This window comes from Cucumis melo, chromosome 5 (assembly GCF_025177605.1).
Source record: "Cucumis melo cultivar AY chromosome 5, USDA_Cmelo_AY_1.0, whole genome shotgun sequence".
In the NCBI taxonomy this organism is placed as follows: Eukaryota; Viridiplantae; Streptophyta; class Magnoliopsida; order Cucurbitales; family Cucurbitaceae; genus Cucumis; species Cucumis melo.
The window spans coordinates 6,061,949-6,132,336 of record NC_066861.1 but is presented as its reverse complement, the minus strand read 5'-3'; the positions used below and the strand labels follow the sequence as shown (position 1 = coordinate 6,132,336).

The following is a 70,388-nucleotide window of genomic DNA, read 5'->3' as shown; positions in this document are numbered from 1 at the left end:
GAGGGTAAGATCTTATGTTCAAGTTCCAAAGGCACCATTCAAAAGAGCACTAATCAACTTACCCTAAAATTGGGAAGGAGTGAATTCCATCTCATTTGATTATGTTTGTAGCTCCCACTCGATATTGTCCCCAAAATGGTAGGCTCATTGAGCTGGGAATCCAACCACTCTCACCAAAATAAATTAAAGGACAAGTTCTCGCGAACATGAGTTCATAATACATTTAGGATTAAAACTAACTTGTACTCTAGGTCATCATGTTGAAATAGAAACCTACTTAGACAACGGAGTTACATTTAGTGATTACTTATCACACCCCACCCCAAGAACCTCCTTGCTTGACCCGGGACGTGGCGTAAAGTCAATCGAAAAACACCAGTTAAATTTGACTACTGATCCCTTTAACAATGCTAAATAACTCGATTAAATTAAAACTTAAGCAGTGGGATAAGACGATAAGCTTACATTAACAAATTTAATTACACAACTCAAAAGAAGTGAAGGTTAGATGCCATTGATTACAAACTTTTCTTTTAGACCAATTAGGAGCTTAAACAACTGGAAAAATAAACCTAATTATGTACAATACCAAGGCAAACCTAAGTACTAACCAATAGTAGCAAAACTATCTACAACTTTGCACAGCAGACTTGGAGACAACGGCCAGACTCTCAGATCACGATCTCTACTTGAAAAGTGAAATTATTTTTGGAAAGAGTGAGCTAAATAGCCCCGTGAGTGACGATATGTAAAACATATTTTGAAATAAATAAACTTTAAACTTTGTTTTTGCATAAATAAATTATGAAACATAACATAACATAAAACCTTTAAAACTTCCTTTCAATTGTTATACCACATGAATCACAAGGACTGAACACTCTAGTAGGCTCTCATCCTATGACATGATATTTACGAGACAGAATCTAGGCATCAGAAGTGCCCTTTTTCATTATAGCTAGAATGAGATAGAGACTAGATGTTCATACAAACCCTCATTTCTTAAGATGGAACTAAGCATCTATAGAACCCTCATCTCATTAATTTGTCACAATGATAGAGTACTAGATATTTACTAAATACCATTATCAAAGGAACCTCTGTACACAGGTAATAGCCTCCCGAAGGGTTGCTATATATATCGAACGGTATAGTCTAAAACATTCTAAAATCATTCTTTAACTTTATCATAAACATACTTGCTTTGTAAATGTCATGAGTAAATTCATCGAGAAATACATGCATATTAAATATTTCTAGATAGCTGCTTTGAAAACACTTTATAAATCAGTATACTTAAATATTCATACATCAAAGCATGCTTAAAACATTTGATAATAAATCGTAATTAGAAATCGACTTTAAACTTATTTTGTCTCGCTGCTAGTAGCTTAGACCCTCGGTCTGTAAATCTTTCTGATCTCCTCTTATTTTGAAATAATGGAAAATAATTCCATTTAATTCACTTAAGTCATAAAAGTATCAAAACTTTGCTTAACATTTCCCAAAATACCAAAAATAGCTCAAAAAGACCCATTTGGCATGGCTGGTGCATAGGAAGTGGGTGGCAGGAATGACACACGTGCACATGGCTTGGGTAAGCCAACTGCATGCTAACCTCATAAGAGGGTCATGCCACGTGTGCCACATGCTTCTCACATGACTCTTTTTCCCTAAAATACATGCTCACTTTACCCAGCAACCCATGACACTCTGCCAACCATCCTTACTACCCAGAACTCACTTTTTCAGCCAGAACCTTACCTTCACTTTAGAGCTTAATATCTTAAAATCCAAAACTCAAATGAAAATACTTCCTTCTACAATTTTTTTTAAAATGTCTCAACTTTTTTACCTCAAAGTTTCAGCCAAAACCTCCTCGTAATGAGTTCTATAGCCTCCTTGAAGTTAAGACTACTTAGATTTCTCTCGAGAACAACAATTCTCCCTTGTTTTGACTCCAACTCAATCTTCCTTTTGTAAAAATGAACCAACAACCCCAAATTAGAAAGTAAACTCAATTTATGAACTTTTGAGACCAATTTTAGCTAAAATGCATGAGTAGTTTGAGAGAAATGTCCATCTAAATTGACCTATTTATAATGAACCTTGCATGTAGAGTTCTTGACAACTCCTACTTGCCAAAATTTAACCTAAGCATGCACATGACACCTGTAAAGCACTTCATCAACTCCCTCTTCCTCATCTTGCCTAACTAAAATGCCAAAACACTAAACATCAAGCAAAACGCATTGCTAACCTCACTTGGCATGGTCGCAAGCTTTTAAACGCATGTCTAAGTCAAATTAACTCTAAGGAAGCCTTCTCGCCTAGCCAAAACATCCCAAATAACCTCTAAATGACCTCCTTCTTGCCTAGCATAGAACCAAAAGTCAAACACACTTTAGAGGTTATTGTAGCCTTCTCGGCCACACATCACAACACCAACTTATCGCCAAGCATATGTCCTAAATGCCAAGATAACCTCTTTAGAGGTTATTTTCTCTCTTTTTGGTAGCCCACCAAGCCAAAACGCCTAAGGTGTGGTCTTCATTAAATTTTTTCACTTTTTCAAACTAACCTCCTTAACTCTTAAACCATGATTACTTAGCTTTCTTTTTTACCACCTACCATGACACACTTACAATGTCACTTCTTAAGCCTACTTTCCCATCTTTACTTCATTTAAAATCATCATCTCAAACTCTTTGGAAAGTCCAAGTTTCTTAGGATTCGGGGTTTACATTACTATTTCGTGGTCCAGCATTTTGCAAACTTATTACATAGGATACCCCCACTCACATGTCACCTATGAGAATGCGTTAGGTCGTTATGTTTGTATCAAATATAAAGTGGCTCATATCCATAGTGTTACCAGCCTAAGTCTCCAACCTTAGCATTATATTATGGACTCTTTTAATTGTATCTTGGGTGTTGATAGGGTATGTCTTCACATACAATTTAAGACTCATAAGGTAGCTTAGGATGTTGGTTTATTGAATTTAGGTTATTAAGACAAAACTAATAAAATAATCAATAATACTTATTAAAATTACAATAATAACACTTTATTAATTACAGTAAATGAATCATATTTACTATATACGAGTATTAGAACATAAAACCCAACAAGCTGATCAACAACTTGGGCACCAAACATCTATAAAATCAACACAATCATATTAGGTAGCAGTACAGACATGAATTGATGAGAGAAAAATAGTATATTTCAAGCGTTATCACAATTCTTAACAACCCAAAAAAAATGTTGAGTTCTTATCCTCTATAGATAACCATTGAACACAAGAATTTTGGCGAAAAGATGCTTCCTCTCTACGAGTCTAGGCCCAAAATAATTGAGTAAACTCTCTCGTTGTTCATAAGAGTAAACTTGTTACTTTATAATGGAGAAGATGGAAAAGCATTTGATGAAGATATGGAAAAGAAAAATTAAGAAAAAAAGAAAAAGAAAATGGTGTTTGGTGCATCGTTGTTGTTTAAAAAGAATCCACTACCAACAACTCATTTCTTCACCATTCGAATTCATTTCTTCACCAAATTTCATAGAGTTTTTTAAGGGAAGAGGTGAGAGTGGAAGGAGGTGAAGATATGAAGATTTGGGGTTGGAGAAGACAAGATTTTTAAAGGTAAATCTTCATTCATATTAGATTTTTGGTTCATTCAACATATCTTTTGTTTTCTTTTGATTTCGAGCTATACAAAAATAGTTAGAAACCAGAATTTATGAGGTTATAAAGCTAATCCAATTTCTAACAAAGTTTATAAAAAACGTTTGAGCTGATGCTGAAGGGACATTGATGAAAATTTAAGGAGAAGCCAAGCTATAGTTTCTATCCGTGAATATGGAAGGACTTTGGTTTTATTAGTAGCCAAAAGTGTAGACATTAAATTAGCCAGGTTAGAGGCTTATTCAATTTTTGACACTTTCTATGAAGAACATTTGATCTAACATGTTGGAATTTATGTCATAGAACTCGTAGTTTGTATTTAAAATTATATTATATTCAATAAATTGGTTATTGAAAACTTATTAATGAAAATAGAATACTATAATCTTGAATCTAATAAACTAAGGTCCCAAGGCTATCTAGTGTAAACTTGAACTTTATGTAGGGACATAACGTGGATCGAGTTTGAGTATATAGCCCAAATGGTCTATAGTGTATGAATAAACTTGGGTGCCTTATTCTGGATACATTATGGATGCGGCCTGCTTTGTAGTTAGTACAAATGATGTGATTTTGAATCATTCATGTAGACACATGGAAGTGGAGGCACCCTATGTGGAACCATGAAATAGTCACTTTTAAATTATAAAACCGTTGACTATATAAAACTGACTATTTCGATTATTAAAGACCTAAGTAACTTAATCTTAATCATGAGTTAACTCTGAACTTCTATTCAAATGAAATTATCCTTAGATCTACATAGGTGAGGGCAGTTCATTAGTACTCGTCCAATAAGCCTCCCATTTTAGGGGTAAGATCAGATGGATAGCTAGAGACATAAGATGCAAGACGGAGTTCACTTCTACCTGCTTTAGGGTTAGTAGATAGATTTTTCCCTTAACGACTGAATAAAAGTCTTGAACAAGGGTCCCCACCCTCTCATTGGCCCAAGAGGGATTTGGTTTATAGGTTGGACTTTAAACCAATAGTTCAATAGTGGATCAGTGAGACTTAAGAAGCAAGATATAGTATCAAGGGTAAAACGGTATTTTGACCCAATCAAGGTTACGAACAATCTGTGAAGGATTAACTTACTAATCATGATTATATTAGATGGACAAAAATATATCTATAGTAAGGGGGAGTGCAACTATGAGGCTTTAGTGGAATGACCCATTAGTTAATAAATGTTGATTATCTCAATTTAAAATAATTTAGCTAGTTAATCTTGAATCGTTAGAGCCTATAATCTATAAGTCCATTAGGTTCCCCTGCTAGCTCATGTGAAATTAATTTCGAAAAATATGTTGGAATAATTTGAATTGTTCGAATTAGGTAAAGAGAGAAAAACCGACGAATATATGTGATATTAGCCAGTAATAAGTTTAAGATAGAGTTTTATGTTTAAATGTGATTTAAATATAAGAAATATGAATATGGATTCATATTCGGAAGCTCAAAAATTGATAGAAATGGCCAAAGTTGTTAAATGTCAAAATGTTGACTTTTGACTTTGAAAAATCAAATTTGACCAGTTATATATTTACATGTGATTTAAATTTCAGAAAAAGGAATGTGGATTCATGATCGGCAGGTCGAAATTAGTCAAGATAGATGAAATGGTAAAAAGTCAAAATGTTTACTTTTGATTTGAAAAAGTTAAAGGTTGACTTTGACTTGAATGGTCAAATGACCATATTGCCCTTAGCTAAGTTAGAACTTTGTGTTGGAGATTGGTTTGAGAAGTTTCACTTACTAGGCATTCAACTTGTTATCGCGTGGAGAGGTATGCATTGGATGTCTAGGTGGCACGCCTCCTTCTGGTCACAAGAAGTGGCTAGCGGGGCGGGACGTGATATTGGTAATTTGTTTACTAAACTAAAGGATACCTCTTTGTTCTCTAAGAATTATTTGACATCAAACTATCATTAATTAAGAATTAAGAAGTTACATGTACCAAAGACGATGTTCAAAATGAGTTTTGGACATTTTGAATTCTTGGGACATCATTTGGTTTGCTTAACACCCCACGCGCATTCGGCTTAGTGAATTGAATATTTCTCACCTAATAAATTTTGTAATTTTTTCTTTTAAATATTTGATTCAATTTCTAACTTTTACTTTTACTTAAATAATTAATAAACTCATTTTTTAAAAAAAAAGAAGTAGAAAAAAATAAAATAAAGAAACCGAAGGATATAATTTGTAGTTACAGAGTTCATTGTCCACCAAAAACTGGATTTCTTCTCATCTTTTATCTCTCTAATTTGTTTTATTAATTGTGTGGATGTAGATAACATGCACTCTAATTATAACATTAATTATGAAACAAATTATTCGATTATCACATATATTTTATATATTTCTTACTTTTGTTTTATTTTATTATTAATTGTGCGTGAATGTGAAATGCTAACTTGTAGTTACAAAGAATCTGTTATAGGTTTTAAAAAATTCTCATACTTCCTCCTTATAATTATTTATGGTAAATGGATGTTAAATCTAACTTACAATTAGAATTGACACTCTTTTTAGGGAAACTTTCTAGTACTGCAGTTACCTACAATACTTCAAACCTCCCTATATATATGAAGTTTTTGATTATATCCTCTTTGCAACCAATGAACTTTAAAACCAAAACAAGTCATTGATATATTATTACATTATCATAGTTCTTTATCTTTTTCATTGGCAAAATGACTTCATCTTTAGCACTTGGATTCTCAATGTTCTTGTTGCTACCCATTAGCTTACATGCCACGGATGAATTGATCTCACTTTTACCAGAAACTACAGTCACTATTGTTAACGAAGTGGGTGGCCCTCTGTTGGGCATTCATTGTAGATCCAAGCAAGATGATCTAGGAGTTAATGTCGTATCGTCAGATAAAAGTTACTCATTTAACTTTAGACCAAATGTCTGGGGAACGACATTATTTTACTGCGTCTTCGAATGGGTTAAAGGTCAACCCCACTACTTCACAATTTATGACTTTAAAAGGGATGGAAAGACTTGTACTAATTGCAGATGGCTCGTTTATGCAAGTGGCCCATGTTTGCAACACTCTGAAACCTCTATTACTTGCTTTCCTTGGAACAAGAATGCTCCAGAGTTGAAATATTAGTATATTTATATAAAGCATGCAGATGTTTTCATATTGAATGTAAAATAAAGTAAACATAAACAGAGGGAAGCTTCTCTAAAAAATAAAAACAAAAATAAAAATAAAAACGAGTTGCATTATATCTCTTTCATGTCCCCGTTGAACCGATATCGATTATTACCATTAATGTACAAGTCAAACATGTAGTTTTATTTTATTCAGTCCGTATTTGAATCATATTCGCATATATATTCCTCTCTTAACCTATAGTTTTAATTCAAAGCTAATTTGTATTAAATTAATATTTTTTATCGATACGGTAGACATGCGTGGTGGAAATTGGATTAATTTTACCCTAATTGCATCTAATTCTATTATAAATTAACATATTTGAATCATATATTTGTATATATATTTCTCTCATAATTTATAGTTTTAATGTGTATCATATAGACATTAAATTAACCTATAGATTTAATATGAATCTAGTTCACATTAAATTAATCTTTTAACTTATTAAAATATTTTATTCTGTCATTGAATGAAATCCAAAACAAAATTTTTTAAAGGTTAATTAAAGTACAAGCTTTATATTATAATGCATCGTCATATATTATATTATTTCCCTAAGTGAACTTGAACCATTCAAATTTCATTGAAGATTTGATAACCCCATTACTATTTACAAGCTTGGAAGAAGACTTAATGGACCTATAGATCAATAATATATTCGTTAATCTCACAACTGAATTTTCCTCACCATAGATATATTTCTATGTCCATATGTATAGAACAATAACAACAAGTTAGTCCTTCACAAATGTCGTAACACTAGTTAGGTCTAATTACCGTTTTACCCCTATGTTACTTCTTAGCCCTTAAATACCAATGTTTCTTTAATGAACAACTTGTTTATGGTCCAACCAATAAACAAAATCTTCTCTCGTGCTATTGAGAGGGTAAGATCTTATGTTCAAGTTCCAAAGGCACCATTCAAAAGAGCACTAATCAACTTACCCTAAAATTGGGAAGGAGTGAATTCCATCTCATTTGATTATGTTTGTAGCTCCCACTCGATATTGTCCCCAAAATGGTAGGCTCATTGAGCTGGGAATCCAACCACTCTCACCAAAATAAATTAAAGGACAAGTTCTCGCGAACATGAGTTCATAATACATTTAGGATTAAAACTAACTTGTACTCTAGGTCATCATGTTGAAATAGAAACCTACTTAGACAACGGAGTTACATTTAGTGGTTACTTATCACACCCCACCCCAAGAACCTCCTTGCTTGACCCGGGACGTGGCGTAAAGTCAATCGAAAAACACCAGTTAAATTTGACTACTGATCCCTTTAACAATGCTAAATAACTCGATTAAATTAAAACTTAAGCAGTGGGATAAGACGATAAGCTTACATTAACAAATTTAATTACACAACTCAAAAGAAGTGAAGGTTAGATGCCATTGATTACAAACTTTTCTTTTAGACCAATTAGGAGCTTAAACAACTGGAAAAATAAACCTAATTATGTACAATACCAAGGCAAACCTAAGTACTAACCAATAGTAGCAAAACTATCTACAACTTTGCACAGCAGACTTGGAGACAACGGCCAGACTCTCAGATCACGATCTCTACTTGAAAAGTGAAATTATTTTTGGAAAGAGTGAGCTAAATAGCCCCGTGAGTGACGATATGTAAAACATATTTTGAAATAAATAAACTTTAAACTTTGTTTTTGCATAAACAAATTATGAAACATAACATAACATAAAACCTTTAAAACTTCCTTTCAATTGTTATACCACATGAATCACAAGGACTGAACACTCTAGTAGGCTCTCATCCTATGACATGATATTTACGAGACAGAATCTAGGCATCAGAAGTGCCCTTTTTCATTATAGCTAGAATGAGATAGAGACTAGATGTTCATACAAACCCTCATTTCTTAAGATGGAACTAAGCATCTATAGAACCCTCATCTCATTAATTTGTCACAATGATAGAGTACTAGATATTTACTAAATACCATTATCAAAGGAACCTCTGTACACAGGTAATAGCCTCCCGAAGGGTTGCTATATATATCGAACGGTATAGTCTAAAACATTCTAAAATCATTCTTTAACTTTATCATAAACATACTTGCTTTGTAAATGTCATGAGTAAATTCATCGAGAAATACATGCATATTAAATATTTCTAGATAGCTGCTTTGAAAACACTTTATAAATCAGTATACTTAAATATTCATACATCAAAGCATGCTTAAAACATTTGATAATAAATCGTAATTAGAAATCGACTTTAAACTTATTTTGTCTCGCTGCTAGTAGCTTAGACCCTCGGTCTGTAAATCTTTCTGATCTCCTCTTATTTTGAAATAATGGAAAATAATTCCATTTAATTCACTTAAGTCATAAAAGTATCAAAACTTTGCTTAACATTTCCCAAAATACCAAAAATAGCTCAAAAAGACCCATTTGGCATGGCTGGTGCATAGGAAGTGGGTGGCAGGAATGACACACGTGCACATGGCTTGGGTAAGCCAACTGCATGCTAACCTCATAAGAGGGTCATGCCACGTGTGCCACATGCTTCTCACATGACTCTTTTTCCCTAAAATACATGCTCACTTTACCCAGCAACCCATGACACTCTGCCAACCATCCTTACTACCCAGAACTCACTTTTTCAGCCAGAACCTTACCTTCACTTTAGAGCTTAATATCTTAAAATCCAAAACTCAAATGAAAATACTTCCTTCTACAATTTTTTTTAAAATGTCTCAACTTTTTTACCTCAAAGTTTCAGCCAAAACCTCCTCGTAATGAGTTCTATAGCCTCCTTGAAGTTAAGACTACTTAGATTTCTCTCGAGAACAACAATTCTCCCTTGTTTTGACTCCAACTCAATCTTCCTTTTGTAAAAATGAACCAACAACCCCAAATTAGAAAGTAAACTCAATTTATGAACTTTTGAGACCAATTTTAGCTAAAATGCATGAGTAGTTTGAGAGAAATGTCCATCTAAATTGACCTATTTATAATGAACCTTGCATGTAGAGTTCTTGACAACTCCTACTTGCCAAAATTTAACCTAAGCATGCACATGACACCTGTAAAGCACTTCATCAACTCCCTCTTCCTCATCTTGCCTAACTAAAATGCCAAAACACTAAACATCAAGCAAAACGCATTGCTAACCTCACTTGGCATGGTCGCAAGCTTTTAAACGCATGTCTAAGTCAAATTAACTCTAAGGAAGCCTTCTCGCCTAGCCAAAACATCCCAAATAACCTCTAAATGACCTCCTTCTTGCCTAGCATAGAACCAAAAGTCAAACACACTTTAGAGGTTATTGTAGCCTTCTCGGCCACACATCACAACACCAACTTATCGCCAAGCATATGTCCTAAATGCCAAGATAACCTCTTTAGAGGTTATTTTCTCTCTTTTTGGTAGCCCACCAAGCCAAAACGCCTAAGGTGTGGTCTTCATTAAATTTTTTCACTTTTTCAAACTAACCTCCTTAACTCTTAAACCATGATTACTTAGCTTTCTTTTTTACCACCTACCATGACACACTTACAATGTCACTTCTTAAGCCTACTTTCCCATCTTTACTTCATTTAAAATCATCATCTCAAACTCTTTGGAAAGTCCAAGTTTCTTAGGATTCGGGGTTTACATTACTATTTCGTGGTCCAGCATTTTGCAAACTTATTACATAGGATACCCCCACTCACATGTCACCTATGAGAATGCGTTAGGTCGTTATGTTTGTATCAAATATAAAGTGGCTCATATCCATAGTGTTACCAGCCTAAGTCTCCAACCTTAGCATTATATTATGGACTCTTTTAATTGTATCTTGGGTGTTGATAGGGTATGTCTTCACATACAATTTAAGACTCATAAGGTAGCTTAGGATGTTGGTTTATTGAATTTAGGTTATTAAGACAAAACTAATAAAATAATCAATAATACTTATTAAAATTACAATAATAACACTTTATTAATTACAGTAAATGAATCATATTTACTATATACGAGTATTAGAACATAAAACCCAACAAGCTGATCAACAACTTGGGCACCAAACATCTATAAAATCAACACAATCATATTAGGTAGCAGTACAGACATGAATTGATGAGAGAAAAATAGTATATTTCAAGCGTTATCACAATTCTTAACAACCCAAAAAAAATGTTGAGTTCTTATCCTCTATAGATAACCATTGAACACAAGAATTTTGGCGAAAAGATGCTTCCTCTCTACGAGTCTAGGCCCAAAATAATTGAGTAAACTCTCTCGTTGTTCATAAGAGTAAACTTGTTACTTTATAATGGAGAAGATGGAAAAGCATTTGATGAAGATATGGAAAAGAAAAATTAAGAAAAAAAGAAAAAGAAAATGGTGTTTGGTGCATCGTTGTTGTTTAAAAAGAATCCACTACCAACAACTCATTTCTTCACCATTCGAATTCATTTCTTCACCAAATTTCATAGAGTTTTTTAAGGGAAGAGGTGAGAGTGGAAGGAGGTGAAGATATGAAGATTTGGGGTTGGAGAAGACAAGATTTTTAAAGGTAAATCTTCATTCATATTAGATTTTTGGTTCATTCAACATATCTTTTGTTTTCTTTTGATTTCGAGCTATACAAAAATAGTTAGAAACCAGAATTTATGAGGTTATAAAGCTAATCCAATTTCTAACAAAGTTTATAAAAAACGTTTGAGCTGATGCTGAAGGGACATTGATGAAAATTTAAGGAGAAGCCAAGCTATAGTTTCTATCCGTGAATATGGAAGGACTTTGGTTTTATTAGTAGCCAAAAGTGTAGACATTAAATTAGCCAGGTTAGAGGCTTATTCAATTTTTGACACTTTCTATGAAGAACATTTGATCTAACATGTTGGAATTTATGTCATAGAACTCGTAGTTTGTATTTAAAATTATATTATATTCAATAAATTGGTTATTGAAAACTTATTAATGAAAATAGAATACTATAATCTTGAATCTAATAAACTAAGGTCCCAAGGCTATCTAGTGTAAACTTGAACTTTATGTAGGGACATAACGTGGATCGAGTTTGAGTATATAGCCCAAATGGTCTATAGTGTATGAATAAACTTGGGTTCCTTATTCTGGATACATTATGGATGCGGCCTGCTTTGTAGTTAGTACAAATGATGTGATTTTGAATCATTCATGTAGACACATGGAAGTGGAGGCACCCTATGTGGAACCATGAAATAGTCACTTTTAAATTATAAAACCGTTGACTATATAAAACTGACTATTTCGATTATTAAAGACCTAAGTAACTTAATCTTAATCATGAGTTAACTCTGAACTTCTATTCAAATGAAATTATCCTTAGATCTACATAGGTGAGGGCAGTTCATTAGTACTCGTCCAATAAGCCTCCCATTTTAGGGGTAAGATCAGATGGATAGCTAGAGACATAAGATGCAAGACGGAGTTCACTTCTACCTGCTTTAGGGTTAGTAGATAGATTTTTCCCTTAACGACTGAATAAAAGTCTTGAACAAGGGTCCCCACCCTCTCATTGGCCCAAGAGGGATTTGGTTTATAGGTTGGACTTTAAACCAATAGTTCAATAGTGGATAAGTGAGACTTAAGAAGCAAGATATAGTATCAAGGGTAAAACGGTATTTTGACCCAATCAAGGTTACGAACAATCTGTGAAGGATTAACTTACTAATCATGATTATATTAGATGGACAAAAATATATCTATAGTAAGGGGGAGTGCAACTATGAGGCTTTAGTGGAATGACCCATTAGTTAATAAATGTTGATTATCTCAATTTAAAATAATTTAGCTAGTTAATCTTGAATCGTTAGAGCCTATAATCTATAAGTCCATTAGGTTCCCCTGCTAGCTCATGTGAAATTAATTTCGAAAAATATGTTGGAATAATTTGAATTGTTCGAATTAGGTAAAGAGAGAAAAACCGACGAATATATGTGATATTAGCCAGTAATAAGTTTAAGATAGAGTTTTATGTTTAAATGTGATTTAAATATAAGAAATATGAATATGGATTCATATTCGGAAGCTCAAAAATTGATAGAAATGGCCAAAGTTGTTAAATGTCAAAATGTTGACTTTTGACTTTGAAAAATCAAATTTGACCAGTTATATATTTACATGTGATTTAAATTTCAGAAAAAGGAATGTGGATTCATGATCGGCAGGTCGAAATTAGTCAAGATAGATGAAATGGTAAAAAGTCAAAATGTTTACTTTTGATTTGAAAAAGTTAAAGGTTGACTTTGACTTGAATGGTCAAATGACCATATTGCCCTTAGCTAAGTTAGAACTTTGTGTTGGAGATTGGTTTGAGAAGTTTCACTTACTAGGCATTCAACTTGTTATCGCGTGGAGAGGTATGCATTGGATGTCTAGGTGGCACGCCTCCTTCTGGTCACAAGAAGTGGCTAGCGGGGCGGGACGTGATATTGGTAATTTGTTTACTAAACTAAAGGATACCTCTTTGTTCTCTAAGAATTATTTGACATCAAACTATCATTAATTAAGAATTAAGAAGTTACATGTACCAAAGACGATGTTCAAAATGAGTTTTGGACATTTTGAATTCTTGGGACATCATTTGGTTTGCTTAACACCCCACGCGCATTCGGCTTAGTGAATTGAATATTTCTCACCTAATAAATTTTGTAATTTTTTCTTTTAAATATTTGATTCAATTTCTAACTTTTACTTTTACTTAAATAATTAATAAACTCATTTTTTAAAAAAAAAGAAGTAGAAAAAAATAAAATAAAGAAACCGAAGGATATAATTTGTAGTTACAGAGTTCATTGTCCACCAAAAACTGGATTTCTTCTCATCTTTTATCTCTCTAATTTGTTTTATTAATTGTGTGGATGTAGATAACATGCACTCTAATTATAACATTAATTATGAAACAAATTATTCGATTATCACATATATTTTATATATTTCTTACTTTTGTTTTATTTTATTATTAATTGTGCGTGAATGTGAAATGCTAACTTGTAGTTACAAAGAATCTGTTATAGGTTTTAAAAAATTCTCATACTTCCTCCTTATAATTATTTATGGTAAATGGATGTTAAATCTAACTTACAATTAGAATTGACACTCTTTTTAGGGAAACTTTCTAGTACTGCAGTTACCTACAATACTTCAAACCTCCCTATATATATGAAGTTTTTGATTATATCCTCTTTGCAACCAATGAACTTTAAAACCAAAACAAGTCATTGATATATTATTACATTATCATAGTTCTTTATCTTTTTCATTGGCAAAATGACTTCATCTTTAGCACTTGGATTCTCAATGTTCTTGTTGCTACCCATTAGCTTACATGCCACGGATGAATTGATCTCACTTTTACCAGAAACTACAGTCACTATTGTTAACGAAGTGGGTGGCCCTCTGTTGGGCATTCATTGTAGATCCAAGCAAGATGATCTAGGAGTTAATGTCGTATCGTCAGATAAAAGTTACTCATTTAACTTTAGACCAAATGTCTGGGGAACGACATTATTTTACTGCGTCTTCGAATGGGTTAAAGGTCAACCCCACTACTTCACAATTTATGACTTTAAAAGGGATGGAAAGACTTGTACTAATTGCAGATGGCTCGTTTATGCAAGTGGCCCATGTTTGCAACACTCTGAAACCTCTATTACTTGCTTTCCTTGGAACAAGAATGCTCCAGAGTTGAAATATTAGTATATTTATATAAAGCATGCAGATGTTTTCATATTGAATGTAAAATAAAGTAAACATAAACAGAGGGAAGCTTCTCTAAAAAATAAAAACAAAAATAAAAATAAAAACGAGTTGCATTATATCTCTTTCATGTCCCCGTTGAACCGATATCGATTATTACCATTAATGTACAAGTCAAACATGTAGTTTTATTTTATTCAGTCCGTATTTGAATCATATTCGCATATATATTCCTCTCTTAACCTATAGTTTTAATTCAAAGCTAATTTGTATTAAATTAATATTTTTTATCGATACGGTAGACATGCGTGGTGGAAATTGGATTAATTTTACCCTAATTGCATCTAATTCTATTATAAATTAACATATTTGAATCATATATTTGTATATATATTTCTCTCATAATTTATAGTTTTAATGTGTATCATATAGACATTAAATTAACCTATAGATTTAATATGAATCTAGTTCACATTAAATTAATCTTTTAACTTATTAAAATATTTTATTCTGTCATTGAATGAAATCCAAAACAAAATTTTTTAAAGGTTAATTAAAGTACAAGCTTTATATTATAATGCATCGTCATATATTATATTATTTCCCTAAGTGAACTTGAACCATTCAAATTTCATTGAAGATTTGATAACCCCATTACTATTTACAAGCTTGGAAGAAGACTTAATGGACCTATAGATCAATAATATATTCGTTAATCTCACAACTGAATTTTCCTCACCATAGATATATTTCTATGTCCATATGTATAGAACAATAACAACAAGTTAGTCCTTCACAAATGTCGTAACACTAGTTAGGTCTAATTACCGTTTTACCCCTATGTTACTTCGTAGCCCTTAAATACCAATGTTTCTTTAATGAACAACTTGTTTATGGTCCAACCAATAAACAAAATCTTCTCTCGTGCTATTGAGAGGGTAAGATCTTATGTTCAAGTTCCAAAGGCACCATTCAAAAGAGCACTAATCAACTTACCCTAAAATTGGGAAGGAGTGAATTCCATCTCATTTGATTATGTTTGTAGCTCCCACTCGATATTGTCCCCAAAATGGTAGGCTCATTGAGCTGGGAATCCAACCACTCTCACCAAAATAAATTAAAGGACAAGTTCTCGCGAACATGAGTTCATAATACATTTAGGATTAAAACTAACTTGTACTCTAGGTCATCATGTTGAAATAGAAACCTACTTAGACAACGGAGTTACATTTAGTGGTTACTTATCACACCCCACCCCAAGAACCTCCTTGCTTGACCCGGGACGTGGCGTAAAGTCAATCGAAAAACACCAGTTAAATTTGACTACTGATCCCTTTAACAATGCTAAATAACTCGATTAAATTAAAACTTAAGCAGTGGGATAAGACGATAAGCTTACATTAACAAATTTAATTACACAACTCAGAAGAAGTGAAGGTTAGATGCCATTGATTACAAACTTTTCTTTTAGACCAATTAGGAGCTTAAACAACTGGAAAAATAAACCTAATTATGTACAATACCAAGGCAAACCTAAGTACTAACCAATAGTAGCAAAACTATCTACAACTTTGCACAGCAGACTTGGAGACAACGGCGAGACTCTCAGATCACGATCTCTACTTGAAAAGTGAAATTATTTTTGGAAAGAGTGAGCTAAATAGCCCCGTGAGTGACGATATGTAAAACATATTTTGAAATAAATAAACTTTAAACTTTGTTTTTGCATAAATAAATTATGAAACATAACATAACATAAAACCTTTAAAACTTCCTTTCAATTGTTATACCACATGAATCACAAAGACTGAACACTCTAGTAGGCTCTCATCCTATGACATGATATTTACGAGACAGAATCTAGGCATCAGAAGTGCCCTTTTTCATTATAGCTAGAATGAGATAGAGACTAGATGTTCATACAAACCCTCATTTCTTAAGATGGAACTAAGCATCTATAGAACCCTCATCTCATTAATTTGTCACAATGATAGAGTACTAGATATTTACTAAATACCATTATCAAAGGAACCTCTGTACACAGGTAATAGCCTCCCGAAGGGTTGCTATATATATCGAACGGTATAGTCTAAAACATTCTAAAATCATTCTTTAACTTTATCATAAACATACTTGCTTTGTAAATGTCATGAGTAAATTCATCGAGAAATACATGCATATTAAATATTTCTAGATAGCTGCTTTGAAAACACTTTATAAATCAGTATACTTAAATATTCATACATCAAAGCATGCTTAAAACATTTGATAATAAATCGTAATTAGAAATCGACTTTAAACTTATTTTGTCTCGCTGCTAGTAGCTTAGACCCTCGGTCTGTAAATCTTTCTGATCTCCTCTTATTTTGAAATAATGGGAAATAATTCCATTTAATTCACTTAAGTCATAAAAGTATCAAAACTTTGCTTAACATTTCCCAAAATACCAAAAATAGCTCAAAAAGACCCATTTGGCATGGCTGGTGCATAGGAAGTGGGTGGCAGGGATGACACACGTGCACATGGCTTGGGTAAGCCAACTGCATGCTAACCTCATAAGAGGGTCATGCCACGTGTGCCACATGCTTCTCACATGACTCTTTTTCCCTAAAATACATGCTCACTTTACCCAGCAACCCATGACACTCTGCCAACCATCCTTACTACCCAGAACTCACTTTTTCAGCCAGAACCTTACCTTCACTTTAGAGCTTAATATCTTAAAATCCAAAACTCAAATGAAAATACTTCCTTCTACAATTTTTTTTAAAATGTCTCAACTTTTTTACCTCAAAGTTTCAGCCAAAACCTCCTCGTAATGAGTTCTATAGCCTCCTTGAAGTTAAGACTACTTAGATTTCTCTCGAGAACAACAATTCTCCCTTGTTTTGACTCCAACTCAATCTTCCTTTTGTAAAAATGAACCAACAACCCCAAATTAGAAAGTAAACTCAATTTATGAACTTTTGAGACCAATTTTAGCTAAAATGCATGAGTAGTTTGAGAGAAATGTCCATCTAAATTGACCTATTTATAATGAACCTTGCATGTAGAGTTCTTGACAACTCCTACTTGCCAAAATTTAACCTAAGCATGCACATGACACCTGTAAAGCACTTCATCAACTCCTTCTTCCTCATCTTGCCTAACTAAAATGCCAAAACACTAAACATCAAGCAAAACGCATTGCTAACCTCACTTGGCATGGTCGCAAGCTTTTAAACGCATGTCTAAGTCAAATTAACTCTAAGGAAGCCTTCTCGCCTAGCCAAAACATCCCAAATAACCTCTAAATGACCTCCTTCTTGCCTAGCATAGAACCAAAAGTCAAACACACTTTAGAGGTTATTGTAGCCTTCTCGGCCACACATCACAACACCAACTTATCGCCAAGCATATGTCCTAAATGCCAAGATAACCTCTTTAGAGGTTATTTTCTCTCTTTTTGGTAGCCCACCAAGCCAAAACGCCTAAGGTGTGGTCTTCATTAAATTTTTTCACTTTTTCAAACTAACCTCCTTAACTCTTAAACCATGATTACTTAGCTTTCTTTTTTACCACCTACCATGACACACTTACAATGTCACTTCTTAAGCCTACTTTCCCATCTTTACTTCATTTAAAATCATCATCTCAAACTCTTTGGAAAGTCCAAGTTTCTTAGGATTCGGGGTTTACATTACTATTTCGTGGTCCAGCATTTTGCAAACTTATTACATAGGATACCCCCACTCACATGTCACCTATGAGAATGCGTTAGGTCGTTATGTTTGTATCAAATATAAAGTGGCTCATATCCATAGTGTTACCAGCCTAAGTCTCCAACCTTAGCATTATATTATGGACTCTTTTAATTGTATCTTGGGTGTTGATAGGGTATGTCTTCACATACAATTTAAGACTCATAAGGTAGCTTAGGATGTTGGTTTATTGAATTTAGGTTATTAAGACAAAACTAATAAAATAATCAATAATACTTATTAAAATTACAATAATAACACTTTATTAATTACAGTAAATGAATCATATTTACTATATACGAGTATTAGAACATAAAACCCAACAAGCTGATCAACAACTTGGGCACCAAACATCTATAAAATCAACACAATCATATTAGGTAGCAGTACAGACATGAATTGATGAGAGAAAAATAGTATATTTCAAGCGTTATCACAATTCTTAACAACCCAAAAAAAAATGTTGAGTTCTTATCCTCTATAGATAACCATTGAACACAAGAATTTTGGCGAAAAGATGCTTCCTCTCTACGAGTCTAGGCCCAAAATAATTGAGTAAACTCTCTCGTTGTTCATAAGAGTAAACTTGTTACTTTATAATGGAGAAGATGGAAAAGCATTTGATGAAGATATGGAAAAGAAAAATTAAGAAAAAAAGAAAAAGAAAATGGTGTTTGGTGCATCGTTGTTGTTTAAAAAGAATCCACTACCAACAACTCATTTCTTCACCATTCGAATTCATTTCTTCACCAAATTTCATAGAGTTTTTTAAGGGAAGAGGTGAGAGTGGAAGGAGGTGAAGATATGAAGATTTGGGGTTGGAGAAGACAAGATTTTTCAAGGTAAATCTTCATTCATATTAGATTTTTGGTTCATTCAACATATCTTTTGTTTTCTTTTGATTTCGAGCTATACAAAAATAGTTAGAAACCAGAATTTATGAGGTTATAAAGCTAATCCAATTTCTAACAAAGTTTATAAAAAACGTTTGAGCTGATGCTGAAGGGACATTGATGAAAATTTAAGGAGAAGCCAAGCTATAGTTTCTATCCGTGAATATGGAAGGACTTTGGTTTTATTAGTAGCCCAAAGTGTAGACATTAAATTAGCCAGGTTAGAGGCTTATTCAATTTTTGACACTTTCTATGAAGAACATTTGATCTAACATGTTGGAATTTATGTCATAGAACTCGTAGTTTGTATTTAAAATTATATTATATTCAATAAATTGGTTATTGAAAACTTATTAATGAAAATAGAATACTATAATCTTGAATCTAATAAACTAAGGTCCCAAGGCTATCTAGTGTAAACTTGAACTTTATGTAGGGACATAACGTGGATCGAGTTTGAGTATATAGCCCAAATGGTCTATAGTGTATGAATAAACTTGGGTTCCTTATTCTGGATACATTATGGATGCGGCCTGCTTTGTAGTTAGTACAAATGATGTGATTTTGAATCATTCATGTAGACACATGGAAGTGGAGGCATCCTATGTGGAACCATGAAATAGTCACTTTTAAATTATAAAACCGTTGACTATATAAAACTGACTATTTCGATTATTAAAGACCTAAGTAACTTAATCTTAATCATGAGTTAACTCTGAACTTCTATTCAAATGAAATTATCCTTAGATCTACATAGGTGAGGGCAGTTCATTAGTACTCGTCCAATAAGCCTCCCATTTTAGGGGTAAGATCAGATGGATAGCTAGAGACATAAGATGCAAGACGGAGTTCACTTCTACCTGCTTTAGGGTTAGTAGATAGATTTTTCCCTTAACGACTGAATAAAAGTCTTGAACAAGGGTCCCCACCCTCTCATTGGCCCAAGAGGGATTTGGTTTATAGGTTGGACTTTAAACCAATAGTTCAATAGTGGATCAGTGAGACTTAAGAAGCAAGATATAGTATCAAGGGTAAAACGGTATTTTGACCCAATCAAGGTTACGAACAATCTGTGAAGGATTAACTTACTAATCATGATTATATTAGATGGACAAAAATATATCTATAGTAAGGGGGAGTGCAACTATGAGGCTTTAGTGGAATGACCCATTAGTTAATAAATGTTGATTATCTCAATTTAAAATAATTTAGCTAGTTAATCTTGAATCGTTAGAGCCTATAATCTATAAGTCCATTAGGTTCCCCTGCTAGCTCATGTGAAATTAATTTCGAAAAATATGTTGGAATAATTTGAATTGTTCGAATTAGGTAAAGAGAGAAAAACCGACGAATATATGTGATATTAGCCAGTAATAAGTTTAAGATAGAGTTTTATGTTTAAATGTGATTTAAATATAAGAAATATGAATATGGATTCATATTCGGAAGCTCAAAAATTGATAGAAATGGCCAAAGTTGTTAAATGTCAAAATGTTGACTTTTGACTTTGAAAAATCAAATTTGACCAGTTATATATTTACATGTGATTTAAATTTCAGAAAAAGGAATGTGGATTCATGATCGGCAGGTCGAAATTAGTCAAGATAGATGAAATGGTAAAAAGTCAAAATGTTTACTTTTGATTTGAAAAAGTTAAAGGTTGACTTTGACTTGAATGGTCAAATGACCATATTGCCCTTAGCTAAGTTAGAACTTTGTGTTGGAGATTGGTTTGAGAAGTTTCACTTACTAGGCATTCAACTTGTTATCGCGTGGAGAGGTATGCATTGGATGTCTAGGTGGCACGCCTCCTTCTGGTCACAAGAAGTGGCTAGCGGGGCGGGACGTGATATTGGTAATTTGTTTACTAAACTAAAGGATACCTCTTTGTTCTCTAAGAATTATTTGACATCAAACTATCATTAATTAAGAATTAAGAAGTTACATGTACCAAAGACGATGTTCAAAATGAGTTTTGGACATTTTGAATTCTTGGGACATCATTTGGTTTGCTTAACACCCCACGCGCATTCGGCTTAGTGAATTGAATATTTCTCACCTAATAAATTTTGTAATTTTTTCTTTTAAATATTTGATTCAATTTCTAACTTTTACTTTTACTTAAATAATTAATAAACTCATTTTTTAAAAAAAAAGAAGTAGAAAAAAATAAAATAAAGAAACCGAAGGATATAATTTGTAGTTACAGAGTTCATTGTCCACCAAAAACTGGATTTCTTCTCATCTTTTATCTCTCTAATTTGTTTTATTAATTGTGTGGATGTAGATAACATGCACTCTAATTATAACATTAATTATGAAACAAATTATTCGATTATCACATATATTTTATATATTTCTTACTTTTGTTTTATTTTATTATTAATTGTGCGTGAATGTGAAATGCTAACTTGTAGTTACAAAGAATCTGTTATAGGTTTTAAAAAATTCTCATACTTCCTCCTTATAATTATTTATGGTAAATGGATGTTAAATCTAACTTACAATTAGAATTGACACTCTTTTTAGGGAAACTTTCTAGTACTGCAGTTACCTACAATACTTCAAACCTCCCTATATATATGAAGTTTTTGATTATATCCTCTTTGCAACCAATGAACTTTAAAACCAAAACAAGTCATTGATATATTATTACATTATCATAGTTCTTTATCTTTTTCATTGGCAAAATGACTTCATCTTTAGCACTTGGATTCTCAATGTTCTTGTTGCTACCCATTAGCTTACATGCCACGGATGAATTGATCTCACTTTTACCAGAAACTACAGTCACTATTGTTAACGAAGTGGGTGGCCCTCTGTTGGGCATTCATTGTAGATCCAAGCAAGATGATCTAGGAGTTAATGTCGTATCGTCAGATAAAAGTTACTCATTTAACTTTAGACCAAATGTCTGGGGAACGACATTATTTTACTGCGTCTTCGAATGGGTTAAAGGTCAACCCCACTACTTCACAATTTATGACTTTAAAAGGGATGGAAAGACTTGTACTAATTGCAGATGGCTCGTTTATGCAAGTGGCCCATGTTTGCAACACTCTGAAACCTCTATTACTTGCTTTCCTTGGAACAAGAATGCTCCAGAGTTGAAATATTAGTATATTTATATAAAGCATGCAGATGTTTTCATATTGAATGTAAAATAAAGTAAACATAAACAGAGGGAAGCTTCTCTAAAAAATAAAAACAAAAATAAAAATAAAAACGAGTTGCATTATATCTCTTTCATGTCCCCGTTGAACCGATATCGATTATTACCATTAATGTACAAGTCAAACATGTAGTTTTATTTTATTCAGTCCGTATTTGAATCATATTCGCATATATATTCCTCTCTTAACCTATAGTTTTAATTCAAAGCTAATTTGTATTAAATTAATATTTTTTATCGATACGGTAGACATGCGTGGTGGAAATTGGATTAATTTTACCCTAATTGCATCTAATTCTATTATAAATTAACATATTTGAATCATATATTTGTATATATATTTCTCTCATAATTTATAGTTTTAATGTGTATCATATAGACATTAAATTAACCTATAGATTTAATATGAATCTAGTTCACATTAAATTAATCTTTTAACTTATTAAAATATTTTATTCTGTCATTGAATGAAATCCAAAACAAAATTTTTTAAAGGTTAATTAAAGTACAAGCTTTATATTATAATGCATCGTCATATATTATATTATTTCCCTAAGTGAACTTGAACCATTCAAATTTCATTGAAGATTTGATAACCCCATTACTATTTACAAGCTTGGAAGAAGACTTAATGGACCTATAGATCAATAATATATTCGTTAATCTCACAACTGAATTTTCCTCACCATAGATATATTTCTATGTCCATATGTATAGAACAATAACAACAAGTTAGTCCTTCACAAATGTCGTAACACTAGTTAGGTCTAATTACCGTTTTACCTTTATGTTACTTCTTAGCCCTTAAATACCAATGTTTCTTTAATGAACAACTTGTTTATGGTCCAACCAATAAACAAAATCTTCTCTCGTGCTATTGAGAGGGTAAGATCTTATGTTCAAGTTCCAAAGGCACCATTCAAAAGAGCACTAATCAACTTACCCTAAAATTGGGAAGGAGTGAATTCCATCTCATTTGATTATGTTTGTAGCTCCCACTCGATATTGTCCCCAAAATGGTAGGCTCATTGAGCTGGGAATCCAACCACTCTCACCAAAATAAATTAAAGGACAAGTTCTCGCGAACATGAGTTCATAATACATTTAGGATTAAAACTAACTTGTACTCTAGGTCATCATGTTGAAATAGAAACCTACTTAGACAACGGAGTTACATTTAGTGGTTACTTATCACACCCCACCCCAAGAACCTCCTTGCTTGACCCGGGACGTGGCGTAAAGTCAATCGACATTGTTCCCCTTTTGAAAAACACCAGTTAAATTTGACTACTGATCCCTTTAACAATGCTAAATAACTCGATTAAATTAAAACTTAAGCAGTGGGATAAGACGATAAGCTTACATTAACAAATTCACATATATATTCCTCTCTTAACCTATAGTTTTAATTCAAAACTAATTTGTATTAAATTAATATTTTTTATGGATACGGTAGACATGCGTGGTGGAAATTGGATTAATTTTACTCTAATTGCATCTAGTTCTATTATAAATAAACATATTTTTAGGTCTTTCAATCTAGTTTGATCAATTAGATTCTGGAGAGTTCAAAATCTTGAAGTTAGGAACAAGTTCTCATTTCTTTTTTGTCTTTGATCAATCTTTCCAAGTAAAAATTTGTTTAGCTTTCTTGGGGTTGTTTTTACCTATTTATTTAATTGGGATTATTCTTATTACTTTTGTAGTGGTTCACCTAGAATTAGGAGAGTTCTCAAAGGTGATTGAAGTAGTTTCCTTTATCATTTAAGATGTGAATGAATCTAAGTTTCTAGATTCATAGGACTTTTAGTGCGCAAATAACTTTTGAAGTATCAAGCGTTGCAACTTTTAAAGTTTATTGGAAAGCTTAACTTGAAAATAACTCATTCTATACTTCAGCTAATCAATACCAATTATTTGCTTAACAGATCCTTTCATTTAACAATTGGTGTAAGACCCTACCTATAAACTTAATCTCTCGAGTTAATGAGAGGGTGAGGCTTCTTTTTTCAAAACTTGGAGTTATCATTTAAGAGAACGACCTATCTACTAACCCTAAAAGTGGGTAGGAGTGAATTTCGTCTTGCACCCTACGTCTACAACTATTTCACCCAGTCTTACCACTGAAATGAGAGGTCTATTGTGCTAGCGCTAATGAGTTGTCATCATCTATGCAAATATAAGGATAATCCCATGTGAACAGAAATTCATAATTAGCTCAGAATTAAGGTCGAGTTACTTAGATTATCTATAACCGAAATAGTCAGTTTTAATCAATTAAGGGTATTATAATGTAAAAGTAACTATTTCAAGGTCCAATATTATACAATCTCATTGCACATGATTCCCCCACTTGTACTAAATACAAGTGAGTCTCATCCATAGTATCCCTAGAATAAAACGCCCAACCTTATTTTTATACTGTGGATCATTTAGACTATTACTTGAACTTAATCCACATTTATGTCTTTATATAAAGTTCAAATACTCATAATATAGCCAAGGAACCTTGTTTATTGGATTTTGAGTTTTATCATAAGCAAATCTCTTATCCAATAACAAATTATTAAACAACACTTCAACAATAACTTTATTCAACAATATATTAGTTTAACATTCACAAATCACGAGTATTAGAACATAAAACGCAATAAAGAATGGACTAAGGTACTATATTCTAACTTAGGTTGTTTAGGATTTCCATATGTTAATGCTTCTGTGATTTTTGAACTAGATTTTCTTGTTAGATTAATTCAATTCTATTTTAAAATGGCTTAATATCTTATTTTCGGATGCTTGGGGATTGCTAGACTACCGCTTTATTGAAGCAATAAGTTAAATTTGTTTGTTACAGGTATCGATCAATCTAACATATAATTGAATTTGTATGAATATTTAGTTAGATGCTTGAAAACTAATTATTCTACCAATGAGCTGTAGATCTTAATGCAATTGTTATTAATTTGAACTTTGTGTGCTTCTCATTGATTAAATATATATCAAGTAGTCAATTAATACAAATATATTGACTTTTTCATTTAATTTTGTTAAGTAAAAGCAACTTAGAATTTTGAAAATGATGAACATTGAAAGAGAATTTTGTTTAACTCAAATTAGGATTCTTCTCACATTGATTTCGTATAATTTAACTTTTTCAATACCCCCGGGTGAAAAAAATTGTTTGAAGAATTCATGTGCTTTCTAAATCTGATCTAGACTTACCACTAAAATTAACTTTTGATGGGTAATTTGGTTAAATATTTGATTCGGATTTCGACGACAAACAATTGATCGATATGGTATTAAATTCTGATCTCCATGTAAGAAATTTACACATTTTCATAAGTTCAATGTTGACACAGAGAGAGTGAGAGCATTTAGAAAAAAAAAAGATACTTTTAATCTTTTCTAAAAAAAACACCAAAATGCCATTATGTAAATGTAACCTAAATAATAAACATTTAAACTTAGAATTCATGCAATTAGGCTTGGTATGGGACATTGAATTGATTATTAAAATCAGTAGTTATGGACCTTGAGTTATAATGGTTTGTATTAGAAGCATAAATTATTTTAATTTTGATCGTAATAGCATGTATTTGAGATATAAATTAATTTAGTTTGGGTGGCAAATAGTAAACAGTAAAGCAAAATATAAAAAAATGAATTTAAAATAGTAAGATTTGTAACAAATGATTAATACTATAACAAACGTGGTTTTAAAATAACGTTGACTGTAGCTAATTGAACATTATAAAATGATATTTGTTGTAAAATTGAGTGTTTTTAATATTTGGAGCCTCAAACTTCGGGTGGATCACCACAATATAATCATATTCAAATTTAAAATTTTATTTTTATTATAAATATTGTTAATAGATGCTCATTATGGGCCATCTGTCACTCCCTCCATGCATATCCTACCCGAAACATCATATATCTTAAACAATGTCCATTGCCATGTGTCACTATTTTTACATCCCATCCACTTGACAAATACGTTGAAGATGCCTACTTTTTGTAGGGATCATGTAACCTATCTCATGCTTGTCAAATTGTTCGATAATAGTGTTACAAAAAATTTAGTAATTATTATTATTATATTTCTTCGATATTTATGCTTCATATGCCATTGTGCTCTTCATTTTTACCATACTTAAAAAAATTTCTTATTATAAATTTTTTCAAAAAAAAATTACTATATAGTCATCATCTTTATTAAAATTAAAATTGAGAACCTGATATTTTGATATTAATAATTTAAAATTTGAATTAATCCACTTTAAAATTAATAATAATTTATTCGAATTTGGGCCTTAAGGAAGAGATACGGAAACAAACCCTAGATCCCATCTATATATAAATCGCCACAAAACCCTACCTTTCTCTCAGTTTCTCGTTTTAGCCGGCAAAAATGTCGAAGCGAGGTAAGCAACCCTCATCCCTTTCCTCTTCATCCTAACCTTTTCATCGTCCGTCCATGCTTGAGGTTTCGATTTCCTATGTTTGAACTCTGGAATTATATGATCAATTTGTTTTTTTTTTTTTTTTTTTGGCGTAGGGCGCGGAGGATCTGCTGGTAACAAGTTCAGGATGTCACTGGGTCTGCCGGTGGCGGCGACGGTGAATTGTGCCGACAATACTGGAGCCAAGAACTTGTACATCATCTCAGTTAAGGGTATCAAGGGGCGTTTGAACAGATTGCCATCGGCTTGTGTGGGAGATATGGTGATGGCCACTGTCAAAAAGGGTAAGCCCGATCTCAGGAAGAAGGTCCTTCCTGCTGTCATTGTTAGGCAGCGCAAGCCATGGCGGCGAAAGGATGGGGTTTTCATGTACTTCGAAGGTATCTATATTTTTCTATTGGTAGTTGATAAGCCTCCAGGTTATTTGTTTTTTATAAGAAGCTTTATGATACAAATGTTTGAACTTGATCAGTTTTTTTTTTCCTTGTGCTGAAGGAGAGATATAATTCATGGTTTTTGTCTTTGAACTATTATTTGACCGGATCTTCTGTGTAGTTGATCTTTATTTTTGTCTTTTGGCTTTTTGTTATTACTGGTTTCCTTGCTGAATTGTGGTTGTTTGCATTTGTTCAAACCTGAGAATTTCATGATTTACATATCTGTTGAAGCTAGATAGTTGTTGTCACTGTCAGTCAATTTATTTTCCATATCTTTATTGGTTCTGTGAGGATCGGATATCAAACAGTTTCAAGATTTGAGTTTCGTAGATGTTCATTTACTGGCCAAATGGCAAACTAGAGCATCTGTTTTAGACAAATTATGAAGCATGGTTTTCTTTTTGTACTTATTGAATTTTTATGGTTGGGATGGGTTGTTCGTCTGATTTAACCATATACACAATTATAATTGAAAACTTAGTTTTGTTGAGGTCGAAGCAATTTGTTTTCTGTTCAATTGATTAAAAAATGCCCAAGATTACGGTTTGGCTCCATCTATTTCCCAGGCATAAGTCAGGTATCCTCCTTATTGCAATGGTTGATACAGTTACGAGTCTGGTAAATTGACTATGTTCATCGTTGCAGATATGTTGAAGCTTTGATGCTCATATGTGCTCCATGTGGACAAAACATTGTTATTTAGAACTAGTTTCATCCTTTATCTTATTCTGCCGTCTAGTATAAGATCATCTGCTCTAACCAAATAGATTTCTTCTGTATGGATATTTTGTTTTATTTTAGTACAGTTTTCTAATTTTGAAGTATATGTTATGTCTCTGCAGATAATGCAGGAGTGATTGTGAACCCTAAAGGTGAAATGAAGGGTAAGATTCGGTCATAGGAAAAAATATGCAAAGTCTCCTCTTTTAATGTAACCTTTCCAGATTATAAAGTTTGCTGGTAATGTTACAGGTTCCGCAATTACTGGTCCTATTGGAAAGGAGTGTGCAGATTTGTGGCCTAGGATCGCCAGTGCAGCCAATGCTATTGCTTAGTGTTACTCTAGAGCTCAAATCTTCTCCATTCTGTGGTTACAGCAGCTCATCATTTTTGATATCCCAATGTTATAGTACTAATTTATTACCTCTTTTGATTGAGTGATTTGATGCAATATTTTCGAGACTATGAATTAGATTTTGAGTTGAAGGAATTTTCTCATTATTACACCTCATGGATTTGTCTTCGATAGTTTATAACTAGCAAACATTTCAAATTTTTTGGTCTTTGCGTTGTTCTTTTTAGTTGCTTGCATTTGCTTATGATACATTCTTTAATCATAGAAATCCTAGTTACCCTATTTACGTTATCATGCATTTACTTTGCATGTTTGGACGATTGAGATCTGGGGTCAATTGATATATATAAATTCTAATGTTGGGTGATACTAATATTGACAGTTCTTTAATGTTCAACTTAACAATCGGCAAATCTTATTGTGCGAGGTTGCTTATTGTGCTATGTTGAAGTGCGTTAGATCCCTTTTAAAGGTCCAACGTTCTCGGCTTAGTTTCTCAAAGAGCGTTCTTATTTTCTTGTTCAAGCTCTAAAATGATGACAGATGACCTAGTCAAAAACTTGTATTTTTTTGCTGATATTATAATTTATTAGAGTTGGGGATGAAGATGAACAAAACTTGAGACAGTGACATTTTTGGGGAACAGTCGAACTTTTCTCTATGCATGTGGCAAAAAGAGAGGAGAAAAAAACCTGGATCATTCGACATTTTTCTAGAAACATTCTTAAAAGAGAACTCCGATTTATGGTTTGCAGATTGTCATGGGAAGAGATCGTTTTCTTTTTTCCCTCCCCCAACAGAAAGATATCTGTCAAAAGACAGGAGCAATTAACCCCCTAAACACCATCTTGTTCAAAATAATAAATACCTCAACTTAAAAGACATAAAAGCATTACATTAAAACAGCTAGCAACACAACGACGAAATAAGACTTCAGCATATCTTTTACAATCACACAACCATGGTAGCTCTTATTTTGATTTTTCTGTCCTTGGTTGCGCAATCCATATCAGTAATTTACAAAAGGCAAGATTACATATAAGGTAGTAGTAGTGATAATAAGCTGCATCGGAGTTTTGAGTTGGGAGAGTAATCAATAATCTATGTTGTCAATACATCTTGTATTGAGCACTCATATTCATCTTTGCACAATACTCAAACAAACTTCCATCATAACATCTCCTTACTGCCTCTTTTGACAGATACCCGTCCTCGTCCCTAGCCAGCACGTATAGTATGAACCATTCCAGTTTCGACGCTATCCTGCATTCGAGATTTCAACAAAAATCTGAGTTTATCTATGAATAGAAGAACACACGAAGATTCATATAAACCATTGTACCATCCGTAGGGGTCGAAAGCTAGACGGTTGGCTTCAGTCATGTCCCATATCTCACCAAGCGACAACTTGTCTGGTTGTGTCCTAGCGTACTTGCTGAAGATGTTTTCAAAATTCGCAGCTATATACCTGCTCGTTTGTTACATCTTATCCTACATTACTCAATATGATACCAGTACACTTTCAAATGGCAAAGAAGTAAGAAAAGTTACATACCTTCCTTCAGTGTCATAGGTTCCAGTGTCGCTGCCATGTTTGTCTCTGTGAATGTTGTGAATATAGATTGGAAAGAAAGGTGATGGAATCCATCCCTACAAATTTTCATCAAATCATCAAAGCTCTCTATTTAGTTACAATAACATATAATTAGATTAGATATTAGTAATTACCTAGATTATAACATGAATTATGATTGATTAAATGTGGGATTTTGAAGTAAGCTTTGAATATGATATGCAAGTAGTTTTAAGTATTTGCAAATTCTACATGTACTTACTTGTTGAGTGCGATAGCTCATGGCAAAATTTATAATAACGGCCATAGCTAGGGACATTATCATGTTGAATCCAATCGCTCTTAGCCCTGAAATTTGAAAAAGCAATGATATAGTAACGTTGTTATTCAATTCCGATTTTCTGCTTTTAAAATGAATTTTCTTTCAACAAATGTTGTTTTTTTTAAGGTTTTAAAACAGCCAAACTTACACTATATTTACGTTCTTTATTGCAGGAAATTTATTATTAAAACTTCATTTTAAGCCTTTGCAAATAAAAAAAAAAAAAAAAAAAAAAAAGGTAAAATCTCATACGGTAAGGAACTTGTTTTGTTCTTTTTCTTTCAAAATAATTTGTATCCTTTCTTAGATAGTCAAATTTAAGGAAAAAAAGTTCTTCAAAGCTATTTTTTATTTCTTTCCCAAACATTTGACTTGAATTTTTAGACTACTGGTGAATAGTGGCTAAAAAAAAAAAAAAAGAAGACATTTGAAGGTGGAAGTTGGGCTTAAAATATAAAACCAAAAAATCACTAATAAGAGCCATTGGACCAAAAAACATTGTAGTAAGAACTTATAAAATTAGGCTTATATATTTAGGAAATAGAAGTAGTACGTACTATCTCAATTTGAAATTAAAAAAGGAAAAAAAAAAAATTTTGCATGCAGGTTTTGTTCTAATTTGACATAGATTTCGAAGTTCATATTTTCAACCCCGATTTGAAAGAGTAGTTAAATCCAAAGTTAATATGGACTAAAAATGAAAACAGGGACGAAAAAGAAGAAAAAAAATTACCAACATAAGTCTCCCAAGGGTAAACGATGCCGTTATCATCTTGGTCAAAGAAAGCAACATGCTGTTGAAGCACCGTCATTCCATAGTGTTTATGCCCCACCGTTCCCGTCGGGTGGTTCGAGTCCGCCGCCACCAAAGCCCTCGCCAAATCTAATATTAAAGCGACAAATAAAACATGTTTAATTTTTAGAGTAAACTAAAGAATTAATTAAAACGCTTGCATGCATGCTCACATGGCTTGGGGAGCGTGGTTTCGAGGTCGTTGCGAACCCTTCGCTCCCGAGTGACCGGCGCGAATCGGGCCTCGGTAACGGTGGCTTCGTTTTCCATCGTCAAAGACATATATGGGGGCGGGAGATCAGATTGCAGGTAGCGGTGACGATGGAGATTTGGGGTTTGAGGAAACAATAATTTGATTTTATAAATATATAAAGAGGGAAATTGAGTAGAGAAAGGGATTGGATTGAGGTGGCTTTGTGGCATGGCAACATATTATGTTTGGTGCAGCCTCATTTTGACACGTCTCATCTTTCCTTCGCCGCTCTAACTTCTATATTTTCTCTCTCTTTCGATGATATCCATGCCATTCCTTTTTCTTTTTTCCACTCTTCTTCTTCTTCTTCTTTTTCTTCTGTTCCAAATTCTTTTCTACCTATCAATTATGTCTTAACGTTACGGTTATTATTATAATTATCGTTATTATTATTCTTATTAAATGTTACAACTGAAAAATGGTCAATTTTAACTATCTTTGTTTGTCCTCAGAAAGTAGCTAGAGGCAAAAGACACCAAAATAATTACGATAAAATGAGACACCTCACGAATCGGATTTCTATTACGATTATACGACTATGCCGATTTTTATTATGTTTAGTAAACATGGTCTCAATATATCTTTTATTTATATCACTTAATTTCAAATGGTTCTACTTAAATTATTTTAATAAAAAATTTTATAAAAGATAATAATAGAAAAACAAAATATTTATACTTTTTGGTAAAAATTTACTACACATGATTTTATTACAAAGTGTGAGTATTTTTCTTTATATAGTTTTTGACAATTCCTTTTGATTTTTCCATATAAAGTTAAAGAAATGATTTTAAAACTTTGTATTCGGATGATAATTGAAAAAGAAAGAAAAATTAAGAATTTAATAATATAGACTTTTATCTATAAATGTATTAATTTAGAAAATAAAAAATGAGGAGGTTTATTATTTAATTTATCTTAAAATTCTATGAAAGGCTTTTAAATCCAATCATTTTGGTTAATCGGAAAGTTTTTAAGTAAAAACAAAATTTGAAATCACTTTGATATATAAATTAACAAGTAAGCTTATATATACATATATACATATGTATTTGTAGCAAGAAGCAAACCATGTTCATATGAATACAATTTTTTATTTTTTTGTCATCAAAAGCTCACTATATACTTATGGATTAAGATGTTTTATGTTCAAATCTTCCTCTTTTGTCTTACTAAAAAAAACTTAAAAGAAAAAGAATTGTACATAAAAAGCCTTAAAAACATTGCCTATATTACATTAATGTCTTCATGTTCTCATTTTTTTACAAAAGAAAACATTGAGTTTCAATTTTTTTTATTAATGTTAGTGGTCATTTACAATTTTGGGTTGATAATTCGGATAAAACTTTTGAAACCATTCTTTTATTGGTCATTCATCTTATACGAGATGAAGATGGAGAGAGTTTATGGACATACAAGCTAAGGAATACATATGTGGACTGTGATATATATAATCGTTTATTTAATATAAACGATGGTGGTTGTTTTTATGAAACCAGTTATATTTGAGTACATATTAAATATACTTACTAGAACGATGGTGGTTGTTGTTTGAGTACATATCAAATAGGAGTTTTTTAAAAAATATAACAAAGCGACAAAATATTTGAATGTATAAAATAATTCTAAAATCGAAAAAAAACCCATAAGCCCACCATAGAAAATACCAAAAATGTCTCATCAACAACGCGCATAATATATTTGAAACACAATCGTTTAGATTTGGCTATTTTTTTGTGCTCGATCGTTTAGATTTGATCGTTTATATTAGATTTTGATAACCAAATCTAAATGATTTATTTTTTAAAAATTCAATTCTATCGTTTAATTTAGTTACATGATTATTTAATTAATCACTAGTAGAAAAATGGCCTACGATGACAGTTAAATATTGTCATTAAAAGCTTTCGTGACAGTTTTTTGCAGTCATTGATGCGGCAATCATAGAAAGTATTTTATGACAGTTCTCCAAACTGTCACGAAATGTGGTTTTTCATGACATAGAATAAATGTCACGAATTCAATATCTTATGACAGATTATAACTGTCATTATTTATTTTCGATGACAGTTAATAGCTATCATTGTTTATGTTTTATGACATCGAATAACTGTCGTTGTTTACATTTTATGACATTGAATAACTGTCATTGTTAATATTGTATGATAGATATTAAATGTCATTATTTATCTTTTATGACATTTATTAACCGTCATCATTTCACTTTCCATGATATTAATTAACTGTCAATAAAACTTTTTCGATGACAATTTTTTTTACATTTAAATGTCATAATTTTGTTTTTAGTCACTATTTTTCTTGCACTATTTTTTATTGAATCTTGTTTTTCATGTTGCCCTACCATTACACAGACCAATACAATGATATATGTAAAGAAACGGTGAACGCTTTAATATAAAGAAACATACATTTTATAATATCGCTTTAAGTGTTGGTACATATATGGTTTGTTACGAACAAGTTATTTAAATAACTACATTTAAACCAGAAACTTTCCTACCAAAAACCTACAAAAATGCGTATACATCAATGAATTGCTGCAAATATGGCTTCGCTGCTCCAATGGATTCTGGCAAAACCTAGTAAGAAAATAAAAGAAAACAAAATTTATTCAACAATACAGCACACAAACTGCTAAATGAACTATAAAACTTCACACAAAGTCCAAAACAAAACATATTAGAGGCGACACATAAATACAAAACGCCTACATAAAATACACACATGATCTATAAACACCTACTATAATATGATTTCTATATTATAATGCAAAACGCCTACCTTAACGCATAAATTTCTCCTACTTCAATACATCAACAAAACTCCATTTGTATGGTGTTTGTATCATTCAACACTTCAGTTCTAAAATGAAGCACTAGAAAAAACTCCAAATACTCCCAAGAAACTTAATAAAAAGTTTTAAACTACCAGAAAAAGAAAAAAAAAATGTTGAAATAAAATTGATACCTCCGGAGATATAGCACGGTGAATGAGACGTGCATTGCTATGAAGAAAGTTTAAAGACTCTGCTAGTTGAAGCTAACCATGTTTTATTTCCAGTAATCCCATTTCCTGTAAAATGTCAATGAAGAACAAGCTGATGAGAATAGAGAAGCTTTTATGGAAACTACAAGCATTACATGATTAGTGATCCAAACAAAAAAAATCATAAGTATGAAACATATGAGAAGTATATATATGTCAGAATTCATTTTCTAAATTAACGAATGAAAAGGTCTATAAACAGAATTTCCCAACAAATTTCGGACAATGTTATACGTCGTAATCATTATAACATACAATAATTTAACACTTATATTCTTAGAGAGAAGCTCAAATGAGCATAATACTTCTCATATCAGAAAACAACACGATCGTCTTAGTATTAGTGAATTTAAAAAATAAAAAGAAATCTGGAAAAAAGCTATCTTATCCCTCAATGAAAAATGATGAGATGCTGACTATGTTTCTAATAGCCAGAACTAACTATAACTCTGAAGTCAATCTAACCAAATGTACCCTAAGAGTATTCCCATGTGAACTTCTACAAAGCCACTAGTTTAAGAAATATATTAAGCAGTTTATTCAATCATCATTCAATATCACCCAACAAAACAGAATCAGCTGCACGGGCATAGCACATTCACATACACATCACTAGTCAGGAGGACATATTGCTACTGTACCATGAACTCCTACACGGGCACATGAGCAAGAACGGCTTAAATCTGTAAACATCTAGCATAGTATATGTAAATCATTCAAAACATCATCTACAAATCCAAGTAATGTCATGAAGCAAATAGATGCAAAGGATGCATTGTAATCAACAAGTCACATAAAATTTAAAGAATTATTATATCAAAATAAGTCGATAAAAAACTAGAAGAAGCTATGCTTTCATTCAGGAATATATGAAAGAATGTACAATGACAAAAAAAATAAAAATAAAAAAACAACAACCCAACAAATGAAACTCAAAGAAACTAGGCTTAACAAACAAACTGTGTGTCAGACTTGTTACCTTACCTCCACCCCCTTCCAACTATTATTTCCTGAAATTTTTCCTCCAACTCTACGAAAAGATTCTGCATTTTTCGTAGTGTAATATCAACTTGGTGGCTCATCACACTTGTGATTCATTGGTACGGAAATATATCAAAAGACAATATTTGATAAGCAAGCCATATGCTCATAAACATTCAAATGAATAAGAATATTCCCAAGAAAACATGTTACACCTAACAAACGTCCACACAGTTACAGAAGATCCGGATAATGAAATTTAGAACATCCAAATTTAGCATAACAAGATATATGGCATCCAAGTTTTGCCATGATTGTTCCGAAAGTAACAAGATAGAATCTTTTGTATGCTAATTATTTAGTGCAAGCTTTTCGTTCAAAATTCAATCCAGACATACCACCAAATGAATGTTTTAAAAAAATAGACTACAGTTTTTCACATTAACACAAAACATTTCAAAGTAGAATGAAAACTTACATTCTTAGTCCGTAGAGTGTTAATTACAGATGACTTTCCAACATTGGGATACCCAACAAATCCCACAGAGATAGCTTGTCTTGTCATTTTTTAAGCGGGCAAATTGCCTCAGCACGGATAGGAGAGAATCCTAGGAGCAACAAAAAAGGGTTTTAAAACCACCGTTAAAGATCATGCTTCTTCTATATTGCCAAAGATGATAGATCAAATGATTCCCTTGTGGATTTTCTCATGACCAATATGATCAAAACATAAAAAATGCAATTGTAAATAGAGGGAGCATTAGAGAGCTTCAAATACTATGTTGTTTTTACAGAAGGAAAAAACTACATGAAATCGACTAAAATATCATGATCTATAGTATAAGGACAAAACTGTAAGGTCTAGGGATGTTAAATTTAAAGTATAAGAAACCATCTCATATAATCATAATTTAATATAATCATAATTTAATGAACCTTCCATCTTCTAACACAGAAAATGGGATGAACGAGGTTGAAGAAAAAGATAATTGAAGGTCTTCAAAATTGATTAAGAATGACTCACATTTTCCCATAAATAACCATTTTAGACTCTTAGCAAGAAATGAATCTTCACAAAATTGGTAATATTATGGGGTCCTTAATTTAATAATAATAAAAAAAAACTTTCCAAAGGATTTGTTGATGCTTGCATGAAATGCTAGAGTTGGATATTCTTTAGATAACACTCCTAAGCCATCCCTTTGTTGCCCAAGCAGGAATCAAATCACACTGAAAATGCCATTTATTAAAATGTCTCAGCCAGCCATAAAGAAGTTATCAAAGAATTCAGAACCAAGTAGGTAACTTTAAAATCCAAATCAAAGATAAGGTAAAACCTTATTTAACAGAAGAACCACGTGTTTGTGCTTGCAATGCTCTTTCTAATGTCTCTCTAAATGGTAACACCTTGTTCCTTGTGGATCTCTTGCATCTAGAACCTAAAACAATGACAAATAATCAGAAGAGAAGTCGAATGGAAATGCAAGAAATGATAGGGGCTTTTGTATTAAGTTGCAGGGTAACACAACACAATTCTGACACGGAAGGAAAAAGATAAGAAGTTTAACATGTAAAATGTAATAATATGCAGCTGTGCAAACTATTTGAAGACGTTTCTTTCCAAACAAGAAATAAGGTAAACAACATTTAGGAATAATAGTTACAATATTTACAACAAACCTGGACAACAACATCTGAAGAATCGATTACTTTGTAGAGCTCACCCCATATACGTTTACTTTGACCCTTCTCAAACATAGTATGTCGAACTAGGTCTCTAAAACCATCTTCTTCGCTTCCCTCTACAGTAACGTTTTCAGCATACTTTTCCTCAAAGTCATCTAAAGAATAAAGAATAGGCAATAGGAAAAATAGCACTTTTAACATCGGTGATGGCAACAAAAAAAAATTGAAAGAAAAAAATATATATTGATTTTTTATAATAAACAATCTCATTGATGAATGAAATAATCCAAGGACATACAAGAGAACACTATCAAAGGAAATATAACTTGTCTTCCTTAGTAACATAATTCTCTTATAACAAGATACCATAATGGATGATTGTCTTAGCATACATAATGATGTCATAGAGCATTCAAAGCTTCATCTACTATATGAATCAGTGAGTAAGATCAGGTGGGAAGGTGAGAGATAACAACACTAACACACTCAACAGGCATTGGACAACCTTTCTTTTGTCAAGTTTTGATAAAAAAAAAAAACGATACAACAGCTAAGAACATTGGCAACAGTGGTGTAAAATATGTGTATAAATAAACCTTATCTATAAAAGAAAGTTAACCTAAAAACACTTCAAATCAACAAATTTTAGAAAAGACCTACCTTCTGATGGTCATTCAACAGGGAAAGGGGCAGCTTCCTTTCCTTCAACATCACATTATAGCTACTTGACATCCGTTTTTCAAGCTCTTCACGGAAAATTTTGAGCTCTTTCTAGTTTACAACTCGGGTATTCCCTATCAATTCAAGTAAATACAGATCATTATGCTTCCTCTCCAAAATCTTATCACAACACAATACAGTAGCATTCAGAATACAAGTTCATTAAATAATGAACAAGGAGAGAAATGTAGGCATGACACCATCTGGAAAAATGATCGAATGAGGCCACTGTGAGAGCTCCCAATAAGCATTGACTAAAAGTCCAAAAACCCACATGCCCCTAAATTCCTAATAACAGTATGAAATCCATCTTGCAAGTTACTCTCATCCAACGTTGTGCCCCATTGTTCTGGTGGACTCCGAAAATTTCTCCCCCATTTGTTAAATCAACACAAAACGTTCAAACGATCCGCTAATCAGCTTGTAAACATGCCACTCCAACCTGACGGTCACTTTTTTCCTACAATCTCAACCAAGAACAACATTTTCATGCCCCCCAAGGAACCCTTTTATGTGCTTCTCTCAACGTGTGGGACAAAAAAGCTAACTAAAAGAACCAAGCAATTGAAATAGAAAAGTAGGAAATGAAATATTGCAAGCATATAAAACACAAATCAATAAGAACATACCGAACCAGCGGCGATCGGGTTGAATTCGTGTGTCAGGTAACTCATTCGACTGAAGGTCATTCTTCAACACCTTTCCTTTCCGATCACGCTTTGGCCTCGTATTATACATCTTGAGTCGTCGCACCGTGGCGGCACTATGCCCATTCATGAAAGAAAAAGCAAAAAAAAAATTCTTCGAGGATTTAAGAGAAGGGAGATGAACTAAGACTTACAGAGGGTAGCAGCAGCGTTGAGGGAGAGGAGATGCGGCGTTCAAATCGAAATGGTAGCAGTTGCCGGTAACGTTCGAAGACGAAGAAGTTAAGGATAGCAGCAGCGACCGGCGGCGTTCAGGGAGGAGACGGGAACGGGAGGAATTTTGCGTTTGAAGAAGAAAGGGATGGAAGGATTTTTGCGTGAGGAGATGAGGGTTTTGGTCCCTTTTCTTTCTTTTTTTTTTTTTATTTTAAAATTAGTTTTATTTTAATAAATTTAAATTAAAAAATATTTAATTAATTCTTTTAATGCCTTTACATATTATGGCAGTAAATAACTGTCATGTATTTGGAAAATCCGAAAACGATGCTTTTTCCCTCCAAAACGCGCTCTTTGACATTTGATGACAGTTATTTTTTTCTCTCCTTTCAATTTGGGATGGAACAACTGTCATAGTAGGTGGTTTTTCTTGTAGTGAATTGAGTTACACAATCGTTTAGATTTGGTTGTTTAGATTTGACTACACGATCATTTAGATTTGGCTACATGATCGTTTAGATTTGAAACGATTTTTTTTTTCAAAATCTTTTAGATTTGGTTATCCAAATCTAAACCACGTAAAAAAAAGAGAGGAAAAGAAGAAAGACGGTACACACAATGAAAGAAAAAGAGAAAAAGAAGAAAGATGGAAAGAAATCACAGCGGAAAGAAAAGAATAAAGGAAGAAAGACAATAAAAAATCAAGAAGAAAGATGAAATGACAAACCTGAAATATTTAAAAAATGACTAATTTGTGTGTTTTGTTACATAGGCGCTAAATATTTTAGAAGTTTGTTATATTTATGAAATTTGTTTGGATACTTTTAAATAAATAATGAAATATCTTATCTAATATAAAAATCAACATAAAAAACGAAAGGGAAACTTACATAAATGTAACAAAACTACAAAACTATAAACTACCTGTAACAAAACTCATAAAGTTAGCCATTTTTTAAATATTCCAGGTTTGCCCTTCCATCTTTCTATTCTTCTTCCTGATTTCGTCTTTCTTCTTTTCTGCGATTTATTTCCATCATCTTTCTTATTTTTCAATTCTTTATTTATGTCGTTTAATTTTTCCATCATTTTTCTTCTTTTCCTCTTCATTTTTTTTGCTTCAATTTCTTTCCTTCGTCTTTCTTCTTTCTTTTTTTTACGCGTTTACATTTGCTAACCAAATCTAAACGACCGTGTACAATAAAATAGCAAAATCTAAAAGATCGAGAATATCGAAAAAATCATTTAGATTGGAATAGCCAAATGTAAACGATCGTATAAAAAAAATAAAAGATTGTATATAAAGAATCTTGTAAAAAAATCATTGAGATTGGAGTAGCCAAATGTAAATGATTCTTTAAAAAAAAGTAAACGATTGTGTAAAAAAAATAAAAGATCATGTATAAAAAATCTTGAAAAAAATATCATTTGGATTAGAGTTGACAAATGTAAACGATCGTGTAACAAAATTAAACGATGGAATTGAAAAAATAAATTGTAGTCATATCTAAACGATCGCATATAAATTATACAATATTTAAACGATTGCATATAAATTATAGTCATATCTAAACGATTGCATATATATTGAACCATATATAAACGATCGTGTATATATTGAACCATATCTAAACGATTGCGTATAAATCGCAAATATATTACACGTGCGTTATTGACGGTATGGTTGACGGAGCATTTTTTGTATTTTACATGATAGATCTTTAGGTTTTTTTCATTTTTAGAATTGTTCTATAGAATGTAAATATTTTACCACTTTTTCATATTTTTGAAAAGGCCCTAAAACAAAATTGAAAATAATTCTTATTAAATGTGGTTTTCTCTCTCGGAAAACTTATATTAAATGAATTTTTCCCGTCAATTAAAAATGAGAAAAGATTATATTAATAGTATTTTCCCTCCCTGTAATAAATGTATATTTCTATCTCAATGGAACTTCAAAAGCAGAAGAATATTTATTGATATATGTATTTCTCTCTCCATCAGTGTGAAAGGGGTAAAATATTCTATAATTTTCTCAAATTTTCTTCGTTGAAAATGTCAAATTTTATGAAATTTTTAAAGGCTAATTATGATATGTAAAAATTTTAAAAATAATAATTAAAGTGTATAGCAAATTTTTTTAAAAAATTTCAAATATAGAAAAGTTTATATAAAATCTTACAGATTGTATGCCAATATTTTTTAACATAATCTATTATGATAAGTTTTGACGAATTTTACCATATTTTTAATTTTCTTTGTAAAATATTTTTATATATATTACTATTTTAAATTTAATTACAATATTTATAACTATCCATATATTAAATATAGTAGGAAAAAGAGGATGTTTCATGTAAAAACCTTTCAGGAAAGAAAATTTTACGGGCCATGGGTTGGGTATAGGAGGTGGGTCCAAAGTTTTGGGCCTAGGGCTTTTTGTCTTCGGTCTACGCACCTATTGATTGACTCCGAGAACACCAATTGCTCAAGAACATAACCCAATCTACCAAGTTTAAAGCCTAAAACTTCCGCTCAACTTTGTCCATTGATCGATAATTTCCCTTTTCTTACCCCCAATTCATTCTAGGGGGTATTTTCAGCGCCCAAGATATGGCCGGTGAGGTAGCGGTGGAGGGTGCTGTGGCGGTGGCGGCGGCGGCGTCAGAAGTGGCCGATTCCAATCCGCAGTCCCATAAATTGGAGAGAAAATGGACCTTTTGGTTTGATAACCAGTCCAGGCCGAAGCAAGGTGCTGCCTGGGGCACCTCTCTCCGCAAGGTCTATACCTTCGAAACCGTCGAAGAATTTTGGTGGTACGTTCTTCCATTCCCCTTTTCGTCGTCGTTTAAATTGGGAGGTGGGGTTTCTTTTTTACCACTTCCGTAGCGCTAATTTATGTTTTGGTAGATTAGGGCATAGCTATTTTGATGTTAATTTACTCCTACTGGATTTTAGCTATCGAAAAATGGGTTTTTGATGAGATCTGTTTCATTCATATATCTATATTTCTTTGAATTTTACGTTGTGGGTTCTGTTTTTATTTTTCTTTGAAGTTGAACCATGATTTGGTTTGAGTGTATTATAAAAATCCTAGTAGACCAGATTCTTTGGCTACGATTTGTGATTTCGGGCTTTTGTGCAGTTTGTACGATCAGTTATTCAAGCCAAGCAAGTTACCGGCGAATGCAGATTTTCACCTGTTCAAAACTGGAGTTGAACCGAAATGGGAAGATCCCGAGTGCGCTAATGGAGGAAAATGGACTGTCACCAGCAGTAGAAAGGCTAACCTTGATAACATGTGGCTGGAAACGGTATAGAAACCTTAGATATTATTTTCCGTCCTATGCTGCTAAAGTTTATTGTTTGCCGAATAAACTAATTTGGTCTAAATCTGCATATCCTGGTTATTGGATAGTTGATGGCTTTGATTGGGGAACAATTTGAGGAGTCTGATGAGATCTGTGGCGTAGTTGCCAGTGTGCGCCAGAGGCAGGACAAACTTGCTCTGTGGACCAAGACAGCAACAAACGAGGCTGCTCAGGTTTGGCCTTATTTCTTTTTTGTACCTTGTTGCGCTTGCACATTTTGTTGATTTTTTATGTAGTATTGTACATAGTGCTTAAGCCTGTCATCCACGAGATTATTGCATCTTCTCAGGACACACTTTGTTCATTATCATCTTACCTCTGGCTTGGCTTATTTCTTTTTGCCAACTATGATCTTTTCTGAGATCCTATGTAGTGTTCATGAATTTCTGAGAGATGCCCTATTCTTTGCTTATGAAAATTGAAGTTCTTGCTGTGAATCTTTTGATGTGCGGTTTACCAATTGTGATTTGCTCCTATTTTTTGCTTTCTTTTGGCCTCATTTTATGCTGATCTCTTTTGGATTGGTTTTTTTTTTACTCGGAAATTGGCTTCTCTGATAATAAAGTTCTGCTCAATTTTGTAAGTTTGTCAAAGGATTACTGTCCTTAATGCATCTTTTCATGTTTGTTCTTAGCATCTACATTTTTCTATTTCATCAGATGGAAAGCCATTGCATGAAAAATTCTTTGCCTTTATCAATTGCATTTATTAGATGACATTTAGAAACCAAGTTTACCTCAATCAGTAAGACTAAAGGGGAAGAGGTTTTAGGCCTTGTCATGTTCAATCAACCCCTGGCATTCCATCTGTTTGTAGTTTTGCTAGTCGAATTGTTTGCAACATTTAGGAAATGTTAATGTGAAGTAAATATCAGAATTATATGTATTTTTTTTTTTTGGTTTTGAAATTATACGCTAACCGTTCCCTTTATATGTGATGTGACAAACCATCCCTAAAAGCTGCCAAACTCAGTTCTATAGGTTCTCTGTGACTTCTTATTTTGTTACATTTCAATACAGATGAGCATTGGTAGGAAATGGAAGGAGATTATCGACGTAAATGACAAGATTTCCTTCAGCTTTCATGTAAGCTTTCAGTTTTATGGTCGTCAACATACTTCTCTTTTGTTTTTCCCATTTCTTCAATTAAATCAGTATTTATTTTGCTTTGTTACAGGAGGATTTGAGAAGGGAAAAGTCAGCAAAAGCTCGATACAGTGTTTGATCATTAACTGCATCATGTCGAGCTGCTAAATTTTGAGGAAGATACTAAACAATATATTTTCGACATACTTGTCATTGTTACATTTCTTTTCTTCTTTGGGTTTGTTTTTTATTTCAAGACGAATCAATTAAGATCTTCCATGTTTTGAAGAATGCGCAGAATTTTCCTTCAATGTAGTAGCCTTGTCAATTTATTATTTATCCGTTCCTATTGAGAAATATACTGATATTATGTATAATTAATTGTATTGTATGTTTTCATAATGATCTTAAGAGAACAGCGGTCTTGTGAGATTGCTTGATTATGAATATTGATTACAGAAAAATGAAGCATTTGTTGTGTCTAAAGAAGAGTGTGTTTTAAGAAAATAATATTACAGCTGATGAAGAGAATGGGATAGAAAGCAGGAGACAAAGAAGAGATTTGTGATGAAATCTCAGGCAAGGAATCCAAGTCTTTCTCCATTCTTCTTGGCAAGCCTGATTAGCCCTTGTCTCTGCTTTCCATCTGCTCCAATTGATTTGCAAAATTCTGTGATTACCTGAAAAAAAAACACCATAACATTCACATCACATTTTAGAGTAATCTCAACTGCATTACTTTACTCACAAGGTTTGATTAAATCAATCTGTTTGCCATGTTCTAAGCATCATTCGGGATAAGCAGTGAAGTCGTGAAAACATGTAACTTGTAAGGAGTTAACTACTTAAGAATGGTATGGTCATTTGAGGTGAGCAGTAAAGTCGTGAAAATCTGTAACTTGTAAAGAAGTTAACAACTTAAAATGGAATGGTTCGGCGATGATGGAGGACATGGACTTGTGGACTTTTGTATTCAATGTGTGTTTGAACATTCTTGGAAGGTTTTTTTTTTTCTGTTATTGTTAGCTCAACTTGTTGGGTTAAGGCAAGATTGAACAAATTATGAACATTTTATATTGGTTAATAAAGAAATTGAGAATTAACAAAAGGAGAAAAAGGGTACCTGGGAATGTAAGGCAATTGCTTTGCCTCTAAGCTGATTGAAGCGCTTCTTACCGATGATATTCCGAGTAACCACAACCAATGGCGCAAAAACCCCTTTCCCTTCATTCACGTTCTTCATCATCGGCCGGGATCTCACCGGCTTTCCCATTCCCACTTGCACTGGCCCCTGCTTGGCGAGGAGGGCCGGGTAGTCCTCTCCAGCGACGGTAGAGCCCCATCCTCCAAAGAAAGAAGAGGAACAGCACAATCCAGTTGCAGAAATGGAAGTGGCCGCCATTGAAACAGCTTCTTCCAGAGGCACTACTGAATTAAAAACTCCTTCTTGTTGTCCGTGTCCCTTTTTTATTTGGATGCGAAATGTGGGATGTGGGTGAGGGAAATCGGAGATTTGAGAGAGGAAACTTATGAGCCACAGAAGGGTTTTTGGCGTTTAGTTTAGTTTCAAAAGCAGAGATGTGAATTGGAATAATTCATGTGATTGTTGAATTGTATTGAAAAGGGTCTCTTTCTCTTATCGCGGTGGCTTCATCTCCGCCGCGAGGAAGAGGACGACCGGACCCCATTTCTCCATTTTATTATTAAAATTACTATTATTTTCTAGGTGTTCATAAATTTGATATGGATTCTTGTATTTGGATACCTAGGCTTCGGAATTGACCAACCTCATTCCTTTTCTTTCAAATTACTTTTCCCTCCCTGCATTCAACTAAAACTAAATCCACTCTATCAAACCACAATGAAAAATTAATCTAATCCAAATTGATGTATAGTTGGGAATGAACCTAAAATTGATTGTTTTGATTGTCTAATATTGGTTTATACAATCTTCAAGTCCTATTAAACTGACTTGTATTCGTTTTTTATATTTAAAAAACATAGTTAGCTAAAGTCAATTGTTAATTTGTAAGTTGGAGGACCCTTAATTTTGGAAGGGAAGAAAAGAAGGAATTGAATTTTAAGAATTGATGTGTTAGTGTTGTTGGGTCATTAACGTGGCTTCATTTCTTGTATGTGGAGACCATAATTTGATTAACATACCAAAAAAAACACCACCTCTCATTTTTTATTTCTCTTCTTGGACTCTTTAGTTGTTTCTTCCTCATCCCCATTTAATGTATTTTATTTTAAAAAATTTATTGTGAAATTTAATACTTTTTTCAAGACTTCTTTTCTTTTCTTTTCTTTTCTTTTTTCTTTTCTAAAAAATAAAAAGTTATTGTTGTTTGTTTAAGCTATTATTCTCTTGTCCAAATACATGTTCTCATATACTCTTGAAAAATTAGAAATAAGTTTAATTTATATTTCTCCGTCAAAGAAAGAGAAAAACAATTTTACCTAACATGACCCATAATTTAATTGATTATCAAAATATATATATATATATATATATTCTTTTATATGTCAAAAAGGTTGATTCAAATCTATTATACTTATATATATATATATACACCAAAAGTCTATTATAAATAGTTTCTTTTTTACTAATAACACTTGAATTACAAGAAAACAAACTTCGTTCGAAGATATTTTAATTTCGAGATTTCGAGAAAATTTTGATTTTTCTTAAATTAACTACATTAATTCTATTCAAGTTTTTTAATTTTAGGATATTGATTTTATACCGTTCAATAAATTTTACATACAAATGTCATTCTCGACAAACATTTTTATGCACTACTTCTTTTTTCTTAATTTTTAGCTTTATTTTTTTATCTAGACTTTTGTTTAGAAGTAATTAATTTTGCAAAAACCACAAAAAGAAAGGAAAAAGTTCTAGTAATTTTTCATCATTTTACCTCAAAATATTCCTAAACTTAATATTATTCTTCCATTTGTTTTTTATCTAATTAAGTCACAGTAAAAATTTCATAAAATAATTATAATGATTTTTATCATTTTTAATTTTTTTTTTATTGATATGATTTTCTATAAAATCGAAACCCAATAAAACACAACTTGGATAGATTCTATAAACTATTATAAAACTTCTCATGTGGAAGAACGTAAACTATGGTATAAACAGATCTTTTTTTTGTTCAATAATAAAAAGGTTAAAAAAAATCACTTCTTTTTTAGACGAAAATCATCGAGCTGTTTAACATTGAACGGATCAACGTGATCAAACTTGTTAGGGTCAACGTTCAGCCACCGAACTCCGTCTTCCCAATGGAAGAATTGGAGAACAATCTACGGAACCATAGACAGAGAAGAATCTGAATGCTTCAACAAATTCAAAAGCCCTTTCAATGGCATCACTAGCAACGCATCTCTCCGCCTCCCTTTTCCTCATCCCCATTGGCCTTCGTCGCCTCCTCTGTTCTTCCTCCATTTACCTCAACAACCCATCTCTTTACCGATCAAAAACCTGGTATTTATCAGAACCGAAATGGAAAAATTTCGATTTATATTCCCTCATCCTCCTCCTCCCCATCGTCGCCTTCTCTGAAATTTTCCTTTTTCTCGCTTTTTCCGGAAACCCCACTTACAGATTCGCATTCTCCCAGCAATCACTGGCCATTTTCTTCTTCTGGGCACTCGCCATTCTCATCGTTTTGCGGGAAAATGTCGACCCTCTTCTTGTAAGTGAGAGTTTCATCTTCGTTTTTGCTGGAATCGCTTTTCTTGTTGAGTATTCTGTGATTGGTAAAGGGATTACTGGTCTTGGTGGCGCCTTTTATCACATTTCTGGAGGATTAACCATTCTCTGCGCTTGTTCCTGCTTTTATTTGTCTATGAAACCATCTGCATTTTTCGCTGAATTTCTACTTTCCTCTGGTTTAACGTTTAAGGGTACATGGCTGTTTCAAGTTGGGTTGTCTTTGTATACCAAGGCATTTGCTTTGAAGGGTTGTCGTGCAATGTTGGTCTTGCCTGCTACTGGAGATGCTTTTGTACATTGTGATCTTGAAGAAGATGGTCTACGGGGCATTGCTTTGATGAATCTAATTTTCATTGGCCATGCTTTTTTAGTTTTGATCTTGGGTTTAGGTTTGATTTGCTTATTGTCAAGCAACAGGAAGTTTAGGTACGGTGAGGCAAGTGGCCCGTTGTTGGCTGAGCTTGGACCGGAGACTATGCTGATTCGCTCGTCTCCTGAGATTGAAATGGAGTGAAGCTGTATGGCTCCTCATTCCTTACTGTATCTTTTTACCAAATATGTCATTATAGTGAAGGGAAAAAAAGAAGATTTGTTCATTCATATTTTGCTTTTGGCGTACAGTAAATGTTCATAAGTTTCTCGTTTTTCCCCTGTTTTATTTTTTGTAGCTTTGATCAATAGAGAACTAAAGTAGATTAGTTTACCTAGTAGTTCATTTTGTCCAAGAGCTTCTCTTCTTTTGATCTTTCAGCCTTTGGCCAAATTATATGCTTTCATGTGACAGAAGAAATGGAAAAAAGACACCGTTTATCTCTATCTCTATCTCTAAAACTTGCAATTGATCTTCATTAGGCAATAACCAATGTAAATATTGAATTTGGCTGTGCCTTGTGAGTGTGTCTATATTCAGGATTATGTTTTTGGCGGGCAGTTTAGTATGAAGAAAGTCTTCATCTGGCTATCAACATGTAATGACGGCCTCTGATGGATAGCTGCAATTGTTTCTGCTGTGTTACCTTTGTTTCTATGCAAGGCCTCACGAACTCCTGTCAAAGAAAAGAAGCACAAGAACTCACACAAGTAATAGGGGTAATATGTCTATTGAAGTCCAGCACAAAATACACCCAGAATGTCCTTGCATGTTGTTGCTTAAGGTATGATGTGAGGAGCATTAGTTGGTAAATTTGATTGTTTTTGGCATGTGGATCGAAGTTCCATTAGTATCCCCTAATCACTGTGGCTGGGGCTGGGGCTGGGGCTGGGGCTGCTATCTTCTAACACAATGTGTTCTCCTTAGAAATTGTATCGTTCATTGTTTTCTTTTCCTTTCCCATCTATACATAGACAATTAATTTTATGTTGTGTAGCTAGGAGTGGGTAACTGCTGGCCAATATTAGTTTACCCAGTACTAGCAGCTTTATCACAGAATATCTCAGAATTTTCCATCTTAGCAGGAACTTTCCAAAGAAATAGTTTACTAGCTGCACAAGCTGCATATGGTTATGATTTTAGGCATGATGCATACTCTTCGGCTACATGTCACGACTGCAAAGTAGAGAATAGGAGGTATGGCCAATTTAGTATGTTGTCTTTGCCTTAGAAGGAAATTTGACCTACGGTTATAACATACTCAAAGTTGGCTTCCTCATTTCATCCAAATAGTTTGATTTGAGCAGACATGGCCCTGATTTGTTGCTGCTCTATACTAAAATGATTTTCTAGCAAGATAAAAATATTGACTGTGCTAGCCAATGCTTTATAAACTATAAACACAATGTTTTGAGTTGTGAGTAATATTTCTGGAATTCATTTTCAGAAGTAGAATAAAAAATTCTTGTCCTTCTCAAGAATTGTGTTTGATGAGAAGCTCAGTTGATCAAAATCAGTGTGGCTGATCATGATAACTTACAGGGTAATGGTGAATATTGCAAGTCTTGTAATGCTTCTTGAGTTCGATGTTTGTACAGTTGTGGGATAGTTACAACTGTGGTAGGTTCCTACTCCTTTTGAACTCTTTCTTAGTTCTATATTACTTTGATGCATTGATTGTGCTTCATTACTTGGTGTTCACGTATTATGTTTTATTTTGGTAATAAAATCTGTTCACTGCACACTCTGCTGCCATTTTCTTTTGTCAAGGATTAGAGGACAAACAACCAACCAAAATTTATCAAGGAAATGATTGTTTTTTTATACTCTGCATTTGGGTAGTATTACTGGATTGATTTGTGGCCTGATTTTGTATCCTTTAAATTCGATAGTCTCACAAACTATTTGAACTCAAATGTATATGGAACTCGCTTTTTGTATGTCATATCATATGCTTCCATTTTATAAAAATAGACACATAACCAATATTTTATGTCAGTAGGACAAATCTTCAACATGTTATTTGATTAAAAAATAATGTTCGCATTATCTTGTGGAAACAGCATGCATAAACAGAAGAAAACAACTTACATTTTAATGAATTAACAAAACAATCCAAACAACACCAGCTAGAAATCCTTTTTTTAAAAAAACAAAAAATAGAAAAATAGAAAACCTTCTACACAAACCAGCAAATCAAGAAATTTGATCTATCAAACCTCGTTTTTTCTTTCATTCTCTGTTTCTCTTTGCTACATAAAAGATAAGAGAAGAGATTCTTCAGCCTTTATTGTTTTAATGAAATTGATTGTGTTGTAGCTTCTTTCCTAGACTGATCTATGCAGTTCTGACCAACCAATCTGAGAGGCTTGAATGCACCAGATCGTTCTCTTGCATTTGAGTATCAGGTAAGCACAAATTTGATCTTGACTTTAATTGTGGCTGAATTGAAGTTGTGTTTGAACTGAAAATTGCTGGAGACTTTGCTTGAGTTGATGTCTTAATCTTGTTTTGCACCTGATGTTTAGTGAATGACCCTGCTTTTGCTTTAGCTGTCCTCCATTGAGTAAGATTTTCTACCGGTTTTAGTACAGAATGAACTTGTTGCCTCCTCTCTACAATATTATCATTTTCCAATGCGCATGATCTAAACTCATCATTGTTCTCATCATGATTTTCATCAATTTCACTATCATCCAAATCACTGTCACAATTTCCAGAATCGTCATCTTCTTCATCATCATAACTATCTTCACAATTCTGGTATCTGTGGTTTTGAGGGTATTTTCCGGAATTGGAGGTGGTAAATGCCTTGTTTTGGAGTGGTGTGGAATCAGTTGTAGCTGTTGTTTCTTGGCAATGTTCTTCATTTTTTACCTCTTCATCACTCTCTAGGAAATAGTCATAATCTGGGACAGGTTCATAAGTCTGGACGTTTAGATTAAAGCTAACTTTCTTCCTGACTTTGACCCAAGGCTGCTCCTTAGTTCTATCCCTGAAAAGGAACTCGGATCGACATCAAACGGTAAAGAAAAACAAAGTTTGACTTCAACTAGAAAGTCAGTGATTCGAATCTACAAACTTTATTAAATTAAAAAGAAAAGAAACAAAGAGGAAGTTGATAATCACTCATCACCTACCTCGGTTTAGAATTCTTAACCTCGAGTTTCTCGTTTGTATCGCAATTTGTAATTTGAGAGGAATCTAGAGGCTCATAACTTAGATGTATCTATCAAAGGATTTAGATAAGGAACCATCAATCAAACAATACAACTGAAGGATGATAGAGTTATAAAGTTGAGGCTATTACTTGGTCGCCAATTACGACTCCATCGGGTGGTGATCGGCGTTTCTTCCTATGCTTATGAAATCCAAAACAAGCAAGAAAACACCCCATCCGGTACCTATGGAAGCTCGTGGAATGGTGAAGATACAGGTAGGGAAGAAGAGGAATGAAAGTGTGAAGTTTTAAAAGACATTTGGCTCCAAAGTAGTTTGAAAAAAGTTGAGAATAACGTTGGTGTAATGAATGCAGTGCCAACCAAGTGGGTCTCTATACACTTTTTTTAGAGAGAGAAAAATTCAAAACATTTCTCAACACTTTTCTTCTGTTTTTTTTTTTCTTTAGAAAAATCTTCAATATAAGTAAAAGACTTGAATGTCATTTTTGTCTTTTCCATCTCTCCTTTTCTTTTCATTTTTTAAGTGTAATTTTTTTGGTCTTTTTAATTGATATTTTTGTCCTGTCATGGGAAGAATACTATAACACCACACACATACACAAGAACTAATCTACACAAATATTATTTGGTTTGTTTATTTATTTACTATTATTATTAATTGATCTTTAACTATAAATAATTGATTTTAAATTTAGTACAAATGCAATCAATCACAATGATAAAGTACTCAAACTAATTATATTGGAATAGTACTAATATTGTTAGAGTAAGTTAAAGCATATACTTCAATCAAGAAATAAAAATAGTTAGTCATACTCAATTGCACATGATAAGATAAATTCATTTTGATCTAACAATTAAAATGAACTAATGATATATATAATACAAATAAAAAAAATTAATTTATTATTAATCTCTTGCACATTTTTTAATTGAGATAAACAGTGGGTTATTATAATCCGTTATAATAGTTTGTGTTTAAAGTGTAAATTATTAAAATAATAAACATCATAGCAAGTAATAAAAAAAATAATAATTGTCATATAGTAAATATTGTACAAAATGAAAGTTTAAAATGATGTTTACTATAGTTAACTGAGGATGTATTTATTGGGGTTGTCATAACCTTACTCCAATCGATTCTTACATTTTAACTATCTTATCAACATCTCAGTCAAAATTAACAATAGATACAAATAAAGAATCACTATACCAATATAATAACTTTATACATGGACCAAAATAATCTATCTATTTATATTTATAAGCAATTTAATAGTAAATAGATTATTTTATTAGCTCAATAAATAAAAATTAGATACAATAATACATTTATAAATGATAGAAACAGTGGTTTCAAAAATTTCTTTCTTTTAAATTTAAAATGTGTTTATAAAAAATTGGAGTATTTGTCAACCGCTTATAATAGGTCTTTTCATTGTATTTTAAGTTATTGTTATAAAAATGTTTTAAAAAAATATTTTTTTCTTAAATCAATCTAAAAAAAACGTTTAATATATGAAGCCAAAATAAACAAAATATCAATTCCAAAATTTAAAAATTGATCTCCAATTGTAAACTTTCTTTTCCTAATAAATGATAGGATTTATATAAAGAAATTATTACAAATATTTTAATAATAATTTATTCATAAGTAAGAAAATATATTTAAAAATATATTATATTTTAATTTATTTTGCTATGTTGAAAGAAATTAAATATATATATATATGTATATGAAATTATTAATTATGAGAGTATCAATAATTGGTGTCCAATATAAAGACCCATTAGATTCCATTCCAACACCATTGGGCTTCTCTCTCTCTCTCTCTCTCTCGTGCCAGTCACGTGACTAACAACTCTTTTCATTGCCAACTCCCAAAAGAAAATCCAGACCGTTCATTCAACTTTCTTGCATCGAACGATCCCATGATGGAATCAATCCTCACCGTTGAAATGGCATACCTTCCACGCTCTGAAACCCTACTCCTTCAGCGGAAAAGCACTCTTTTTTATTACCCTCAGATTCACCAAAGCGCTCTCTCTCTCTCCTCTTTTCTCTCTCTTTCTTTCTTTGGAGCCCCAGTCGGCTACAAACCCTCTTCCGAAATCCATAACCCAGCAATCCAAAATTTCATTTTTCAGACAAGAAGAAACAAAAACCAGCCGAATCGATTTTCTCCATTGATTTGGGGTTTCTTAAGAATAGAAAAGAGGGAAGGAAAGGGGCAATGGATTCGGATCAAGGGAAGCTTTTTATTGGTGGGATTTCATGGGAGACTTCTGAGGATAAGCTAAAGGACTACTTCAGCAACTATGGTGAAGTTATGCATACGGTCGTTATGAGGGATAAGATCACTAGCAGACCCAGAGGGTTTGGCTTTGTTGTCTTTTCAGATCCCTCTGTTCTCGATCGAGTTCTTCAGGATAAGCACACTATCGATGGTAAAACGGTGGGTTAGGAATCTTGTTTCTATGTTCTTTTGATATGTGGAGTTTTTCCCTTTTTGTTTCTTTTTTTGATAATTACCATGTGGTTTTTTATTTGACCTTTTTTATTTTTTATCACGATGACTCTAGTTGGTGGATATGGATACAACTCATTTGAGTTTTTTTTTTTTTTTTTTTGGGGGGGGGGTTGGTTTGATTCCACAATGGCACTAAATAGTTTTCTTTTGGCTGCCAAATGTTTGATGCTTATTGGTTTTTTAAGGTGGCTTGTATTGATGGGCGTTTGCCTTACTGTTTAACTTTCGATTCATGTGTTTCCTTTTCTTTGCTTGTTGTTTTTGGTGATTTATCTGTTGGTTTGGTGCATTATTTTCTCTGAGGCGAGACATTGACAAAAGGGCCGGTTGTATTGTGTAATTTCATTTCAATATGGTTTATGTTTTCACTATGATCTAGTAGACCCAATCGTATTTCGTATTTTGTGTCTTTCCTCTTGGTAGCTAATTGTAGGGTATAGACTTGGAATATTGGAAGTGTGTTACTATGAATCTGTTGGTTTTAACTGTTCAGTATGTCTCAAGTTTTCTTTGCTTAATGTTATTTGTTCTTTTGCAGATGAAAGTTTACTAGATCATCAGTGTTCACACTGTTTCTGAAACTGTCTAACTTTATATATTCATATATTTTAAATTACTTTTTAGCATTTGTAATTTATACTCTTTTATAGGTTGAGGCCAAGAGGGCCTTATCACGGGAGGAACAGCAGACTCCTGCCAGAGCAAGCAATTCCAATGGTAGAAACTCCGGCGGCAGTGGTGGTGGAAACATGAGAACCAAAAAAATTTTTGTTGGGGGATTGCCTCCAACATTGACCGAAGAAGGATTTAAAGAGTACTTTGAGGCTTATGGCCATGTAACTGATGTAGTAGTCATGTATGATCAAAATACTAGGCGTCCACGAGGATTTGGTTTTATATCTTTTGATTCTGAAGAAGCTGTTGACAGAGTTTTGCACAAGACGTTTCACGATTTGAATGGTAAACAAGTAGAAGTTAAGCGTGCCCTTCCCAAGGATGCCAATCCAGGTGCAGGTGGCCGTTCAATGGGTGGTGGTGCTGGTAGTGGTGGTTATCAAGGTTATGGGTCATCTGGTGGTGTCAATTCAAATTCTTATGATAATCGTATGGATTCCAATAGGTACATGCAATCACAGGGCTCTAGTGGAGGTTTCCCACCTTATGGTTCCTCTGGATACAGTAATCCTGCGTATGGTTATGGTTCATCGAATAATGGTATGGGATATGGTGGTTATGGAAATTACAGTGGTTCAAATACTGGGTTTGGTGCCCCTGCAGCAGTAGCCTATGGCAACCCAAATGTTGCCAATGCTGGTTATGGGAGCGGTCCTCAAGGTGGACCTAGAAATTCATGGTCAGGTCAAGCTCCCTCTGGGTATGGAGCCATGGGTTATGGGAATGCAGCTCCTTGGGGTGGTGCTCCTGGCGGCAATGCTGGGGCTGGGAGTGGAGGACCTGGATCTGCACCCACAGGTCATTCTCCTGGTGGAGCTGCTGCTGGGTATGGCAATCAGGGTTATGGATATGGTGGGTTTGGTAATCAAGGTTATGGTTATGGTGGAGGTGATGGCTCGTACGGTAGTCAATCTGGTTATGGTACAACTGGAGGACGAACTGGTAGTGCATCAAATAGCAATGTTGGAGGTGGAAGTGGGGGAGAATTACAGGGGAACAATGCTTACATGGGTAATGGCTATGGGGATGCTAATGGAAACACTGGTTATGGAAATGCTGCATGGAGATCTGATGGGGGACAAGTAGGTTATACAGGTGGTTATGCCGGTGGACAAGCTCGACAAGCCCAACAACAGTAATTTGATGATCTAAAAGTGAACTGGATTTCGCCATGTTCTGTGTCTCCCTGTTTGTTTTATGAGAATTGAGATCGATGTTTTCCAGTTGCTTATTAAAAAAAAGTTTTCTTGTTGCTGACTGAAGCAGTGGCCCAATTTGGAACACAATGAGCCTGGTGGGGTTGCTTGAATCCAAGTAGCTTGCAGTATTTAATTTTTCTAGTCTAAAATAAGTAGCTGTTTTAGAAGTTTACTTGATGCTTCAGTTATTTAGTATTTTGTTGCCGAACGTAGTTAAAATTTGATCTCTTTATGAATGTCTATTTAGCTGTCTGGAATCAATTTTTATCTTTTCACATTGTTTGAGTTGTAACGATTTGTAGTCCTTTTAATTATCAGTGGTTTTATGCCTTCTACTTATATTCAGATATTTTTATGTTTCCTCTTGTTCTCTAGCTCATCAGGCATAGATGGTATGAAGAATTAAGTGATAGATGTTTCATTTCTTTATCTTACATTTCAAATAGGAATACAAAAGGTTTAGTGTATGGAGAGTTGTAGTGATAGATGATAGTGTTGGAGCCCTCGCTATTGGGTCGATCACTTCGTATGGTTAGACCTAATCGTAGTCGTAGTTGGCTCTTTAACAATGGCATAATCATTTTCCCCCTTCTATTTGCCCTTGTGTTACAGGAGGGATGCCCGGAGTTGTAAAAGTGGAGTCAAGAGAGTCCACTCATGGCTGAACACAGGCTTCGTAATGAAAGACTGTGTTGGGGATGTGTGTGTTCAGCATTTATGGAACTCGAGGACCTTTAATCGGTTGAAAAATGGATTTACCCCGGAACTGAATATGTTCTCCTGCAAGGCCTTGCCAGCACTATCAAGTATTTCAAGTCTCTGGCATTGCAAGTCATGAGTTTATAGTAAATCTTCTCAAGGTAGTCGAATCCATACCTTCAAGATTTGGTTATGTAGGATACTTGGTATTAATTATGAGTAGGTATTGATTTGAGGTTCTTTGTTGAAACAGATTCCAATTAAGTTTTAGAGTGAATAAAGTAAAACTTCATAGCCATTTCTCCTGTCATTTAGCTAATAGTTGTCTTTGTAGCTTTGGCCTAAATAGAATACTTGTGCGTTTACCTTTTAACTATTGGTAAAGTAGCAATTGGTTCAATTTATTCCTTTGCTATTTTGCTTCAAGGTCGAAGTTTTGTCGTAAAGAACTTGATTTTAGAACAGGCGAAAAATTACAATCCTTTTGCTGCTCCGGAGATTTTTAACAGATTTTCGATGCAGTTGGGCTGATAATGAATCATATCTTTTTATTCTAGCTGCTATTTCTTTATATGTGCTTATCGTGTTAGAAGAAAAGTGAAAGCAAAGCATATTCTGAACTTGTAACTTTTTCTTTGGAATTTTGATAGACTAGTCCAGTGAGTTTATAGTTTCGTTTGAATTGCTTGAATCATGAACTTTTTATGGGGAATATTTATTTTTATTTGGAGAATTTGGTTTGGCTTCAAAACAGGAATTTTAAGTAGGGTTCATTATACCTATTTTAATTAAGCAGATCGCAAATAAGTATCATTGCTCTTTGTGCGAGTAGACAGTAATACCTCGTGGTTTTAAAACATCAAATTAACATTTAAAAAGTTGTATGTAGTTGACCTCAAGGTTAACCAAGTTTTGTGTTAGTTGAGCTATATGATTGGTTATTATGAGAAAAATGATAGCATTGCTTTTGTTCTCATGTTGGTTACGTTCTCATGTCAAACTCAAATTGTAATGTTATCTGAACAAAATTCTTATTTGTATTGGTAATATATTTCATTAAATTTATCACATATATCAAGCACTTTAATTCATTCGAGTACATATTTAATAAATTTCAAATCCAATCTTGTTTTTTAGTTCAACCATTGTGAATGTGTGAGATTGGGTCAATGAAAAAGTTTCTTTCTTTTTAATCTTATCTGCAAAGCAATCTATTGTCTCAAAAAAAAAATCAAAGAAACACACTGAATTTCAGTATTTAATTTAGAAATGGGATCAAAAGTTGGAATGAATTCTTGAGTTTGATCATTGATGCGCATGTGCTGTTGAAGGTGTCTACTAAAGTAAGCTTTTTTGAAGCTGAATTATTTTACAAATACAACTGAAGAAGAGGGAAAGATCAACAGACTCATGTCTCTAAAAAAGAAGAAAGAACAATATTATTCATCGACCAAATGGAAAAAAATGTCAGATGAACTTTTTAACTTTCAAGAATGATCAAATCAACTTAATAAGCTGAAGGTATTCCTTGGTATGGATTGGTGAATGCGGCTACATTACCAGGTCTTGAATATACAATCTGTCATCAAATTCAACTATGATTTTATGCTCAATGCCAATTATATGTGAATATAGTCATAGCAATAGGTTAGTTTTATGGATTCATTGAGTACACCCAATCTAACTATTCTTATTAATAATAGATATTTGAACTTTCCTTTTAACTTAGATATCATAATTTGATGCACATACCTGGTAATTGCCAAGGGTGTGAGATTTAAAACCAGCAGCACAGTAATCAAAATAATATTCCCAAGTTCGTATGAAACTTTCATCAAAACCAAGTTGAAGGATTTTGCTGAATAGAAGAATTATTAGTCACTTTGAGATTGAACTTCAATTTGAACAACAATTGATGGTAATGAATCCCCTAAATAAAACATTAATATTACCTCTGATTCTCTAAGAAATTCTTTCTCCAACACCTCAAAGTTTGATGGTAATGAATTCCAATGTTTTCCAAATGTTCCACACTGCAGTAGAAATGTTCTTTTATGTCAAGGACAAAAATCACTATGAGTTTTCTAACAACTTATAAAAGCTTAATTTACCAAAGCCTTGATGCATTAGCCATGGCTGTTGTTAATCTACTCAAGCAAGGTAGACATCCTCCTGGAAATATATATTCTTTAATAAAGTCTGAACTTAGTCGGTATTCGTCGTAACGTTCATCGGGTATCGATATGAACTAATAAAGAATCAAAATTAGTAAAAGCACCAAAGACATGTTGGCATTTTACTTTGTCATCAATAGAGTTGGTAAAACAATCAAAGGCTTCCAACCTGTAGAACAAAAAGACCATTTTCCGCTAATACTGATTCACATGAACCAAAAAAGTCTTCCATGAATTCATGTCCTACAGCTTCTATCATCTCACTGAAATACAAAAGGAGAATCTAAATTATCGTATCATTAATTTATACATATGACAAATAGATTCTTTTTCATTATCAAACTCACCATGAGATTATCCTATCATATCTTTCGGTACTAGGTAATTTTCGATAGTCACAAAAAAGGAACCTAATGCGATCCTATAAACAAAGTAAATATTAGATATAAGTAACAAACCACACCACATATAACATTTCCACTAATAATGATCGGGAAGAATAATAATTCAATAAAGTTTCACCTGAAGGTTGGCATCTTTAACTCTCTTCTCTGCATATTTTAGTTGTTCCTCAGATAACGTAATACCAGTATAATGACATCCGGTTTTCTTGACGATTTCGATAGCTAAGCTACCCCAACCACACCCAATTTCCAATACGTGATGGTTTTTATTGATTCTTGCCTAATAATGAAGGTATAAACAGAACTGAATGGCTAATGAGAGTGAAAAACAATTTCTAAACTGCAGTTCTTGTAGGTAGGAGAATCACCTTTTCTATGAGAAGAGAGATTTTTCTCATCTGTGCAACCTTCAAATCTTCATTCTCTCCCTATTAACAAGAACGTGACAAAAAGGAAAACTAAATGTACATACTACTAACAATGCACCATCAAAAAGTGGAGAGAAATGGTTTCACAGCCAAACCTTAAAGATGGCACATGAGTACGTCATTGTATCATCCAAGAAAAGAGAAAAAAGTTCATTACTCTGTAAAGAACATAAAACAGCCGGATGTCTTTCAGTCAATAACAGAAAAATGATGCAAACTAACAAGGAAATTTGAGTTTTTTTTTCTGTATGCTAATAATATCAAATGAAGGATCAAGAACTTCATCTACAGATGAATGGATTATCTTATATAGCTTTCTTAAAAAGGAAGAAAAAATAGAAGTGACAAAAGGCGTCATAAAAAACTATTGAATACCAGATCATAATGACGAGAGATGTTCCTACGAGCCTGAGTAAGAGTGTTTTGCCTTGAAGCATGCTGAAAAAAATACTTTGCAGATGCAATACAAGCAGTAAATAGTGGGGGTGTCCACCATCCCCTGAAAAATGTAAGTGAAAGTTTAGCTTTAAAAAATGAAAGAGTGATAAGCATATCTCCCACATTATTTATACCGCTTCTTCTTCTGTTTTGCAATTGAAGAATTTGTATCTCTGCTAGCAATAATAATCTGCAAAAGAAATCAGAATGACAGTCTTGGCAAATGAGGATAAAGTATTTTGAGTTGAAATATAAAAATGAAAAAGCTTACCAAGAAAAAATTTAGAAGACCTTCATCTTTATCAACAAAAGAAAAGTCTCCATTGATATATGCATCTGCAAGGCCTAAGTCAGCTCGTGTCATAATCTGCCAAAATGAATTCACAAGAATTTGGAACATAATAAGCCCCAATAAATCATCTGTTTGCCAAACTTCATCAGTACAGTTTAAATATATGTAAATTGTGACCAAACCCTAAACCTCACATGGACAGGATATGATCTATTAGTTGTACAACTGTTTTTGAGTTCTATAAAATGTATGTTAAGCGGACACTATAATTACATACCTTCCAATAAAATTGAGGGCTGTGAACTTTGACAGCAACCTTTGGAAGACATTTTTTATCTGTTCCCTCAAAGGTAAATATTGTGCCTCCGTCTTCAATTAAACTGTGTTAATACAATTGAAAGGGAAAAAAAAGAGTATATCAGTTCTCTCTCGTAAAAGGTTGAGTCACTTGGGGTGTAGAATTATAGTGCAAACTTGATTATGAAGTTCTTATCATATGCAATGCAGATTCAATATCTTTCTTTCCCTTTTCCTTTTCCTTTTAATCCTATTGTTAAAATCAAATTTAAGACGTAGTATAGGATTCAATATTCATAAAACATATCAATTGACATTACTTGAAATGAAAGAATTACTAAAAGAAATTTATGATTATAATAGCATATAAGCTTACGTTAACGATCCGGAAGTTATATATTGCCCAAGAAATCTAGTGACGAATAGGCGTGCCCCCGTATCTACTAGCGAAGGTGCCATATGTTTCGGGTTGCTTAGAAGTGTGAAACTATTTCCCAACAGATTTTGTGCTGCCACTATACCTGCCTGCAAATATTTAGATGTAGTTTATAAATTCATTGAATTATTCAAATTTGAAATGGCACATGGAGAGGCTTAGAAGATTATAGTGTAAACTAATAGTCCTTACCTTTAACCCATCCTCATGAAAACCATAACCTAAAGAGAAGTAGCATAATTAGCTTAACATTTGAAACTCAAGGACATTCATTTATATTCACGATAAATTTTTATCATTAGAAAGCGATGTGATCAGACATATTCATATTCTCTTCGGAATATCAAAACACTATATTTGATTCAGAGGGAATATGTGCACAAATATATTTGTGGGAAAACGATGGCATTGGGATAAATTAAGTTGTGAGAGACTAATTAGGCAAGCAATATGTAGATTTTAGAAGATCAAAACAGATAATTCATGATAGAAATTACATATGGATGGATTGTGGAATGAGAGTGTATGAGCTATGAAAGAGAGATTAGTTGAGAGAGAAGCTCGAGCAAGAATATAACTGTAAAGATATATTTTTTTTTTAAATGGAAAGAAGTCTCTTCGTTGAAATAATGAAATGAGACTAATGCTCTAAGTACAATAGAGAAATATAATGAATGAATAAAAGGAACCTAAGGATTAGGAGTTGCACTCGGGAATCTCAATTGTAAAGAAAAAACGATGAGGAAAAAATGTGCCTGAGGAATGAAACAAGGCAAACAGAACTAAATGAAAAGATGATGGGTGAGTCCAAACATGTAGTATGAGAAGATATGTAAAGACTAAAGACAAACTAGTAAGAGTATGTCTTTGTAACCAAATTTTACCCTTTTATAAGAAATCAATGTTAACCTGATATGACTAGATTCTGTTACAGCACATTCTTTATTGATATATTAAATAAATAAGCTTTCTAAACATAGAATGCGGTAACCTTACCTTGATATGCCCCACAGAACCAAATTCTTCTGTTTCCTTGAATACTATGAAACTCATTTGAAGCTTTTGATGCAGCAACAGATGGGATTGGATGACCAGTCGACCACTTGAGCAAGATATTCTTTGGTTCTTTATCTGGATTAAGCGTCACAAGAAAAGGAGGACCAGTTTCACCAAGATTCTGCATTTTCACAATTAAAAGGACATATCAAAGCCACGTAACTTCAAATAGGAAATTTGTTTCCATGAATAACTGCAAGTTTGCTTCATCTAAGTACTTTCCATTTACAATTTTTTCACCTTTTTCCTTGTCAGCTAGAAATATTCGGTTCCCAAAAGACTTGAAGTTCGAAGCAAACAACAGACTTACATGTTTATAGTCATTTCTTGGAGCATTGTTTTGAGGGAACACTTTCAGAAGTTAAAATAATCAATAATGAATCCAACTCTCCCCTGGATAAGTATCGATAATTCTTGTCTTCAGGAAGTATAAAGCATTTACTTTGGTGAGCTCATAGTTTGTTGCACAAGATTTCTTCAATTTTATACCTTTGTTTACTCCAAGGTTCTTTGGTTTTCATGGTGTTAATGATTGATAAAATATCAGAGTGAAAGTATGAAACTAACCTGAAGTATATTGAGCCAATATGTCAAACATACTTTCTTATCTGTATTTCCAAGAAAGTTCCATGCGCTCCATGCAGCTGGGTTTTGGGGCATTAAATTTTTGTCACGATGGAGAAAAATATCACTGCCAATACAAAGAAAAATGGTGGTGCATTTTGATGCAACTATTTCAGGCATCTTTATATTAATTTTATCAGTTCATAATCTTAAATAAAAACCATTACTCTATCATCCACAACAGTTTGGAACAAAATTTGCCCATTATAGCCTCTATAAAGATTCATTTTAAGACTTTAGCTAAAAGTAAAATGGAGATGAAATAATTATCTACCTATAAGCATATTGGAAAGCACCAAGTACTCTGAGTTCTTCTGATGTTGCTTGATTTCCTAACATTCTTAAAGTATCAGGGGCATGAGTTGCGATTATACATGCATCAAAAATTTCCTGTAAATCATCTCCATAGCTTACTTTACATCCTGATCATAAATATTAATGTCAAAATACATTGTCAAAGATTGGATAAATGAAGAACTAAATAAAACAACTTATAGCGAGTTAATTATTTACCTTTATCCATTGTTGATATAGAGTTAACTTCAGAAGAAGTTCTTATCTGACAACCGTGACTCTCAAGTACTTCTTGGACCTAAATTTTCAAATATCCGACTGTCAAGGCAAATATTCAATTGGTTGCTCAAGTAGTTGAATGCAAAGAAATTTCAGTTCTTCCATATTTATTGGTATAAAGGATTAGATCACCTTCTTTACATAAGAATGAGAGCGCCCTTTGACAGTTAGCCATTGTGGACGACCAAACAACTGTAGGGATCAATAATCCAATTGAAGGAAGAAAGATTAATGGTAACAAGTGACATATCCCCATTATATTAAAATAAATGATGGAAAAAACCGACCTGAAGTAGATGATGATTTCGACAAAACGAAAGGACTGAGAAAGCCGAAAAGCTAATAACTCCTTCCGAAGGACAAGACCAAATTGAACCACACATGGGAATCTAGTAAGAAATATGGAAAAAAATCAACATTCAATCCATGAAATTGACACAAAAGAAACTCGAGAATTCTATAGCAATTGGCTCACAAGATAAGCATTTTGAAACAATTCGGAGTATCCCCTTGACTTGATAAACTGTCCCAACGTCTCATTTCGATCAATATCTGAATTATTCTCTATAACTTCGAGATAACTGTACAGATAACAACCAATATTAGCTATCATCAATTTTGAAAGGCTTTTATTTCCAAATCATGAAAGTAATAGTGAAAGAACGTATACTTGATAACATCATCCTTAAATTTGACTATTTCCCGAATCATTTGCCAAAAGTATGGATTAAGAAGGTTCTTCTTTTGTGCAAACAAACTTGAAAGACCATTTCGACTGCCCCATTCACAGCCTCGTCCTTTGTCTAAGCTAACTGAGAAAGACATATCTGATGTTTCCATTTCAACTCCCAAGTTCTCAAAAAACTCCATCATGTTTGGATATGTTACCTATTCAAAACCAAAGGAATCAGAATCCATGGACGACAATCATCCACTAAGAACTATATGAAACGGTTACATATTAAAACAACATGCTAAAGTACAAATCAAAGGAAGAGAGATTCAATATTTCTTTCAGATTCAAACTAGTCAAATGCAAGGTTGGAGTATTTGAACCTTGCAATAATTACTCTTAAACAATTTTAGTAATCGATTATACTGACATCTACAAAAAGTTAGTTATTGATGTCTTATCTCTTTACGACATGAATTAAATTTCTATCTCAAGAAAACAAGACAACTCCATTATATCATACTTTCGAGACGTTGAGATGAAACTCCATACTATCAAATACTTTCTAGTTAGTGTATGAAACCAAGGTTGTTTAAGTGGTTTTTTTTTCCATTTCGAGAATGAGTAAGCTCTATTAAATACTTTGGAAAGAATAAATTTATATATATATTCGAAATTATTTATGAACTAACCCATGTTAGGACAGTCTTAACCAATTCCTTACCATTCTCTCCTTTTCTACCTGCTCAATATTCATGATTTGTATTCATCGTAAGAAACACCATCCAATCTCGTTTCTAATTTATTTTTCCCTCTTGAAACTAGAGATAGTATTAAGAAACTAGAGATAGCATTAAGGTTTAAATGCTAATTTCGTTTTTGTAATTTGATTCAAGCTCATTTTGTTCTTGTTATTTTAAAAAATTTTATTTAAGGTGTCTATATTTTGAAATTTGGTTGGATGTATTTTCAAATATTTATAATGATATTTGTACTTCCAACTTTTGTTAATTTTAGTTCCTAACATATGAATAAAAATGAAAATAAAGAGAATGGTCACCTTTTAGAATTACATGAACTAAAATTAACATCTTGAAAATATAGGAGCCAATATGAACCAAATTGAAAATACAAGAACCAAAATGAACATTTTGAAACTACGTAACCAAAAATTGAGATAAGTAGAGTATTCAAACCTAATTTCAATATTGGTGCTTAAAACTAGGGACGTTAGTTAGTTTCGTTTTGTCAGTTTGGAGTGAACCAAGAACCAAACCAAATCAATGGATTTTGGGTAAGGGATAAACCAATGTGCAATAAAGAACAAGACCAACAGACCGGTTTATTATTGGTTTGGTTATGAGTTTTTTATATTTTATTTTTTTCTTCCAAATTCTTATTCTTAACTTTCCGCTTTGTTTTGAGTCTTATCTTTTTTGTTAACTTTAAATTAAAATTTGGCCTATTTCTTTTTTTATAAATTGCAATTTGACATTTTAATTTTTTCAACACTTTTCTAAATAAAAAACATGCACGCTACATCATAATTAGTCTTTTTTTTAAACAACAAATATACAAGCACCATATAATTACAATACAAAAAGGTACCTAATGAATAATGTATTTTTAGGAGAATATATATATATATATATATACCATTTGGTTCGGTTCAGTTTCATTGGTTTTTCCAATAAAAATATGGTTCGAACCAATATTTTTTTGTTTTCTCCAAACACAAACTGAGAAGTAGAATTTGATACTAAAAAACCAAACCAAACAATGGTTTGGTTTTCTTGATTTTTTGTATCACTCCTACTTAACGCTCCAGCGAATATGAAGATTTTTATAGAACTCTATATTCATTATTTATAAGCAATCAATTCTGCATAATTAACTAAAAATAAAAGATCATATATATATTTTGAATATTTTAAATAGTTTTGTGATTGACAATGATTTTTCATATACATATATTCAAACTGAACTAATTTTAAGTATTAAATTGTGTAATGTATACACTTTATAAGCTTATTTTTTCTCCGGAAAGAATTTGGTTGTTTGTTTTATCTTTTTATATTTTTTTCCCTTTAGTTTTTGATTGTCTAACTATTACATTCCATAATGCACCATCTATGGTAAATTGGTATTTAGGAGAAGGAATTAACGTACATCAAAAAATAATAATACTAATAATGTAATTTGCTACATTACTATATAAAGTACTTCATATATATATATATATAAAGTCATTAAAAAAAACGAGAAATTCTTAAAATAACAGTTACATTCATACTAGAGTTTTTTTTTTCATTTTTTAAAACAAATTTAAAATTTAAAATTGTTATAATATAGGCTTATCAATGATTGTGTTATACGTGTAATATTTTCTGCAGTTATATGATCTATTTAGTGACCAAATTTCTTACATTTTTTTTAAAAATTAAAGTATATTTTTAAAAAATAATTTTAGTTAAAAAACCATATTTTATATAAAAAAATGAATGAAAATAATAAATTTTGAAGTATTTAAACAATAAAACAAAACTGTAGTTTGAATTTACAGAAATAGAATAGTTCAATGTGCAGTTAATTATAATAATTTAGAAGGCTGTCCCACTGGTCGCTAGCCATAAAAAATCCCAATTATTTGGGCTTACATTTTAATTTATTTATTGTCTTCATTTATTTAAATAAAATAAATATATATCATATATGTACCAAAAAAGGTAAAAGTTAAGTCAAGTGGGGGCTACGCACAAATATTTATTTATAAATTCATCGTATAACTTTATTTTTATTATTATTGACAATTGTGCCCATTATTATTTTTAATAAAAATCAAATTGGATCGGACAACCCGATCTCTTACTTGTACAACTCGACTATATATTAAAAAATAATTTTAAATTTTGTTTAATTACATAACAACCCAATCCAATTTAAATTTTTTGGGTTGGGTTTGGTTGAATTGATCCTTGACCTTTGCATATGAAACCGATAGGATTCACTTTTTTTTTTCTAATTAAATATTTTGGATCGATCCATAATTTTTCTCTATTCTAACCTAACTCGTTTTATATTCTCCAAATGTCTTCAATTTGCAAAATTACTTGCTACCTTTTCAATCATTTTTCTAATTAAACAATTTTTTTTTTAGTATAATTGTCGGATGATGAACATTATTGACTAGTGGTTGAATCTTGATACTCCACTCATTTTAAGTTACATGTTTTTTCTATTTATATTCTATTGTGCAGACACCAAAAAGTTCTAACTAAAATTAAAATTCAAGCAGAAACCAACTAATTCCCTAAATCTTATCTCTCCATATTTAATATTAATTTAATGTTTAAATTTTATTTTGTTTTAAATAAAAACATTAAATTACCTATAATTTAATTATTAACAATTTAAGTTTGTACTCCTAAATTTGGTAATAATTTAGTTTGTAAATTAAATTAAATTATAAAAACTAAAACTTCACCTAATCCACATGGCCTAAAGATACTTCTGAAAAAGTTTCAAACCAAACCAGTTTGAGTGATTCTCAACAAAACAAATTGATTTTTAATTTAATTTAAAAAAAATCGTAAAATCACCCAAAAATATAATGATATTTGTAATTATATCTTTAAATATACAATTCAAAAATTTTAACTCTCAAACTTATATAAATATTAGAATTTGGATCGAGTTAAAACTTTAAATTTATGTCTAATATTATCCAGAGTAGAAATTGTGTGTACAAATTTTACCATAAAAATTTGATTGTGTAATTACACGTATCACGGGTGACATCTACGACCTGCTTTTTAATTTAAAATGTGATATAATTTAAAGTATATATATATATATATATATATATATATATATATTATATTTTGATTTTTTATTTTAAAAAAAGTAAAATTATAGTGAGGCAGTGGAAACGAAAGTGTATCGTTTATCCATACAATCGCAATCCATTCAGATTCCATACTTAGAGAGAGGGATGAGAGAGAGAATCATACTGTATTGAAGACCATAAATCCAAGGTCCAAATCAACGCCATCGAAGTGCACCGTTTTGGAATGGCCGCCCACATAATCTTCCTTCTCGAACAATACAACCTCCACTCCGGCTTCCGCCAAAACAAACGCCGAAACCAACCCGCTAATTCCGCCTCCCACCACCGCAACCTTCATCTGCATTTCACATCCATATTTCAGACCTCTGACTCCCTCCAAAAAAAAAAAAGAAAAAGAAAAAGAACAGAGAATCATCACATTTCACATTCTAAATTTTGCTTACCGAGATATATTTCAATTCCAACTGTGAAGAAGAAGAATTGCCGGAGCTACGGAACGGAACTAGTATTTGAAAGAAGGCGATATTCCCTCTCTCTCTCTCTCTCTGACTTCACAAATCACAAAATGGATGGGATAAAAGGCCCATGAGGAAGAGGAACATAGCTTTCTAAATTACAATTATACCCCTTCTTAATTTTAGCTAGCAAATACAAATTTAATATTATATCTAACCCATTTTCTCTTCTGAAATCTTTAATCCACAAACGTTAATAATTATTTGTGTTTAGTTTTGTTGAATTCTAATTAGAGTTAGTACTCATTTATTTTTAGCTTTATTGAGTTATAACCAGAGTCGATAATACTTATTTATGTTTAGTTTTATCGAATTATAATTCGAAGGAAACATATTGATGTTGATTTTTTTTACTTCATTTATTATAGTTGCAAAAGGAAACTGAAAATTTAAAATTGCTATTTTGATTTTTTAATTTTTGAAACTTTGTTCGATTTTAATCTTGGATGTGGGAGATTAATTGTTTTTTTTTTTTTTATAATTGTTCTACTTTAAAAATATCGATGATGTTTAAACCATCATCTAATACAATTGTACATACTTAGCACCATAATATTAAATTTACATCAACATGTCAACATTTTTATTTATAGTATTCCCACGTTTTGATGAGTTTGAGATCATGAGAAGAGATTCGACGTTTCCATTATACAATCAAAAAATAAACTTTTACCAAATGTAAACATGTATAAATAACAAACATGTTCACTTAAATATTTGTTTGCTATTTTTTTAAAATGGTTTTTTTGTTTATATTTTCTTCCAAAAACAATATTTATGGACATTAAAAATTTATCACTTCTTTCATCCACATTATTTGTGACATTAAGACATTGAAATCTATATCGATATACACATTTTAAATCTTGCTAGATACTATATTTTTTAGTTTTTGAATATTTATAATGTACTTGTTTTTGTGTCCAATTGAGTTATGATTGTTTTGACACTATATTATTGAAGTGATAGGTGAGATAATCAAACTTTTGACTTGGAAATTGATAACACAAACAGCTGCCAAATTGAGTTAGAATTGTTACGACAATTTCAAACATACTTAGGTGCATCCAGAAACTTGATCTAAATATTTTGTGACTTGGTGGTGGTGATACATTTTTCTTGGAATAAAAAATATATTTCCTACCTCTCTTTAACTTGTCATCTAGAGATGATCCACTACAGCTACCAAACTAATTGTGCAGAATAGGTTTTACTAAAGAATGAAAACACTTTTCTTCATATCTAATTACTGTATGTTTGTACTCTACATCTTTATTTCTTCTGTATTATTTTCCAAACTTGCTCCAAAAGTAATCTCAGCCCCTCCAAATTGACACAATTAAAAAAGAAAAAAAAAAAAAAGAAAAAGAAAAAAAGGATAAAACAAAACCTATATGTAAATACCCAACACAGGGTCTAAACCAGACTTCAAAATTTAATTATTATAATTAAATTTCCAAGTCCTAGCAATATATATATCATTGAGATTGAGAAGAGGTTAGAATATTGTATTTGAATGTGTAGTTTGTGTGGACAGTTTGTATGTTCACGTGTCTCTATTTCATCCTTTTATAATTTTATTTTTTTTGAATTAATTTTTTTAAAATATGGAGATCAGGTTTGGCCATACATTCCCGAAGGAACCATCAAATAAACTAATCAAAATATTAGACCCCTTTTTTCTAACTATTTTCTTTTTGGCTGAGTTTATATTCCACCTCTCTGCCTCATTTTTTTTACCTATATTTTATAAAAATTAAGCCAAATTTTAAAAAGAAAAAGTAACTTTTCAAAAATTGTTTTTTCTTCTAAATTTAGTTAAGAATTCAAATCATTTTATTTTAAAAATATGTATGTTAATGTATGACATGGAGAAAAAATAAGTAAACAGAAAATTTTGTGGATAACAAAAATAAAAAAAATTAAAACTATTTACTAACCTGTAACAAAAAAAAAAAAAAAACCTTAAATAAACTATCGAAAATTTGAAAAACTTTTATTTTTTTTTCTATATTTAAAAGTATCTTTAACTTTTAAGAAAAAAAAAATAAAAATAAAATAACTACAAAAGGGAGATATGCATGGGTGGTCTTTGAAGAATGTACCCTTGAATTTGAAGAAAGGTTATTAATTATTAACAATTATTTATTGGATTAATTTACACGTATGGAGCAAATTGAAAATATTTACGGTCTATATAACAAAATAAAAAAAATCCATGAAGCCGGTACAACTTGAGTTAATTTTTCATAAATTTTAGGTTCGTCCTTCTGGAATCTATTCCTCTTTGCTTTCAGAATTTATTCCTTTTTTGTCATCTCTCATCTTCGACGTTTATTTTCTTAGTAAGGACAAGATTTTTTTTTCCTTATTCTTTTTTCATCATCAAGTATTGTGTCCTTTTTCATAAATATTTATGGCCTGTGGATAATATTTCCTTTTTTTTCCTTCTTTTTTCACTATATAATTGTTTAGATTTGATATAAAATTGTGTACCAAAATTATTTAGATCAGATACATGATCATTTGGTACAAGATATAGCAAAATGTACAAAACATTAATGTTTAGATTGGATACAAGATCTTTCTTTTGCACATGTGTGGCCGATTGACTGCGGGATATTTTTGTTATTTCACGTTGTAGATTTGTGAGTTTTTTTCTTTTTCAAAATTGTTTTATACGGTGTAAATATTTTCGTGTTTTGTTCTACTTTTTTTAAAAATTCCATATTTATTGTTATTATTATTAAGTTTAGTTATTATATTATTGGATAAAAGTATAGAAATTTTGTTAAAATGTAAACGGCAAGCCTCTTGAAGGAACATATTTTTCGTCACTTGGAATTATATTCAATTTAACAAAAGTATTAAAAAGTTTGAGAGAAGACAATAAAGTTGGGATTGATATTATTGTAATAATTTATAACTTCAAACTTAATTATTTAAGTTTAATTTAACTATGATGTTAATTATGACTTAAAAAGATGTTGACTTTTCCAAATTAAAGAAAGAAAAACCCTCCTCATGAAATTGTATTCTAGAGAAGTCCTCACTGGTTGACTAAAGCCCTGTTAATTGTAAGGATAATAGAAAATTAGAAATAAAAAATTGATTGAAGTTTTGATTAAGGGTAAGAAGAGGGGGCTACTAGCAGCCAGCAGGTGGTATTTTGGTAGGGCAAAGGGGT

The 70,388-nt window shown here is 32.3% G+C and overlaps 8 protein-coding genes and 1 pseudogene across 16 annotated transcripts; 4 read left to right on the top strand and 5 right to left on the bottom strand.

Moving 5' to 3' along the window:
- Positions 1-26,658: 26,658 nt before the first annotated feature.
- On the top strand, positions 26,659-28,549 carry LOC103499453 (60S ribosomal protein L23). Its single transcript, XM_008462463.3, has 4 exons — positions 26,659-26,800; positions 26,935-27,219; positions 28,119-28,160; positions 28,249-28,549. The coding sequence occupies exons 1-4, from the start codon at positions 26,788-26,790 to the stop codon at positions 28,329-28,331; spliced, it is 423 nt and encodes a 140-aa protein (XP_008460685.1). The 5' UTR covers positions 26,659-26,787; the 3' UTR covers positions 28,332-28,549.
- Positions 28,550-29,225: 676 nt separating this feature from the next.
- LOC103499452 (peroxygenase) lies at positions 29,226-31,426 on the bottom strand. The gene is made up of 6 exons (XM_008462462.3): positions 31,213-31,426; positions 30,980-31,129; positions 30,187-30,272; positions 29,907-30,001; positions 29,694-29,819; positions 29,226-29,614 (listed from the first exon to the last, which is right to left on the bottom strand). Exons 1-6 carry the CDS (start codon positions 31,319-31,321, stop codon positions 29,461-29,463), a joined length of 720 nt encoding a protein of 239 aa, XP_008460684.1. The 5' UTR covers positions 31,322-31,426; the 3' UTR covers positions 29,226-29,460.
- A 5,089-nt stretch (positions 31,427-36,515) lies between these two features.
- LOC127149436 (nuclear/nucleolar GTPase 2-like) lies at positions 36,516-38,522 on the bottom strand (annotated as a pseudogene).
- Positions 38,523-41,052: 2,530 nt separating this feature from the next.
- LOC103499451 (eukaryotic translation initiation factor) lies at positions 41,053-43,375 on the top strand. Its single transcript, XM_008462461.3, has 5 exons — positions 41,053-41,424; positions 41,754-41,922; positions 42,027-42,152; positions 42,999-43,064; positions 43,156-43,375. The coding sequence occupies exons 1-5, from the start codon at positions 41,222-41,224 to the stop codon at positions 43,201-43,203; spliced, it is 612 nt and encodes a 203-aa protein (XP_008460683.1). The 5' UTR covers positions 41,053-41,221; the 3' UTR covers positions 43,204-43,375.
- Positions 43,376-43,471: 96 nt separating this feature from the next.
- LOC103499450 (protein PROTON GRADIENT REGULATION 5, chloroplastic) lies at positions 43,472-44,784 on the bottom strand. Its single transcript, XM_008462459.3, has 2 exons — positions 44,188-44,784; positions 43,472-43,744 (listed from the first exon to the last, which is right to left on the bottom strand). The coding sequence occupies exons 1-2, from the start codon at positions 44,464-44,466 to the stop codon at positions 43,640-43,642; spliced, it is 384 nt and encodes a 127-aa protein (XP_008460681.1). The 5' UTR covers positions 44,467-44,784; the 3' UTR covers positions 43,472-43,639.
- A 1,354-nt stretch (positions 44,785-46,138) lies between these two features.
- On the top strand, positions 46,139-50,833 carry LOC103499449 (uncharacterized). Of its 6 annotated transcripts, none has more exons than XR_007821310.1 (5): positions 46,204-47,306; positions 47,699-47,942; positions 48,244-48,355; positions 48,701-48,778; positions 49,490-50,833. XR_007821310.1 is itself a non-coding variant. In XM_008462458.3 (2 exons), exons 1-2 carry the CDS (start codon positions 46,436-46,438, stop codon positions 47,300-47,302), a joined length of 657 nt encoding a protein of 218 aa, XP_008460680.2. In that variant the 5' UTR covers positions 46,227-46,435; the 3' UTR covers positions 47,303-47,604. The 6 variants fall into 6 exon arrangements, 1 of the variants encoding a protein (XP_008460680.2); XR_007821309.1 differs by having other exon boundaries at positions 49,478-50,833; XR_007821308.1 differs by having other exon boundaries at positions 46,139-47,306; positions 48,244-48,778; positions 49,478-50,833.
- Positions 49,154-50,603, bottom strand: LOC103499447 (uncharacterized). The gene is made up of 3 exons (XM_008462456.3): positions 50,469-50,603; positions 50,299-50,387; positions 49,154-50,153 (listed from the first exon to the last, which is right to left on the bottom strand). The coding sequence occupies exons 1-3, from the start codon at positions 50,553-50,555 to the stop codon at positions 49,496-49,498; spliced, it is 834 nt and encodes a 277-aa protein (XP_008460678.2). The 5' UTR covers positions 50,556-50,603; the 3' UTR covers positions 49,154-49,495.
- Positions 50,834-52,122: 1,289 nt separating the features above from the next.
- Positions 52,123-55,094, top strand: LOC103499446 (heterogeneous nuclear ribonucleoprotein 1-like). Its single transcript, XM_008462455.3, has 2 exons — positions 52,123-52,796; positions 53,522-55,094. Exons 1-2 carry the CDS (start codon positions 52,575-52,577, stop codon positions 54,683-54,685), a joined length of 1,386 nt encoding a protein of 461 aa, XP_008460677.1. The 5' UTR covers positions 52,123-52,574; the 3' UTR covers positions 54,686-55,094.
- Positions 55,095-56,675: 1,581 nt separating this feature from the next.
- LOC103499444 (uncharacterized) lies at positions 56,676-67,290 on the bottom strand. Of its 4 annotated transcripts, XM_008462452.3 has the most exons (25): positions 67,130-67,290; positions 66,850-67,023; positions 62,837-63,054; positions 62,642-62,747; positions 62,454-62,555; positions 62,299-62,358; positions 62,107-62,185; positions 61,868-62,015; positions 61,537-61,660; positions 60,910-61,090; positions 60,106-60,134; positions 59,854-60,002; positions 59,458-59,560; positions 59,160-59,255; positions 59,023-59,078; positions 58,826-58,949; positions 58,546-58,608; positions 58,391-58,450; positions 58,141-58,302; positions 57,966-58,039; positions 57,788-57,881; positions 57,556-57,692; positions 57,397-57,477; positions 57,197-57,302; positions 56,676-57,023 (listed from the first exon to the last, which is right to left on the bottom strand). In XM_008462452.3, exons 2-25 carry the CDS (start codon positions 67,021-67,023, stop codon positions 56,952-56,954), a joined length of 2,598 nt encoding a protein of 865 aa, XP_008460674.2. In that variant the 5' UTR covers positions 67,130-67,290; the 3' UTR covers positions 56,676-56,951. The 4 variants fall into 4 exon arrangements, 3 of the variants coding, with proteins under 3 accessions (XP_008460674.2, XP_008460676.2, XP_050941387.1); XR_007821304.1 differs by lacking the exon at positions 56,676-57,023 and having other exon boundaries at positions 57,234-57,302; positions 57,556-57,616; XM_008462454.2 differs by lacking the exons at positions 62,107-62,185; positions 62,299-62,358; positions 62,454-62,555; ... (2 more) ...; positions 66,850-67,023; positions 67,130-67,290 and having other exon boundaries at positions 61,537-61,613; positions 61,868-62,011.
- Positions 67,291-70,388: the final 3,098 nt, after the last annotated feature.

Excerpts from the sequence above, each read along its gene's own strand:
- LOC103499453 (XM_008462463.3), top strand. Across the intron at positions 27,220-28,118 it reads GGTTTTCATGTACTTCGAAG|ATAATGCAGGAGTGATTGTG; the intron begins GTATCTATATTT and ends ATGTCTCTGCAG. Across the intron at positions 28,161-28,248 it reads CCCTAAAGGTGAAATGAAGG|GTTCCGCAATTACTGGTCCT; the intron begins GTAAGATTCGGT and ends GTAATGTTACAG.
- LOC103499452 (XM_008462462.3), bottom strand. The coding sequence starts at position 31,321 with ATGTCTTTGACGATGGAAAACGAAGCCACCGTTACCGAGGCCCGATTC. Across the intron at positions 31,130-31,212 it reads AACCACGCTCCCCAAGCCAT|ATTTGGCGAGGGCTTTGGTG; the intron begins GTGAGCATGCAT and ends CTTTAATATTAG. Across the intron at positions 30,002-30,186 it reads TGAGCTATCGCACTCAACAA|GGATGGATTCCATCACCTTT; the intron begins GTAAGTACATGT and ends GAAAATTTGTAG.
- LOC103499451 (XM_008462461.3), top strand. The coding sequence starts at position 41,222 with ATGGCCGGTGAGGTAGCGGTGGAGGGTGCTGTGGCGGTGGCGGCGGCG. Across the intron at positions 41,425-41,753 it reads ACCGTCGAAGAATTTTGGTG|TTTGTACGATCAGTTATTCA; the intron begins GTACGTTCTTCC and ends GCTTTTGTGCAG. Across the intron at positions 43,065-43,155 it reads AGATTTCCTTCAGCTTTCAT|GAGGATTTGAGAAGGGAAAA; the intron begins GTAAGCTTTCAG and ends GCTTTGTTACAG.
- LOC103499450 (XM_008462459.3), bottom strand. The coding sequence starts at position 44,466 with ATGGCGGCCACTTCCATTTCTGCAACTGGATTGTGCTGTTCCTCTTCT. Across the intron at positions 43,745-44,187 it reads CAATTGCCTTACATTCCCAG|GTAATCACAGAATTTTGCAA; the intron begins GTACCCTTTTTC and ends TTTTTTTTTCAG.
- LOC103499449 (XM_008462458.3), top strand. The coding sequence starts at position 46,436 with ATGGCATCACTAGCAACGCATCTCTCCGCCTCCCTTTTCCTCATCCCC. Across the intron at positions 46,769-46,978 it reads AAAATGTCGACCCTCTTCTT|GGTACATGGCTGTTTCAAGT; the intron begins GTAAGTGAGAGT and ends TTAACGTTTAAG.
- LOC103499447 (XM_008462456.3), bottom strand. The coding sequence starts at position 50,555 with ATGGGGTGTTTTCTTGCTTGTTTTGGATTTCATAAGCATAGGAAGAAA. Across the intron at positions 50,388-50,468 it reads GAGTCGTAATTGGCGACCAA|ATACATCTAAGTTATGAGCC; the intron begins GTAATAGCCTCA and ends ATCCTTTGATAG. Across the intron at positions 50,154-50,298 it reads GTTAAGAATTCTAAACCGAG|GGATAGAACTAAGGAGCAGC; the intron begins GTAGGTGATGAG and ends GTTCCTTTTCAG.
- LOC103499446 (XM_008462455.3), top strand. The coding sequence starts at position 52,575 with ATGGATTCGGATCAAGGGAAGCTTTTTATTGGTGGGATTTCATGGGAG. Across the intron at positions 52,797-53,521 it reads ACACTATCGATGGTAAAACG|GTTGAGGCCAAGAGGGCCTT; the intron begins GTGGGTTAGGAA and ends ACTCTTTTATAG.
- LOC103499444 (XM_008462452.3), bottom strand. The coding sequence starts at position 67,023 with ATGAAGGTTGCGGTGGTGGGAGGCGGAATTAGCGGGTTGGTTTCGGCG. Across the intron at positions 59,256-59,457 it reads GCCCTCAATTTTATTGGAAG|ATTATGACACGAGCTGACTT; the intron begins GTATGTAATTAT and ends TCATTTTGGCAG. Across the intron at positions 58,950-59,022 it reads GCAAAACAGAAGAAGAAGCG|GGGATGGTGGACACCCCCAC; the intron begins GTATAAATAATG and ends TACATTTTTCAG.